This window comes from Salmo trutta, chromosome 30, assembly GCF_901001165.1.
Source record: "Salmo trutta chromosome 30, fSalTru1.1, whole genome shotgun sequence".
In the NCBI taxonomy this organism is placed as follows: Eukaryota; Metazoa; Chordata; class Actinopteri; order Salmoniformes; family Salmonidae; genus Salmo; species Salmo trutta.
The window spans coordinates 34,563,462-34,624,409 of record NC_042986.1 but is presented as its reverse complement, the minus strand read 5'-3'; the positions used below and the strand labels follow the sequence as shown (position 1 = coordinate 34,624,409).

The following is a 60,948-nucleotide window of genomic DNA, read 5'->3' as shown; positions in this document are numbered from 1 at the left end:
CGATCCCTCGGATAGAGTTAACCCTTACTGGCACAGTGGTTATTCTGCCTGCCGGCTGTGAGACCACGGTGTTATGCTGTCGCAGTTCGCATAAATTGCTACATGTTAACATCTGATTATTTTTGTCTTTGTTTAGTTTAATTCGCTTTGCTGGTTTTTGTCTTTGTTTTGTTTTAGTTTTTTCACTTGCTTTCCAAGCCAATAAAGCCCCTTTGATTTGAATTGACTTGATATCCTAAACAGAGAGCGCTGGTACGCTATGTGAACAAGCCTTGAAGCCGCCAGTGTGAATAGATCTCGGACCAGTTCAACCTGCCTAAATCCTACGCTGAGCCATTGGAGGAAGAACGAAAATCCGATTTTAGATCAGCGTCTAGGCGCAACTTCACCCAACACACCCAAACAAAGAGCTTTATCCCGTCGCTGCGAGCCCGCCCCTGTCCCTGCCCACCTCTGCTAAGCCAGTCTACTATTGGTCAGCATTTTGAAAGACGCCCCATCGATAGGCTGTCTGTCTTGTCAGAGACTGTTGTATTATTCGCCACTGGGATAAGCGCTCGGATACTCGGGTTCTACTATTCATTTTTATTTTAACGTTTAAGTTTGTATGTTGTAAAATTGATGAAGTCAGGACTTAACGCATGAAGGTATGTGAATGTAGGACACTAATATTACCATATGATCGCAGCTTCTTTCATGATCTTTAATTGTGTGTGAGTGATTTGAGCAAGTGAACGTAGCTGGCTGGCTGGCTGGCTGGCTGGCTGGCTGGCTGGCTGGCCGGCCGGCTGGCTGGCTGGCTGGCTACAGTACAGGACTGTCCTGCCAAGTATCCCGCTGGAATAATAGGAAGGGAGACTTTGTAACCACTAGCTTGGTCGATATCTAAACGAGAATTGTAATATTCAGGCCTTCCAGATGGTAGAATAAGATTGTATCTGCTCTATGAATTGCGTTTCTATCTGTAATGTTCTACATATATAACCACTGAGTACAATCCTGATTTGTTGATCATCTAGTAGCCTAGAATTGTGAATGCGCATTAGCCTAATAGGAACCCTAGACACTCTTTAAATAGCCTACAAAATAGGTAAGCCTACCTCACCTTGTCTCTCCAATACAGAATAACTAGTCTAAACAGAGAGACTGTCAGGTGGAATAAGTTTTATCCCACCTGACAATAATGAACTCATCTTTTCGTTTTTGTCCACCTACAGTACAACAACCATGTCTCAGGTGACTACGGCTAGCATGACCAGTGAGTGTTTTTCCTCTGAAGGAGTTAGCTAGAAGTCACCATGGCGCCGTCACACAACTGTACAATAAACACTGTTAACTATTACAGAAGGATTGTGCTTCATTTGAGACAATGGGTCCAGGAGACAGGACTGCAGGAGATGGACCAGTGGATCTGTGTTGATTTAGCTGGTGTCACACTGAGCTGTCTTCCTCTGGTCTGATACTCACTGTGCTTTAAATCCGCTTTTGTAGCAAATGTAGGGATTTTTTTTTTTTTTTTACCTAAATAGGACTCAAACCTTGCGCATGTCAGTCTAACACACAGGAAGCCCAGAATGAGGATAGGGTGTGATTGGTTGCTGGTTTTGAACCCAGGTCGTCAACGTGCCACGAGACACACACGCACGCACGCACGCACGCACACACACACACACACACACACACACACACATACTGGCTGTTGAGATATCAGAGTGAAGTCAGATATCTCATCTACTCATTAAAGGAGAGTTTATTCTCAATAAGCCAACAGTTCAACCACACAGTGTTATTAACAGTTAACTACAGTTTGTGTTTGGGTGCACTGGTGTGTGTGTGTGTGTGTGTGTGTTGGAGTAGTAAACCAACCGCACACATTAACACTCAGTTATTTGGTTGTGAGTGAGAGGTCAACCACATAATGCATTGAGGTCTGTGTGAAGGAGAAAATGTTCTGGAGCAGTGATGCAATACATGTAAACATAGGCTAGGCTAGGCTATGCAGGCAAACACAAGGCTTTGTCAAGGGGTGGTGTTTACTTATAGGAGATAAGGCAATGATACAGACACAGACAAATATTCATCTACAGTGGATGCTGTAGTTAGTAGAAACAAACATGGAGAGAGAGACAGAGAGAGAGACAGAGAAAGAGAGAGACAGAGAGAGAGAGAGAGACAGAGAGAGACAGAGAAAGAGACAGAGAGAGAGACAGAGAGAGAGAGAGAGAGAGCGAGAGAGAGAGAGAGAGAGAGAGAGAGGGGAAAGCAATAGTCGTAGGACAGGAATTGTCTGTGGTCTTTGTCCACGTAGTTCCCATGGCAGCCAAGACTGTGGTCTGTGACACATCACAGAGAGGGAGACCTGCCTGGGACATGCTGAGTAAAAGGAAGAGGAGAAATCATAAAGGGAGAGAGAAAGAGAGAGTATATAGACATAATATGGCATTTGAAATGTCTTTATTCTTTTGGAACTTCTGTGAGTGTAATGTTTACTGTTCATTTTTATTCTTTATTTCACCTTTGTTTATTATCTACTGCACTTGCTTTGGCAATGTTAACATATGTTTCCCATGCCAATAAAGCCCTTAAATTGAAATTGAAATTGAATTGAAAGAGAGAGAGAGACACTCATTGTACTGTTGTTGGTCCGTTTTGGTTCTGGTAGTGGGAGTGTGTATGTTGTCCCTGGCTGGCTGTGGCCCCCACTGGTCCAACAGAAGTACTGGGCCTCTCCTGTCTGTCAGATCTCTTTGAGCTGTAGCCTTCTCTTCCTCCTCCTGACCATGTCAATAAACAGACACAGCCGGTCTCGGGGTCTGAATGGACAGTTAGAGAACACAACCAAACCTCTCTCTCTCTCTCTCTCTCTCTCTCTCTCTCTCTCTCTCTCTCTCTCGCTCTCTCAATTTCAATTTTATTGGCATGGGAAACATATGTTAACATTGCCAAAGCAAGTTAAATAGATAATAAACAAAAGTGAAATAAACAATAAAAAATGTACAGTAAACATTACACTTACAAAAGTTCCTCAAAAAATAAAGACTCTCTCTCTCTCTCTCTCTCTCTCTCTCTCTCTCTCTCTCTCTCAATTCAATTCAAGGGGTTTTATTGGCATGGGAAACATATGTTAACATTGCCAAAGCAAGTGAGGTAGATAATATACAAAAGTGAAATAAACAATAAAATGAACAGTAAACATTACACTCACAGAAGTTCCAAAAGAATAAAGACATTACAAATGTCATATTATGTCTATATACAGTGTTGTAACGATGTACAAATAGTTAAAGTACAAAAGGGAAAATAAATAAGCATAAATATGGGTTGTATTTACAATGGTGTTTGTTCTTCACTGGTTGACCTTTTCTTGTGGCAACAGGTCACAAATCTTGCTGCTGTGATGGCACACTGTCGTAATTCACCCAGTAGATATGGGAGTTTATCAAAATCAGGTTTGTTTTCGAATTCTTTGTGGATCTGTGTAATCTGAGGGAAATATGTCTCTAATATGGTCATACATTGGGCAGGAGGTTAGGAAGTGCAGCCCAGTTTCCACCTCATTTTGTGGGCAGTGTGCACATAGCCTGTCTTCTCTTGAGAGCCAGGTCTGCCTACGCCAGCATTTCTCAATAGCAAGGTTATGCTCACTGAGTCTGTACATAGTCAAAGCTTTCCTTAAGTTTGGTTCAGTCACAGTGGTCAGGTATTCTGCCACTGTGTACTCTCTGTTTAGGGCCAAATAGCATCTCTCTCAGTCAGACTCAGTGACTTAACATGAAGCAATGCTAATGACTTCCTGTTTATAACCCAGAGCACAACCCTGCCAGCCCACAGAGGGACCTCTGCCTCCGCTGTCACCCTACAGGACTATGTGTGTGTGTGTGCGTGTGTGCGTGTGTGTGTGTGTGTGTGTGTGTGTGTATGTGTGTGTGTGTGTGTGTGTGTGTGTGTGTGTGTGTGTGTGTGTGTGTGTGTGCGCGTCTCGAACACTATCCCCTTTTCAGAACGGGAGCTAAGAATTTAAAAAGCTAAAAATGCCATTCAAACAGAACTAGAGTGGTTTTTATTGCTGTGATAGTGTCGTGACATTTTATGCCCTTACAGACAGATGTTAGTAATCCTGCCTTTCTCCAATCTCTAAACTCTGACAATAATCCATCTATCCCCCTCTTCTCTGTGTGTGTGTGTGTGTGTGTGTGTGTGTGTGTGTGTGTGTGTGTGTGTGTGTGTGTGTGTGTGTATGTGTGCGTGCGTGCGTGCGTGCGTGCGCGTGTGTGTGTTTAGGGGGTGATGATGAATATGGAGACTCTGAGCAGGCCGGAGCTCCTGAAGCTCCTCAGCATCCTGGAGGGAGAACTGGAGGCACAGGACACAGTCATACACACCCTCAGGGTGAGTACACCCTACACACTAACACCCTACACACTAACACCCTACACACTAACATCCTAAACACTAACACCCTACACACTAACACACTACAAACTAACATCTTAAACACTCACACCCTACATAATACACACTCAAAGGACACAGTCACGACTTCAGGGTGAGTACACACTACACAATAACACTCTACACCCTACCTGACACGGTCATACACACCCTCAAAATGACACCGCACACTAACATCCTACACAAACCATTAGAGTGAATATACACAATATACAATAGTACACACTAACACCCTACACACTACACACTAACACCCTACACACTTACACCCCAATGCTCTGAACCTTGTTCTTCCAAAGCCCATGGTGTCCATGTCTGAGTACTCTTCTGTTTCTCATAATACACTACACTTTACGGGACTACTAGCTTCTTGTAAACTGTTCAGAAGATGAGTTATATAACTCATTTCCAGTAAGGGGTAGAAATGTGATTGTTAACCCAGTTCTTCGGGAAACAACAGGAAAGCTAGGAAACAGACCTCTAATGTTAAAGAGAATGGCAGCGCATGTTATTCCCACAGAGAGGTGGCATTGTGGCTCCCGAAACGCGTCTGTAGTCGCTGATTCACTCTGTTTGTCTGTGGTGTAGGCCTACTTTATTCCCGCTTTATTTCCTTATGAGAAAAAGGCTATTCTTGGCTACTGACTCAGATTCACACCCCATGTAGAATCCAATAGCTCGATAAACCACTATTGTTTCCGCACCTGTGACTGTGTCAATATGTTCACAAATCCATGTGTGTCTGTTAGTCATCAAGCCTAGCTGATGTCCCTCACCCATCCAGAACCCTGCCGCTGGCCACATCGCATACACACACTTAAACTCACATAACATTACATGCCATTTAGCAGATGCTTTTATCCAAAGCGACTTACAGTCACGCGTCCATACATTTTACGTACGGGTGGTCCCGGGAATCGAACCCACAAGTGCCATGCTCTACCAACTGAGCTACAGAGGACTCAGATAGGAGTTGTAGAAGAAAGGGAGTGGTGTTAGCTCCCGGTGCAGTGTTAGTCACTACTTCCTCTACTAGTAACTCGCTAGAGCACAAGGATGGACTTTACACCATAATAGTACTGTGTGGGGTGTAGCTGAGGCCCTGGGCTGAATTAATAATAAGCTTGTAACTCTTTGTCTGTTTAAAAAAAAAAGTATTTAATCTGGATTGTTCTGAGAGAGCTGTGTTCAGGCGCAGGGCCACGCCCTATGAGAGAGAGAGAGAGAGAGAGAGAGAGAGAGAAAGAGAGCGAGAGAAAGAGAGAAAGAGAGAGAGAGAGACTCTCTGACGATGCCAGACTGAGATGGATCTGTGGCAGTCATCCAGATCTGACCATGCAGAGTTAGTTCTAATCCCAAAACACATTCAAACACCCTCTTTCTCTGTCTCAGTCTCTGTCTCTCCCTCTCTTCTCTTCATGTCTTGGCCTGGTCATACAGATGTACTCATGGGGAGTCTCTTCAGATCTCTGATCTCTTGCCCTCAACAGACCCCCTTCCACCCAGACACAGATAAACACACACATGCGTGTGTGGCGCATACACACACACACACACACACACACACACACACACACACACACACACACACACACACACACACACACACACACACACACACACACACACACACACTTCCATTTAGAGGTCCCCTGTGGCGGTGTGAGCTCTGTGTGTTTACAGTAAGAGGACATCCAGTGCTGTAAGCCCAATCACTTGTGTCCCCTTGCCATTGTTGCTACTAAAGGTCCTTCCATTGACTTGACCATGTTAGGCCTGTCTGCTCTGTGTATGGCTGCTCTGTGTCTGGGAGGCTGAGATACCAGAGGGAGATGCCAGCCTTCTCTGCCCAGTGTCCAGCTCCATGTCTGGGCATGAGTGGAGTGCCTAGGCCTGCTCTCTGGCTGTGGTCTGACTTGGCTGGGGCTATATCTCTCTGGCTCTAGCTCTCTAAATATATCCTTGCAATGTACAATATCTCTCAATCACTCTTTCTCTCTGTCTCTGTTTTTCTATTTTTCTCTTTCTCGCTCTCTCTCTCGCTCTCTTTCGCTCCGTCTCTCTCTCTCAATTCAATTCAAGGGGCTTTATTGGTATGGGAAACATATGTTTACATTGCCAAAGCAAGTGAAATGGATAATAAACAAAAGTGAAATAATAAAATTAACAGTAAACATTACACTAACAATTGTTCCAAAGGAATAGAGACACTTCAAATGTCACATTATGTCTATATACAGTGTTGTAACGTTGTGCAAATAGTTAAAGTACAAAAGGGAAAATATATTAACATAAATATGGGTTGTATTTACAATGGTGTTTGTTCTTCACTGGTTTCCCTTTTCTTGTGGCAACAGGTCACAAATCTTGCTGCTGTGATGGCACACTGTGGTATTTCACCCAGTAGATATGGGAGTTTATCAAAATTGGATTTGTTTTCTAATTCTTTGTGGGTCTGTGTAATCTGAGGGAAATATGTGTTTCTAATATGGTCATACATTTGGCAGGAAGTTAGGAAGTGCAGCTCACTTTCCACCTCATTTTGTGGACAGTGGGAACATAGCCTGTCTTCTCTTGAGAGCCAGGTCTCATATCTCCTTCTTTCTCTCTCTCTTTCATCTCTTCACCACTATTGAATGTTTTCTCTTTCAAGAGCTCTTGGGATGCCTGTGCGTTGCTGGGGACAACCCGATTCACTCTCTGTATTATTGTTAACACTTTCATGGCCCAGAGAAATCAGCTTAACATACTCCTACTCTAACAAACACAGATAGTGGGGTCAAAGACATCAAGGTAACCTCATGACACAGACGACTTTGTTGTGATGTGATATTGTTTTAATTTAATTCTAAAATGAATCCAATATATCTTCAGGTGATTGTGAAATAGCCAATGGTATTTGTTTTCTATCTCACTATGTTTTCATGGTGTTGAGTGAATACCACTAGAGGGGACCTTCCTATGAATATAACGTATCAGGTACAGCTACATTCCTGCTCCTGTATGTTATCTCCACCTGTCATTTGTCTATGTCAAGGTGTGTCTCCTAAGTGAATGTACTGTCCTTCTAACAGACTGAACTCATAGAGAGATGGAAACAGTGACCAGGGGCGTAGGAGCGACTCTGACATTGGGGGGCGGGGACACATTTTGCTTCGGGGGGGTCCAGGAGCATGCCCCCGGATTTATTTTTTGTAAAGGTTTTAAATGCTTGAGAAAAGGATACAGACAACTCTTAACTTACATATGGGCAAATTTACAAGGCTAAGGAAGTCCTTACAGAAGTGCACTTGCTCTGATACAGTCTAATCAGTCTTAGAGCCATGGCCATTCATACTGTACTGAAACCAGTGTGACTGTAATTGTGGATATATTCAATTAAACTACCATTTTGTCCTCTTTCTCTGCTACTGTATGATTAATTTAATAGTATTTTTCTCACTTCACCTATGTTGTTACTACTGCTGCTGTACATATCTTCAACTTTAGTCATTGTTATGTAATAATAACCATCAACATACATAGTTCAAAACAGTTTTAATAATTTTTTATAAAGGTAGTAGGCATGAAAGGTAAAACTGAAATTAATCAATCTCCTCTCTACACAATTATCAAAAATAAAATATCATCATGGCTCTCTCCTGCTAGAAGTTAACACATGCAACACACCCTCTGCTGTTATCATTTCATCAGAGATCATATATGATCATTCAGATTGATTCACGACAGATCATCAGTCTAGACTTAAGCTGTTATCATTTCATCAGAGATCATATATGATCATTCAGATTGATTCACATGACAGATCATCAGTCTAGACTTAAGCTGTTATCATTTCATCAGAGATCATATATGATCATTCAGATTGATTCACATGACAGATCATCAGTCTAGACTTAAGCTGTTATCATTTCATCAGAGATCATATATGATCATTCAGATTGATTCAAACTATGACAGATCATCAGTCTTTGAACTCTATGAGCTTGGAGAGGCACTTCTCACTATCTTACCTGTTGGTTTGTGGCCTCTCTTTCTCTCTCCCTCTCTGCCCCTCTGTCTGTTCACGTCTGTCACTATCCTGCCATGATCATGATAGCACCAAACGAAGTCGTAACACATGGAGCACAACTTCATGAGTCATCTAAGTTGAAAGCACTGAAATTTGCCAGCTAGTTTGCCAGGGCTGGTGTGTGGGCAGTTACCAAAAACCTATCTTACAGTACATTATGCTCCTTTGAAAAAAAAACTCATGTCCTCTTTTTTTCTCTTCTTGACTGGTTGCACATCCGTTGTTAACTTGCTGATCCTACGATGAAGACTAAGACAGTGATTGTGCAAGTAATTCTGTAGCTAGCAAATATTCTTGGCTTCAAAACATTCACTATCAGTTTTTCACACAACCAGAACTACCTAGCGTTAACTAGTTAGATAAAACCTTGCACAGATAAATAGGGCTGCAAAATTAATCGAATTCTGATAACAAATTGCAACATTGACATGTCTAATATCCATATCGCAAGAGATCTTTATCGCAATATTTTGAAATGCCACTCAGCCTCATATAACATCCACTTTTATAGTTATACTTAGTTTTTTCTCCTCTTGCGAATGCTTCCCACATCCCCACCCCGTCACTCAAACGGCGCAGATCCATTCACTTTATGTCTGCATACTGTTCTGTTAGGTAAAATGCAGTCAACAGATTGTCACAAACAAGAACGATGCTGCTTTCCACTTTGCCTCTGAATATAAATCCTTCTATTTCTATAATTCCAACAGTTCACCCAAGTGTTTTTATACATATTGCAAGTCAAATCGCAATGAAAATATTTGGTTAAAAAAAAATTACAATATGTTTATTCACAAATGTTGTTTATTCACATTCATACACTTTTTACTTAAACTTCCCGGCTCCTACACCCTTGACAGTGAACTTCCCGGCTCCTACACCCTTGACAGTGAACTTCCCGGCTCCTACACCCTTGACAGTGAACTTCCCGGCTCCTACACCCTTGACAGTGAACTTCCCGGCTCCTACACCCTTGACAGTGAACTTCCCGGCTCCTACACCCTTGACAGTGAACTTCCCGGCTCCTACACCCTTGACAGTGAACTTCCCGGCTCCTACACCCTTGACAGTGAACTTCCCGGCTCCTACACCCTTGACAGTGAACTTCCCGGCTCCTACACCCTTGACAGTGAACTTCCCGGCTCCTACACCCTTGACAGTGAACTTCCCGGCTCCTACACCCTTGACAGTGACTGTGATCAGAACAGAAAGTGAAACGGAATGATATTCCTGGAACATGTGAACCTTATTTACTGCATTGTTTATGTAAACATATGTTTCCCATGCTAATAAAGCCCTTTGACTTGAACTGAGTTGAGAGACGGGGAGAGAGAGAGAGAGAGAGAGAGAGAGAGGGAGGAAAGAGGGTGGAGAGAGAGAGAGAGAGAGAGAGAGAGAGAGAGAGAGAGAGAGGGAGGAAAGAGGGGGGAGAGAGAGAGAGAGAGAGAGAGGGAGGAAAGAGGGGGGAGACAGAGAGAGAGAGAGAGAGAGAGAGAGAGAGAGAGGGAGGAAAGAGGGGGGAGAGAGGGACTTATTAAAGAACACGTGTTAAACTCATTCCACGGAAGGCAGAGCGTCTGCGTGTTTTTGCTCCTCCCCTGTACTTGATTGATGAATTAAGGTCACAGGTTAGTAAGGAACTCCCCTCACCTGGTTGTCTAGGTATTAATTTAAATATATAAAACAGCAGACAATAGGCCCTCCATGGAATAAGTTTGACACCCCTGGTCTAGAGTGATTAGAATCCAGCTGCAGTGGGGAGAGACACTGTGTCTTGCTCTCCCTGTGTAGTGATTGTGTCATGCAGGCCACATACTGGAAGGATGAAGGATTCACTGTTTGTCGTTCTGGACCACTGCTTTGGCCATTAAGCTGGGTTGTGTATTGTTCTAAATGTTGTGGTTTCCAACCCACCATACCCTCCACACCCACCAAGTTCACTTTTGTTTCTCAGCTGATGTAATTTCCTGTAGTCCTAAAACACAGCATCTATTTTTACCCTCTGACATTCTTCACAGGCCTCGTAAACAATGAGAACTAGACCAGTCTGTAATGTTCTGATAGGATTACATGCTGTATGTTTCTTTTCTAATATGGACGGTTTTATTAGGAAGTTCATAGCACAACATCAAAACTATGACCTAATAGAGAACGCCTCCAAACAGACAGCAGGTGGGAAATCTGGTTCAACCAGGCATTAACATTGCATTGACCTAATCAGTCATCTAAATTGATGACCATGATAAGCTGATCAGCTGAATTGATGACCATGATAAGATGATCAGCTGAATTGATGACCATGATAAGTTGATCAGCTGAATTGATGACCATGATAAGAGGATCAGCTGAATTGATGACCATGATAAGATGATCAGCTGAATTGATGACCATGATAAGATGATCAGCTGAATTGATGACCATGATAAGATGATCAGCTGAATTGATGACCATGATAAGATGATCAGCTGAATTGATGACCATGATAAGATGATCAGCTGAATTGATGACCATGATAAGATGATCAGCTGAATTGATGACCATGATAAGATGATCAGCTGAATTGATGACCATGATAAGATGATCAGCTGAATTGATGACCATGATAAGTTGATCAGCTGAATTGATGACCATGATAAGATGATCAGATGAATTGATGACCATGATAAGATGATCAGCTGAATTGATGACCATGATAAGTTGATCAGCTGAATCGGATGTGTTAGTGATGGGCTGGAATGTAATTCTGTGCACTTAGTGGCCATCAGTACCAGCGCTGCCCATCCTTGCAAAAGAACATCCACTATGTCCAAAGCCTTATCCAACTTCCATGACTACATGATTTAGATATAGATTTTATTGGGATTCTCATTAGCCGACGCCATTGGTGACAGCTAGTCTTACTGGGGTCCGAAATATAACGAAAAACTCATTACAGACAAAAAATACTTTACAATTGAATTGAAAACATGAACATACACATATATTACTACATATGCATATGCCTTAACTAAGTTAACTAGGTCAGGTAGGGGAGAGGCGTTGTGTTGGCAGGGGTCGTTTCATTGTTTTTTGAAAGCTAATTTGGCTGTTTGCTTGAGTAATTTTAAATGGAAAGTATTCAGACCCCTTGACTTTTTCAATATTTTTTCCATTTTAGTCATTTAGCAGATGCTCTTATCCAGAGCGACTTACAGTAGTGAATACATACATTTCATTTTCATTTCATGCATTTTTAAAAAATGTTTAATATATATTTTTTTGTACTGGCCCCCCGTGGGAATCGAACCCACAACCCTGGCGTTGCACACACCATGCTGGCGTTGCAAACACCACGCTCTACCAACTGAGCCACAGGGAAGACAAATGTTGTTACTTTACAGCCTTATTCTAAAATTGATAAAATTACATTTTTATTTTTCCTTATCAATCTACTCACAATACCCCATAATGACAAAGTAAAAACAGGTTTTAGACATTTTTGCAAATGTGTTAAAAATAAAAAACTGAAATACCACATTTACATAAGTATTCAGACCCTTACTCAGTAATTTGTTGACACACCCTTGGCAAAGATTACAGCCTTGAGCCTTCTTGGGTATGACGCTACAAGCTTGGCACACCGGTATTTGGGGAGTTTCTCCCATTCTTCTCTGCAGGTCCTCTCAAGCTCTGTCAGGTTGGATGGGGAGCGTTTGATCAGTTTCAAGTCTGGGCTCTGGCTGGGCCACTCAAGGACATTCAGAGACTTGGCCCGAAGCCACTCCTGTGTTTTCTTGGCTGTGTGCTTAGGGATGTTGTCCTGTTGGAAGATGAACCAGTCTGAGGACCTGAGCGCTCTGGAGCAGGTTTTCATCAAGGATCTCTCTGTACTTTGCTCTGTTCATCTTTGCCTCGATCCCGACTAGTCTCCCAGTCCAAGCCGCTGAAAAACATCCCCACAGCATGATGCTGCCACCACCATGCTTCACCGTAGGGATTGTGCCAGGTTTCCTCCAGACGTGACTCTTGGCATTCAGGCTAAAGAGTTCAATCTTGGTTTCATCAGACCAGAGAATCTTGTTTTTCATGGTCTGAGAGACTTTAGGTGTCTTTCGGCAAACTCCAAGCGGGCAGTCATGTGCCTTTTACTGAGGAGTGGCTTCCGTCTGGCCAATCTATCATAAAGGCCTGATTGGTGGAGTGCTGCAGAGAAGGGTTGTCCTTCTGGAATGTTCTCCCATCTCCACAGAGGAACTCTAGATTTCTGTCAGAGTGACCATCGGGTTCTTGGTCACCTCCCTGACCAAGGCCCTTCTCCCCCGATTGCTCAGTTTGGGCGGGTGGCCAGCTCTAGGAAGAGTCTTGGTGGTTCCTAACTTCTTCCATTTAAGAATGGAGGCCACTGTGTTCTTGGGGACCTTCAATGCTGCTGAAATGTTTTGGTTCCCTTCCCCAGATCTGTGCCTCAACACAATTCTGTCTCGGAGTTCTATGGACAATTCCTTTGACCTCATGGCTTGGTTTTTGCTCTAACATTCACTATCAACTGTGAGATCTTATATAGACCGTGTGCCTTTCCAAATCATGTCCAATCAATTGAATTTACCTCAGGTGGAGTCCAATCAAGTTATATAAACATCTTAAGGATGATCAATGGGAACAGGATGCACCTGAGCTCAGTTTCAAGTTTCATAGCAAAGGGTCTGAATACTTATGTAAATATGGTATTTCTGTTTTTTATTTTTAATACATTTGCAAAAATGTCTAAAAGCCTGTTTTCACATGATGGGGTATTGTGTGTTGATTGCTGAGGATTTAAAAAAATTATAATCCATTTTAGAATAAGGCTGTATCATAACAAAATGTGGAAAAAGTCAATGGGTCTGAAAAGTTTATGAAGGCCCTGTAATTCTGTGCTTTGCCTTGAATTCGTTTTGGATTTAGGTACTGTGAAGAGACCCCTGGTGGCATGTCTGGTGGGGTAAGTATGTCTGTCAGATTATGTAAGTTTATTATTCAGACAATGTGGAATTTTTAACACAATAATATAGTTTAAAAAAAGTAAGAATTAATGCAATCAATCTGTCACGTCCATTGTTCAATGAAGACCAAGGTGCAGCGTGGTAGGCATACATTTTCTTACATTTTAAATGTACCACCAAAAAACAATACAACGAACGTAAAGCTAGGAGTGAAAACACATGCAACACAAAAGACAAGATCCCACAACTGAAGGTGAGAAAAAGGGCTGCCTAACTATGATCCCCAATCAGAGACAACGATAGACAGCTGCCTCTAATTGGGAACCATACTTGGCCAACAAAGAAATATAAACATAGATTTCCCACCCTAGTCACACTCTGACCTACAAATAGTACGTGGAGCCGGAACAGGTCTCACCGGACTGGGGAGACGCACTGGAAACCGGGTGTGCGGAGCTAGCACAGGATATACTGGGCCGTGGAGGCGCACTGGAGGTCTGGAGCGTAGCGCTGGCACAACCCGTCCTGGCTGAATGCTCACTTTAGCCCGGCAAGTGCGGGACGCTGGCACAGGACGAACTGGGCTGGGAAGGCGTACTGGCGACACAGTGCGTAGAGCTGGCGCAGGATATCCTGGACCGAGGAGGCGTACTGTAGACCAGGAGCGCTGAGCCGGCACCATCCGTCCTGGCTGAATGCCCACTCTAGCACGGCAAATGCGTGGCGCAGGCACAGAGCGCACCGGGCTATGAATGCGCACTGGAGATATAGTGCGCATCACAGCATAACACGGTGCCTGACTGGTCACATGCTCCCCACAGTAAGCACGGGGAGTTGGCTCAGGTCTAAACCCTGACTCTGCCAATCTCCCCGTGTGCCCCCCCCCCCAAAAAATGTTTTGGGGGGCTGCCTCTCGGGCTTCCGTTGTTGCCGTGCTAGTTCCTCGTAGCGTCGCCGTTCTTTCTTTGCTGCCTCTATCTCCTCCCTTGGATGGCGATATTCCCCGGGCCTTGTCCAGGGTCCTGCTCCCTCCAGGATTTCCTCCCAGGTCCAGTTCTCCTGACCACGCTGCTTGGTCCATTGGTGGGATCTTCTTTCACGTCCGTCGTTCAATGAAGACCAAGGTGCAGCGTGATAGGCATACATTTTCTTACATTTTAAATGTACCACCAAAAACAATACAACGAACGTAAAGCTAGGAGTGAAAACACATGCAACACAAAAGACAAGATCCCACAACTGAAGTTGGGAAAAAGGGCTGCCTAAGTATGATCCCCAATCAGAGACAACGATAGACAGCTGCCTCTGATTGGGAACCATATTCGGCCAACAAAGAAATATAAACAGATTTCCCACCGTAGTCACACTCTGACCTACAAATAGAGAATTTAAAGGATCTCTAAGGTCAGGGCGTGACACAATCTCTACTCTAGTTTATTACTAGCCACCCATTCCAAAACGGACTGCAACTCTTCGTTTAGGGTTGAAGTGATTTCACTAGCTGTGCTAGCTGACATGTATGTTAAATCATCAGCGTACATAGACACAGGCTTTATGAATGCTAGAGGTAAATTAGTTACAATAGAGAACAGTAGGGCCAAGAGAGCTGCTTTGTTGAATCCACCAGCTACTGATTCAACTCCCTGAAGGCTGATGGGTAAAAGCTCCTTGACCTGAATCTGTTAAGACATCAAAGTCCCTGATGTTATTGTAATGCCAATGTAGGAGTGCACAGTCACACACATATGCACAATCTCACACACACACACACACACACACACACACACATATATAACAAAACCACAAAGCCATGCATTCAGGTGTGGTACCATTGTATGACAGGTATTTGGGTCAGGTTTGAGAAAGTGTGTGTGTGTTTCTGCATGTATGTGTCTGTAATGGTTAATGTGTTTCTCGCCCTGTCTGTTGTGACACTGGCCAAGCAGAAACAGGTCTGCACAGTGAAGACTGCCTGCATGACCAGAGATTGTGTATATAATATATTGTATTAGTTTTTTTCAATTGTTTAAGCACAATTTTGAAAACAGGGTCTGGTTTGTCAAAACACTACACACAATTAGCACAACCCTACACCAAAGTAACACTTCAGATCATTTGCAAAATGGAACACTTGTCAAAACTATACACGATTAAAAACAATATTTTGTTACCATACGAAACACATTTCATATGACTTCCATCTTTTTGAACCAGTTACACACTGCTGTTGATAACCTAAAACACTTTTAGCAAGTCTAATTGTCAGTGATTGGAGTACTGTAAATGAAGTACACAGAGAAAGTGCAACTATACAAACACTACACAAGACCAATGCTGCAGACTGAGGAAAATATCATTTATTTCTCTCCATATACCCAAATCAGTCAACATGGAGAATCACAACAAAACATGTCCCAGTTTTCATGCTACTACAGTAGTGTGCATAACACTGTTAGCTCAGCAAACAGACAAACGTAAAATACTGTATCCAGTACAGGTTACAATTACAGTAAATAACCACAACCATAAAAAAGAATCTGAAAAAACGGACAATATTGCACAGAAAATACTACAGAAAACATACTATACATTATCTCCTCGCCTAGCCGGATCTGTCCAGAGAATTTCATCAACATCACAAGCAATATCCTCATTAGCAAGACAACGCGGGAAGAACCGTATTGAATGTGGAATCCATCCTTGCACAGCTGTGGCGTGGACTTGGTCACAGGCGTCCTCCATGGCCTGAATGAGGGGTACCTGAGCCTGGGGCTGGAGATCGTAAACCTTCCACCGCCATGCAGAGAAAACTATTCGATAGGGTTTAGAAACGGAGAGTATGGTGGAAGGTATAGTACTGTCAACTGTGGATGGTGTCGAAACCAGTTCTGGACCAAAGCGGTGGAATGACACATTGTCCCAGATGACAGTGTATTGCATCTGGTGCATTTCATTACCTGCTGTGACGATGTGGTGCAATCGGTCCAAAAATGTGAGAATGTGAGGTGTGTTGTAAGGGCCCATTTTGGCATGACGGAGGAGAACCCCATGCTGTGAAATGGCAGCGCAAAGGGTGATGTTACCTCCACGTCGCCCTGGGACATTGATTATAGCCCTGTGGCCAATGATATTTCTGCCTCTCCTTCTTGCTTTTGTGAGGTTGAACCCTGCCTCATCAATATATATGAATTCATGCAGGATTTCCTCAGCATCCATCTGCAAAACTCCCTGAAATACAGTGAAAGACAAGATTGTGTAGTTCAGGATAGGTCTAGTATACAGTCAATGTAAAAAAGTAATGTGTGCAGTATGCAACATCACAGTGCTAAAGTGAACAATACAAACCTCCACATACTCATGCCGCAGCCGTTTGACCCTCTCTGAATTCCGCTCAAAAGGCACTCGATAAAGTTGTTTCATTTGAACCTGATGTCTTTTCAGGATGCGTGCCAGTGTTGACTGAGAGACCTGATGGACATTATTGAAAATGGCATGGTCACCGATAATGTTGGCTTGTAGTTCTCTGAGCCTGATAGCATTATTGGCCAAAACCATGTTTATTATCTCTTGTTCTTGCGTGAATATGGGCCCCCTTCCTCCTTGTCGTTCCCGACCCTCAATCCTATGTAGAGAATAATACATGTAACTTACTGTATAATGTCACAGGAAGGGGTATCACAACTGCTGATATGGTGCATACAATAAGCGGCTGATTACTGTATCTGTAGACAGATCTTTTACCTGTTTTCCTGTCGAAAAGTCCTTATGACAGATGCCACTGAATATCTGCTAAGATTTGGCTGAACTCTCAGTCCAGCCTCCCTCAGCGTCAATCCGTGGTTCACAACATGGTCCACTAGTGTTGCACGAATGTCATTTGATAAGTTTGGTCCTCTTCTTCTTTGTGCACGTTCTCCTCCTGCTTCAGGTCTTCCTCGACCTCTGGCTCGGCCTCTGCCTCTTCCTCTACCTCCTTCTCCTCCTCTGTGTACTCCTCCTCTCACCCTCACTCTTCTTCTGACTCCTTCCATTTTGGTTGAAGGCAGGTGAACCTACCTGCTGCATTTTTATAGTGCTTAAACCTGATTGGTATGTCTACAATTTAGCAATCATGTGTTTGTGCACCTGATGGTTGTGTTTAACAGATTGGCTCATAGGTGTGGTAATTTGACAGTCAGCGCTTTGGAATTGCAAGGAAGTGACATCATGATATACTTCTGTGTCTGATGTATACAAGTGTGTTTAGAGTTTTGCAAATCACTGTGTGTAATGTTTTGCAAATAGTGTGAAGCTGACAATGTGCTTACAGTTGTGCAAATCTAGCCTTGTGTTTTGCTCCTTGAGTGTAAGGTTTTGCTAATTGTGGGAAAAGTAACATTTTAGTGTGTAAGCAATCATAAAAAAACTGTAAATAGGCCAGTAGGTAGAGTATTGTGTTTGGTGTGTAGATGAATATTGTACTGTGATATCTAAAGGGTGGTGACAGAGTGGGTGGATATTTACACTGTTAGGATAAACCAGTGATTGAGGAGGTGGACAAACGACACACAGAGCCAAAACAACAGCCAGATTTACAATCACTACCTTATCAGACCTTAGAGGGATTGACTGTGTGTGTGTGTGTGTGTGTGTGTGTGTGTGTGTGTGTGTGTGTGTGTGTGTGTGTGTGTGTGTGTGTGTGTGTGTGTGTGTGTGTCTGTGCGCGCGTCTGTGCGCGCGTGCGCGAGTGCGGGCGGGCGGGCGGGTTTTTGCGTGTGCGGCAGGTGGGTGGGTGCATTGGTTGGCTGGCTGGCTGGCTTGTTGGCTGGCTGGTTGGCTTGGCTGGCTGGCTGGCTGGCTGGCTGGCTGGCTGGCTGGTTGGCTGGCTGGCTGGTTGGCTGGTTGGCTGGTTGGCTGGCTGGTTGACTGGCTGGTTGGCTGGCTGGTTGGCTGGCTCCATTCTGTCCAGCTTTAAGCCCTACAGGCATGTGCTTGTGCCAGTGTTCTGAGTTTTAGGTGGGGCTTATCAACTCACAAGGGAGCATCCAGAGAGGTTAACAGTTAGCTATGGCCTGTTGGGCGGTGTTGTAAACATAACATGTGAAACGGGAACAGTTTCCGTCTACACATTCCTCTCTCTCTGTGCTGGAGACATGGTGATAGTTAACATTAGTGTATTGTAGATGGAGACATAAACATTAGTGTATTGTAGATGGGGACATGGTGATAGTTAACATTAGTGTATTGTAGATGGAGACATAGTGATAGTTAACATTAGTGTATTGTAGATGGAGACATGGTGATAGTTAACATTAGTGTATTGTAGATGGAGACATGGTGATAGTTAACATTAGTGTATTGTAGATGGAGACATGGTGATAGTTAACATTAGTGTATTGTAGATGGGGACATGGTGATAGTTAACATTAGTGTATTGTAGATGGGGACATGGTGATAGTTAACATTAGTGTATTGTAGATGGAGACATGGTGATAGTTAACATTAGTGTATTGTAGATGGGGACATGGTGATAGTTAACATTAGTGTATTGTAGATGGAGACATGGTGATAGTTAACATTAGTGTATTGTAGATGGAGACATGGTGATAGTTAACATTAGTGTATTGTAGATGGAGACATGGTGATAGTTAACATTAGTGTATTGTAGATGGAGACATGGTGATAGTTAACATTAGTGTATTGTAGATGGAGACATGGTGATAGTTAACATTAGTGTATTGTAGATGGAGACATGGTGATAGTTAACATTAGTGTATTGTAGATGGAGACATAAACATTAGTGTATTGTAGATGGGGACATGGTGATAGTTAACATTAGTGTATTGTAGATGGAGACATGGTGATAGTTAACATTAGTGTATTGTAGATGGAGACATGGTGATAGTTAACATTAGTGTATTGTAGATGGGGACATGGTGATAGTTAACATTAGTGTATTGTAGATGGAGACATGGTGATAGTTAACATTAGTGTATTGTAGATGGAGACATGGTGATAGTTAACATTAGTGTATTGTAGATGGGGACATGGTGATAGTTAACATTAGTGTATTGTAGATGGAGACATGGTGATAGTTAACATTAGTGTATTGTAGATGGGGACATGGTGATAGTTAACATTAGTGTATTGTAGATGGGGACATGGTGATAGTTAACATTAGTGTATTGTAGATGGAGATAGTTAACATTAGTGTATTGTAGATGGGGACATGGTGATAGTTAACATTAGTGTATTGTAGATGGAGACATGGTGATAGTTAACATTAGTGTATTGTAGATGGAGACATGGTGATAGTTAACATTAGTGTATTGTAGATGGAGACATGGTGATAGTTAACATTAGTGTATTGTAGATGGAGACATGGTGATAGTTAACATTAGTGTATTGTAGATGGGGACATGGTGATAGTTAACATTAGTGTATTGTAGATGGAGATAGTTAACATTAGTGTATTGTAGATGGAGACATGGTGATAGTTAACATTAGTGTATTGTAGATGGAGACATGGTGATAGTTAACATTAGTGTATTGTAGATGGGGACATGGTGATAGTTAACATTAGTGTATTGTAGATGGAGATAGTTAACATTAGTGTATTGTAGATGGGGACATGGTGATAGTTAACATTAGTGTATTGTAGATGGAGATAGTTAACATTAGTGTATTGTAGATGGAGATAGTTAACATTAGTGTATTGTAGATGGGGACATGGTGATAGTTAACATTAGTGTATTGTAGATGGAGACATAAACATTAGTGTATTGTAGATGGAGATAGTTAACATTAGTGTATTGTAGATGGGGACATGGTGATAGTTAACATTAGTGTATTGTAGATGGAGACATGGTGATAGTTAACATTAGTGTATTGTAGATGGAGACATGGTGATAGTTAACATTAGTGTATTGTAGATGGAGACATGGTGATAGTTAACATTAGTGTATTGTAGATGGAGACATGGTGATAGTTAACATTAGTGTATTGTAGATGGGGACATGGTGATAGTTAACATTAGTGCATTGTAGATGGAGACATGGTGATAGTTAACATTAGTGTATTGTAGATGGGGACATGGTGATAGTTAACATTAGTGTATTGTAGATGGAGACATGGTGATAGTTAACATTAGTGTATTGTAGATGGAGACATGGTGATAGTTAACATTAGTGTATTGTAGATGGGGACATGGTGATAGTTAACATTAGTGTATTGTAGATGGAGACATGGTGATAGTTAACATTAGTGTATTGTAGATGGAGACATGGTGATAGTTAACATTAGTGTATTGTAGATGGAGACATGGTGATAGTTAACATTAGTGTATTGTAGATGGGGACATGGTGATAGTTAACATTAGTGTATTGTAGATGGGGACATGGTGATAGTTAACATTAGTGTATTGTAGATGGAGACATGGTGATAGTTAACATTAGTGTATTGTAGATGGAGACATGGTGATAGTTAACATTAGTGTATTGTAGATGGAGACATGGTGATAGTTAACATTAGTGTATTGTAGATGGAGACATAAACATTAGTGTATTGTAGATGGAGACATGGTGATAGTTAACATTAGTGTATTGTAGATGGGGACATGGTGATAGTTAACATTAGTGTATTGTAGATGGAGACATGGTGATAGTTAACATTAGTGTATTGTAGATGGAGACATGGTGATAGTTAACATTAGTGTATTGTAGATGGAGACATGGTGATAGTTAACATTACTTTACATGTCTGGCTGCAGTGGAAGCCCCGTAAACTGAAGCTTTGTTTATTGTCTATTCTCTTATCTCTATGTGTGTGGGGGAGTGAGCAGTGGAGGACAATTCTAACACACACACACACACACAAAAAGTCAATCACACAAACAAGCACACACAGACACGTACACTCAGTGCTCTGAATGCAAGACACATGTTTGTAAAGTCCCTGTCATGGCCCATGCCGCAGGTGTATAAGGACATCTAGCTGTTGTGTCACATTCTGCTGCTGTGTTGTCATTGGCTGTGACAGTACTTTGCTTTGTGTTGGTGTAGTGTTCTTAATGATTCCCCGGTTTTCACTTGAATCCAAAACCTCAGGAGGAAGTCCCCTGAATGGTGTAGGTGACTTCCAAACACACACACACCACCAACCCCACTGTGTTCTGAAACTGAAGCTTTTCCACACTGAGGAAGCTGAATGTGTTTTAGAGATCAGGTTGCATTTCCCTGTAGCCCACGTGGAACCAGAGTACTCCTGCAGCTCAATCAGAAGAATAGTTCTCATTAGTTTACGTTCCATACTATCCTGGCCAGTACATACATCATGCAGTCATGCATTAGTGTGTCCATATAGACATGTAGATAGACTGTGTTGGGAGTTGATGGTATTTTGCAGGTTTCCCTAGCAACAGTCACAGGTTGAGGAGAGGACTGTGTTAGTGACCTGACTTGAGTTCAGGTATGGAAAGCATGTAGCATTCTGCATCAGAGCTGGCAGCACCGTGCAAGAATGGAATTCTGGGAGGATTGACATGAAATGACCTAGATTAGTTGGACGGGACAGGGGGGTGCTGATGATGTCATCAATAGTAAGGATGCAGGCAGCGCTGGCTAAAGTTGGTTTAGAGACACACAGATGAATGCGACGTCCTCCTCTTTTCTCCTCAGTCACAGAACTAGGCCACAACTGATCAAACCAGAGAGCAGGACTGTTCAGGGCAGGCTGTCTGACTCAGACACAGAGGGACTGAAGGGGTGGAGGAGAGGAGAGATGCCTGCCTAGACTAGCAGGGGACTGGGGATCTATGCCTGCCAGTGAATGTGACAGGAACTCTACACTGCCTGGAGTTAGTGAAATGGTGCATGCTTGGCCTCAGCAAGTAGAGGGGATGTGAATCTAATGCAGAGTAACTGGTGAGGGGGATGTTTCTCTCCTGCAGAGTAACTGGTGAGGGGGATGTTTCTCTCCTCCTGCAGAGTAACTGGTGAGGGGGATGTTTCTCTCCTGCAGAGTAACTGGTGAGGGGGATGTTTCTCTTCTCCTGCAGAGTAACTGGTGAGGGGGATGTTTCTCTTCTCCTGCAGAGTAACTGGTGAGGGGGATGTTTCTCTTCTCCTGCAGAGTAACTGGTGAGGGGGATGTTTCTCTTCTCCTGCAGAGTAACTGGTGAGGGGGATGTTTCTCTCCTGCAGAGTAACTGGTGAGGGGGATGTTTCTCTCCTGCAGAGTAACTGGTGAGGGGGATGTTTCTCTCCTCCTGCAGAGTAACTGGTGAGGGGGATGTTTCTCTTCTCCTGCAGAGTAACTGGTGAGGGGGATGTTTCTCTTCTCCTGCAGAGTAACTGGTGAGGGGGATGTTTCTCTCCTGCAGAGTAACTGGTGAGGGGGATGTTTCTCTCCTGCAGAGTAACTGGTGAGGGGGATGTTTCTCTCCTGCAGAGTAACTGGTGAGGGGGATGTTTCTCTCCTGCAGAGTAACTGGTGAGGGGGATGTTTCTCTCCTCCTGCAGAGTAACTGGTGAGGGGGATGTTTCTCTTCTGCAGAGTAACTGGTGAGGGGGATGTTTCTCTTCTTCTGCAGAGTAACTGGTGAGGGGGATGCTTCTCTTCTCCTGCAGAGTAACTGGTGAGGGGGATGTTTCTCTTCTGCAGAGTAACTGGTGAGGGGGATGTTTCTCTCCTCCTGCAGAGTAACTGGTGAGGGGGATGTTTCTCTCCTCCTGCAGAGTAACTGGTGAGGGGGATGTTTCTCTCCTGCAGAGTAACTGGTGAGGGGGATGTTTCTCTCCTCCTGCAGAGTAACTGGTGAGGGGGATGTTTCTCTCCTGCAGAGTAACTGGTGAGGGGGATGTTTCTCTCCTGCAGAGTAACTGGTGAGGGGGATGTTTCTCTTCTCCTGCAGAGTAACTGGTGAGGGGGATGTTTCTCTCCTGCAGAGTAACTGGTGAGGGGGATGTTTCTCTCCTGCAGAGTAACTGGTGAGGGGATGTTTCTCTCCTGCAGAGTAACTGGTGAGGGGGATGTTTCTCTTCTGCCCACACTGAAAGAACAATGGTTGAGGTGTTGTTGTGTTGTGGGACAGGCCTGTTACAATATGTGTCTGTGTATATCCAGCATTAAGTGAGTGGTGTATGTAGCAGTGTGTCCGAGTTGTTTAAATCATTGTACTGTGTGTGTGTGTGTTATTCTTGGCAGTAGTGGTGGTGGTGGGGACCACGCTATCTCCTTTCCATTCCACACTGTGTTTCCTGTTCAGACATGCACAAAAGACACACACTCTCACAAAGGGGTGGAGTACTTCATAATGTAGCTGAGTCAGCTTTTCACACTTTAACTTTTTGTCCTGTTTAGCCCAGAGCTAGAAACATTAGGAGGCCCCATGGCCCTTGGCTAGGCTATGGGGCTCCATCTACTATTTATTAACTAGGCAAGTCAGTTAAAAACAAATTATTATTTACAATGTCAGCCTAGGAACACTGGTTTAATTGCCTTGTTCAGGGGGAGAACAACAGATTTTTACCTACTGGCCCAACACTCTAACCACTAGGCTACTTGCCACCCCTAAAGCCTAAAGCCTCCACTAACTCTAGCACAACCCTGGGCCACCTGGCTCTGCTGGGAATACAGCACTGGCCCTGACTGTCAGCTCAGAGTAAAGAAAGGTCTACCTCAATGCTAACCAGACTGCATGCATACATACATTATGTAACATGTCCAGTCCACTGTGAATTGATATGCTGCTCTAAACTGACTGTCTCATCCTGTGTATGTGTGTGTGTGTGTGTGTGTGTGTGTGTGTGTGTGTGTGTGTGTGTGTGTGTGTGTGTGTGTGTGTGTGTGTGTGTGTGTGTGTGTTCCAGGCCCAGCACAAGGACTCGTTCGTCCAGGAGCGCTACGGCCAGTATGACCTCAGTGACCCCTTCCTGGCCCTGCAGCGGGATAGCCAGACCATGGATGACTGGTCCCCTTCAGACCCCCAGGGCAGCATGGTGGGGCCCAACCCTCTGGCTGTGCTGAAGCTGGTCATGGCCCACTGCAAAAGGATGCAGGAGAGGATGATGGGACAGCTGGCAGCCGCAGAAAGCAGACACAGGAGGGTAAGGGCGTTCTTACACACACCCCTTCCCTCCCAGACCAGTGTGTGTGTGTGTGTGTGTGTGTGTGTGTGTGTGTGTGTGTGTGTGTGTGTGTGTGTGTGTGTGTGTGTGTGTGAGAGAGAAGATAATGCGGGCCAGCCTCAGTCTTTGTTCCCGGCTGTGGTTGGGTGCTGGAGCTGGCACTCAGGCTGACACAATGGACTTGTTGTCTCTTCTCCAGGTCTCCAACACACCAGACCAGGACAGGCATACTGTAGCCACACCCAGAGAGAGAGAGAGAGATGGACCCACTTGTGGCCCTCTATGTTACAGAGAGCTAGTAGTCTACCGGGAGTAAGGGAGCGGGAGGGGGAGACCCCACAGAGCCTCAGGACAGCAACACAATTAGACCCAACCAAATCATGAAAAAACCAAAATTAAAAATTACTTTTGCCCAATTTGGAAAGAGTTAACAGAAAAAACTGAGCAAACTAGAATGCTATTTGGCCCTAAACAGAGTACACAGTGGCAGACTGTATTCTTTTGAAACTTTTGTGTGTGTAATGTTTACTGTAAATTTCTGATTGTTTATTTCACTTTTGTTTATTATCTATTTCACTTGCTTTGGCAATGTGGCCAATAAAGCCCTTTGAATTGAATTGAGAGAGAGAGAGAGAGAGAGAGAGAGAGAGAGAGAGAGAAAGAGAAAGAGAGATAGAGACCATTTGAATTGAATTGAGAGTGAGCAAGAGAGAGAGAGAGAAGAGAAGAGAGAGAATTTTAATTTAATTGAGAGCGAGAGAAAGAAAGAGAGAGCGAGTGTGTTTACATTGATGCCAAAGCCTTTGAAAGTATTGAGGAGGTTCGATTAATGGTGTTTTGCACTGGGTGAAAGTTGATATTAATGGTGTTTTACACTGGGTGAAAGTTGATATTAATGGTGTTTTTCACTGAGTGAAAGTTGATATTAATGGTGTTTTACACTGGGTGAAAGTTGATATTAATGGTGTTTTGCACTGGGTGAAAGTTGATATTAATGGTGTTTTGCACTGGGTGAAAGTTGATATTAATGGTGTTTTACACTGGGTGAAAGTTGATATTAATGGTGTTTTTCACTGGGTGAAAGTTGATATTAATGGTGTTTTGCACTGGGTGAAAGTTGATATTAATGGTGTTTTACACTGGGTGAAAGTTGATATTAATGGTGTTTTGCACTGGGTGAAAGTTGATATTAATGGTGTTTTTCACTGGGTGAAAGTTGATATTAATGGTGTTTTGCACTGGGTGAAAGTTGATATTAATGGTGTTTTGCACTGGGTGAAAGTTGATATTAATGGTGTTTTACACTGGGTGAAAGTTGATATTAATGGTGTTTTTCACTGGGTGAAAGTTGATATTAATGGTGTTTTACACTGGGTGAAAGTTGATATTAATGGTGTTTTACACTGGGTGAAAGTTGATATTAATGGTGTTTTTCACTGGGTGAAAGTTGATATTAATGATGTTTTCTACTGTTAATGGTGTTTTTAACTGGGTGAAAGTTGATTGCATTGGTTTTGGAACCAGGCTGCCTCCCGGGTGTGAGCCAGGTACTCAAAGCCCAAGGTGAAGTCGTCTCAAAACAAAATGACGTAGCATAATTGAATCCACCCACTGTGTTATTTTTGTGATCTGTGATCTGATTGGTCCTCCTCTGTTTGATTGGCAGGTGATTGCAGATCTGGAGGAGGAGAAGCACCGACACGCACTAGAGTCGGCACAGGATGAGGATGTCACCGTCATGCTGGAGAAGGAGAGGGAGAAACTTCTGCAGCAGGTGTGTGTGTGTGTGTGTGTGTGTGTGTGTGTGTGTGTGTGTGTGTGTGTGTGTGTGTGTGTGTGTGTGTGTGTGTGTGTGTGTGTGTGTGTGTCTAAGACAAAATCAGAGTAAGAAGAGGGACTGTTAAACATCAGGCGAAGAATTCCACTCTTTGACAGACAAGCACGTCTGTGTCTGTGAACACACTCTCCTCCTGCCTCTCTCCCTCCTCTCCCTTCTCTGTGTCCCCCATGGCCCCCACACTACTAGCTGATTTAAGTCCCTGTGAGTAGCCTCAGTTCTCTCTGACTGGGGATCTATTGTGTATCTCAGTGGGGTTGAGGGGTCTAGGCCGACACACACACAACACACACACACACAGGCTGGGCGGCTCCATAGGAAACAAGGAGGAAGAGGCTATTGTTCAGCTGACCGGCAGCCTGGGGCCCAGGAAAGCCTGAGATAATGACTGTCCCTGACCAATCAAGGTCAGCACACACACACACACACACACACACACACACACACACACACACACACACACACACACACACACACACACACACACACACACACACACACACAGCCTTACATAAGTAGAGGCTTCCTGAGGGGTCCCCCTGTGTGTGTGTGTGTGTGTGTGTGTGTGTGTGTGTGTGTGTGTGTGTGTGTGTGTGTTGATGTTTTCCTGCCTCTGTTTCTGTAGAATCTAGTAATGTTCCCAACAGGAGTCTGTGATGTTTTTTCATTAACTTTTACATATCACACTAATGATTGATTCTGATATGAACATCACTTGAACAGCACATGGCACTTTCAGAACAGTTGTTTTGGGATAATCCATTTTGCGTTTTCTTTAAAAGCTTACCCTTACCCCTTTTTCAGTAGAAGAATACAGAAATATAAAGTAAAATATTTATTGTGTAATATAAGGATGCAGGAGTACAGTCGTGCCCAAAAGTTTTGAGAATGACACAAATATTAATTTTCACAAAGTCTGCTGCCTCAGTTTGTATGATGGCAATTTGCATATACTCCAGAATGTTATGAAGAGTGATCACATGAATTGCAATTAATTGCAATATCCCTCTTTGCCATGCAAATGAACTGAATCCCATAAAAACATTTCCACAGTATTTCAGCCCTGCCACAAAAGGACCAGCTGACATCATGTCAGTGATTCTCTCGTTAACACAGGGCTGGAGATCACTCTGTCATGCTGATTGAGTTCGAATAACAGACTGGAAGCTTCAAAAGGAGGGTGGTGCTTGGAATCATTGTTCTTCCTCTGTCAACCATGTTTACCTGCAAGGAAACACGTGCCGTCATCATTGCTTTGCACAAAAAGGGCTTCACAGGCAAGGATATTGCTGCCAGTAAGATTGCACCTAAATCAAATCATTTATCGGCTCATCAAGAACTTCAAAGAGAGCGGTTCAATTGTTGTGAAGAAGGCTTCAGGGCGCCCAAGAAAGTCCAGCAAGCGCCAGGACCGTCTCCTAAAGTTGATTCAGCTGTGGGATTGGGGCACCACCAGTACAGAGCTTGCTCAGGAATGGTAGCAGGCAGGTGTGAGTGCATCTGCACGCAGAGTGAGGCGAAGACTTTTGGAGGATGGCCTGGTGTCAAGAAGGGCAGCAAAGAAGCCACTTCTCTCCAGGAAAAACATCAGGGACAGACTGATATTCTGCAAATATTCTGCAAAACAGGGATTGGACTGCTGAGGACTGGGGTAAAGTCATTTTCTCTGATGAATCCCCTTTCCAATTGTTGGGGGAATCCGGAAAAAAGCTTGTCCAGAGAAGACAAGGTGAGCGCTACCATCAGTCCTGTGTCATGCCAAAAGTAAAGCATCCTGAGATCTTTCATGTGTGGAGTTGCTTCTCAGCCAAGGGAGTGGGCTCACTCACAATTTTGCCTAAGAACACAGCCATGAATAAAGAATGGCACCAACACATCCTCCGAGAGCAACTCTCCCAACCATCCAGGAACAGTTTGGCGACTAACAATGCCTTTTCCAGCATGATGGAGCACCTTGCCATAAGGAAAAGTGATAACTAAGTGGCTCAGGGAACAAAACATCGATATTTTGGGTCCATGGCCAGGAAACTCCCCAGACCTTAATCCCATTGAGAACTTGTGGTCAATCCTCAAGAGGCAGCTGGACAAATAAAAACCCACAAATTCTGACAAACTCCAAGCATTGATTATGCAAGAATGGGCTGCCATCAGTCAGGATGTGGCCCAGAAGTTAATTGACAGCATGCCAGGGCAGATTGCAGAGGTCTTGAAAAAGAAGGGTCAACACTGCAAATATTGACTCTTTGCATCAACTTCATGTAATTGTCAATAAAAGCCTTTGACACTTATGAAATGCTTGTAATTATACTTCAGTATTCCATAGTAACATCTGACAAAAATATCTAAAGACACTGAAGCAGCAAACTTTGCAAATATTTGTGTCATTCTCAAAAAAAATTTGGCCACGACTATACTGCGTGTGTATCTCTCACTCTGCAGTATTATGGGTAGAAGTATATCTCCACTCTCTTAGACTCTGACACCTCCATGTGGTCAGACGAGAAACCTGCTCAAATATGTCACTCGTGTGCCTTACATTTTAGTCATTTATCAGTGTTTTCCAACCGTGGTCCTCCAGTACCTCCAACAGTACACATTTTTATTGTAACCCTGGACAAGCACACCTGATTCAACTTGTCAACTAATCATCAAGCTCTCAATGAGTTGAATAAAGTGTGTGTCCAGGGGTACAACAAAACTGTTGGGGGTACTGGAGAACTCGGGTTGGAAAACACTAATTTAGTAGACACTGTTATCCAGAGTGAGGTACAGTTAGTGCATTCATCATAAGATACTGTAGCTAGGTGAGACAACAACATATCACAGTCGTAGCAAGTACATTTTCCGTCAATAAAGAAGTTATCAGCAAAGTCAGTGCGAATAGGAAAATACACGTACAGGTGTGCCTGCAGCAAATCCTTTCCTATCTGGGAATTCAAAAAAATGTGCTAAGGGAAGTTGAAAGTTGAAATATCAACCTCTATCTCTCTGTGTGTTTCTAGTTGGAGGTGGAGCGTGCAGCAGTGCGTAGGCTGCAGAGGGAGCAGGAGAGGGCAGTAGGCCTGGCAGAGGAAACTCTGTCCCAGCAGCAGCAGTTGTCCTCGGACCTAACCCTGGAGCTCCAGAGAACCACCAGCCAGGCCCTGGAGGAGGCCCAGAGAGTCAGCCAGCTCCGCCTGCAACTCCAGGAGGAGAGCTGTACCTCAGAGAGCCTGAGGGGGGTCCTGGAAGCGGAGAAGGGCAGAGCAGCGCAGCTTGAGGCCAGAGCAGAGAGCCAGCTGGCTGAGTTTGACACAGAGAGGGAACAGTTAAGAGCCAGGATCAGACGAGAAGAGGAGAGGAGCAAGGGGCTGGAGAGAGAAGTGGAGGAGCTGAGGAGGAGGTTGGAGGCAGCAGGAGAGGAAGGAATGGTTAGGAAGGCACAGGAGACTGTGGTGAAGGAGGTGAAGGAGGTGAAGGAGGTGAAACAGTCTCCTTCAAAGATAGTGTCAGCGGCGGTGTCAGCGGCAGCAGTGTCCACCTCGAGCCAGACAGAGCCTGATGGGAAGGCAAGTGTCGACCCTAAAGTGACCCCTGTCTCAAAGGTCAACGGGCATCACCCTAACCCTCAGCGAGACACTAACCCCCCTCAGGAGGGCGGGGCTGTGGAGAACGGTGGGGTAGAGAGCGAGTCAGGAGCAAGTCTTCACTCCCCTCTCCACCCTCACCCTCCTCACCCCCACTGCCACCCTCACCCCAACCTCTCCCCCTCCAGCACGGCCTCCTCCTCCCTCTCCTCCTCCCCCATATCCTCCCCCACGCTGGCTAAGCGTCTGGTCAGCCCCGGTGGCTTCCACACGTCCTCCTACCAGGCTGGAGTCAACCAGCGCTTCCACGCCGCCAGGCATAAGTTCCAGGTGCAGGCTGAGCAGGAGCAGCTCCAGCAGGGTAGCATGGCTCCCCTCTCCCCACGGGACCTGTCCCCTACCACAACCCCCATCCCTCCACCCTCAGAGAACAGCACGGCCAAGCAGCTAGCCCGAAACACCGTCACCCAGGTCCTGTCCCGTTTCACCAGCCAGCAGGCAGGGGCCAAGCTTCCCCCACTGAACAGCTCTCCGTTTGGGACTGACTACCGGAGCCTGGCAGCCTCCCCTCCTGGGGGGAAAACCTCGCCTGGAGGACCCCTGTCCCCAGGTATACGCTCGCCCCTCACCCCTCGGTCCGAGAGGTGCTACCCGCCCCCCGTTCCTAAGAAACCGGGTATGAGCCCCTCTCCAGGCTCCCCCGACCCGCAAGCCGGGGCCAGCCTCTTCCCAGAGCTGACGGGGGGCTGTGGGCTAAGCAGCAGTGGGCAGGAGGGGGCTAAGGAGCCAGACCTGGTACTCTCCTCCGGTAGCTAACAGTTAAGGGCCATGGCAGCTAGAAACTGATCTAGGATCAGCATAGCCTTCCCAAATCCTTTCCATCTTTAACCATTAGGGAGAAAACACAAAACTGACCTAGGATCAGTATCTGTGATCAGCTTTGTCTTATTCCCCAAGGAGCCAGTGCTCTCCTCCAGCAGCTAGCAGCGTATGGCCTCCCTCATTCCAGATACGCTAGTTTCTCTCTCCCATTTGCACTTGCTCACTCACCTTTAGGCCCGAGATTCAATCTGAGCACTCTAGTCAACAATGCAGCTTTTAAAGGCAATGTTGCTGGGTTCGAATAGATCGCATTCAAGGTAAACGCTGCTGATGTCGGCTCAATCGGAAATGACCTCAGAGACGGTAAAGAAAGCAAGACATCTCACAGGATAGTATTTTCTGGTCGGGCGGGTCGGTGGGGCGAGCGAGGGGATAAGTAGACCAGAGCCAGCTGTTATTGGTTAGTTTTGCATTGACAAAAAATTGTCAAGGTTTCTGTCTGTGTAAGTGGGTGTTTCCTCTCTCACGTGACCATCTTTGAGCATGCTTTCCCGTGTGAGCTTATGTGGGAAAGCATGCTCACACCAGAGAGGGAACGCCCACTTAAACAGACAGGAACTTTTTTTAAATGTCAATGGTAAACGGCCTTTTTAAGACATTTTCATTATCCACTATCTTTGATTACCTTTAAATGTCAAGCGCTTTAATGTGGGTCCACCGCGGTCTGGATTGGATCCTGGCCTTAATCTCCTGGATGTCCTGCAGCAGGCAGAAACTGCTCTGCAACTGTCTACCAACCACTACTTATACCAACTCTGTAGGCCCTATTTTGACCACATAAATTAGCCGCTTGGTATCAAATGAAAGCTCAAACACTACCTAGCAAACTGTCTGAAACACTGTCTAGTTAACATTAAATCTATAATATACTGGGTTTTATTGGATTCAGAAGATTTATTTTATTTGGAATTTATGGATAGTTTTTTATTCTTTTGACTTGTAATATATCTTTATACCTAGTTTCTTGTATTCCATAGCCATGTTTAAAAGTGATCTTATTAATTATGCATTTAGTTATTCTAGGACATTAATGAATTAATCACTCCGCCCAAGTCCACTCTGCAGTCTCGTCCAATGAAGCAATACAAACGCTGCATGGAGAGGGGAGTCTTTACATGGCAAGAGGATTCAAATGTAAACTGTTGATTGCACATGTACAGTTGAAGTCGGAAGTTTACATACACCTTAACCAAATACATTTCAACTCAGTTTTTCACAATTCCTGACATTTAATCCTAGTAAAAATTCCCTGTCTTAGGTCAGTTAGGATCACCACTTTATTTTAAGAATGTGAAATGTCAGAATAATAGTAGAGAGAATGATTTATTTTATCTTTTATTTCTTTCATCTCTTTCCCAGTGGGTCAGAAGTTTACATACACACAATTAGTATTTGGTAGCCTTGCCTTTAAATTGTTTAACTTGGGACAAACGTTTCGGGTAGCATTCCATAAGCTTCCCACAATAAGTTGGGTGAATTTTGGCCCATTCCTCCTGACAGAGCTGGTGTAACTGAGTCAGGTTTGTAGGCTTCCTTGCTCGCACACGCATTTTCAGCTCTGCCCACAAATTTTCTACAGGATTGAGGTCAGGGTTTTGTGATGGCCACTCCAATACCTTGATTTTGTTGTCCTTAAGCCATTTTGCCACAACTTTGGAAGTATGCTTGGGGTCATTGTCCATTTGGAAGACCCATTTGCGACCAAGCTTTAACTTCCTGACTGATGTCTTGAGAAGTTGCTTCAATATGTCCACATAATTTACCTTCCTCATGATTCCAGATATTTTGTGAAGTGCACCAGTCCCTCCTGCAGCAAAGCACCCTCACAACATGATGCTGCCACCCCCATACTTCAAGGTTAGAATGGTGTTCTTCGGCTTGCAAGCCTCCCCCTTTTTCCTCCAAACATAACGATGGTCATTATGGCCAAACAGTTCTATTTTTGTTTCATCAGACCAGAGGACATTTCTCCAAAAAGTACACTCTTTGTCCCCATGTGCAGTTGCAAACCGTAGTGTGGCTTTTTTATGGCGATTTTGGAGCAGTAGCTTCTTCCTTGCTGAGTGACATTTCAGGTTATGTCGATATAGGACTCGTTTTACTGTGGACATAGATACTTTTGTACCGGTTTACTCCAGCATCTTCACAAGGTCCTTTGCTGTTGTTCTGGGATTGATTTGCACTTTTCGCACCAAAGTACGTTCATCTCTAGGAGACAGAACGCGTCTCCTTCCTGAGCGGTATGATGGCTGCGCGGTCCCATAGTGTTTATACTTGCGAACTATTGTTTGTACAGATGAACGTGGTACCTTCAGGCGTTTGGAAATTGCTCCCAAGGTTGAACCAGACTTGTGGAGGTCTACAAATTTTTCCTGAGGTCTTAGCTGATTTCTTTTGATTTTCCCATGATGTCAAGCAAAGAGGCAGTGAGTTTGAAGGTAGGCCTTGAAATACATCCACAGGTACACCTCCAATTGACTCAAATGATGTCAATTAGCCTATCAGAAGCTTCTAAAGCCATGACATAATTTTCTGGAATTTGCCAAGCTGTTTAAAGGCACAATCAACTTAGTGTATGTAAACTTCTGACCCACTGGAATTGTGATACAGTGAATTATAAGTGAAATAATCTGTCTGTAAACAATTGTTGGAAAAATGACTTGTGTCATGCACAAAGTAGATGTCCTAACCGACTTGCCAAAACTATAGTTTGTTAACAAGAAATGTGTGGAGTGGTTGAAAAACAAGTTTTAATGTCTCCAACCTAAGTGTATGTAAACTTCCCACTTCAACTGTAGGTGTATCATGACACTAATTTTACAGATGTATGCTCCCATCTGACTTTCCCCTGCCTAGTCTGATCTGTAGCTCATCATCATATCTAGCAGTACCTGCACTGAAAGTTATCATGTCTTTCACTGTAGTTTGTTCCAGATGACATTCTGAACATAGTTTACTAAAGCAATAAGGCCCAAGGGGTGTGATATATTACCAACGCAATGTGGAGTGCCTGGACACAGCCATTAGCCGTGGTATATTGACCATATATCACAAACCCCTGAGGTGCCTTATTGCTATTATAAACTGGTTACCGATGTAATTAGAGCAGTAAAAAATAAATGCTTTGTCATACCCGTGGTATACCACGGCTGTCATCCAATCAGCATTCAGGGCTCGAACCATCCAGTTATAATAAAGCACAATGTTGTAAATAATACAAATCATTCAAAAGCATAATTTGACGCTCTCTGCATTACACCCCATTATGTTTGGTCTTTGCAGCTCTCTGCATTACACACCATTATGTTTGGTCTCTGCAGCTCTCTGCATTACACCCCATTATGTTTGGTCTCTGCAGCTCTCTGCATTACACACCATTATGTTTGGTCTTTGCAGCTCTCTGCATTACACCCCATTATGTTTGGTCTCTGCAGCTCTCTGCATTACACCCCATTATGTTTGGTCTTTGCAGCTCTCTGCATTACACCCCATTATGTTTGGTCTTTGCAGCTCTCTGCATTACACCCCATTATGTTTGGTCTTTGCAGCTCTCTGCATTACACACCATTATGTCCGGTCATATCTATGTGTTGTCTACTACATACACTAGAATAGTGAATACACTGGATTTTTAACAAGGGAGAACTTCCCTAAGACAGACCTTATACTGGGCCTTCTCTAGACATACCTTACACTGGGCCTTCTCTAGACATACCTTACACTGGGCCTTCTCTAGACATACCTTACACTGGGCCTTCTCTAGACATACCTTACACTGGGCATTCCCTAAGACAGACCTTACACTGGGCCTTCTCTAGACATACCTTACACTGGGCATTCCCTAAGACAGACCTTACACTGGGCATTCCCTAAGACATACCTTACACTGGGCATTCCCTAAGACAGACCTTACACTGGGCATTCCCTAAGACAGACCTTACACTGGGCATTCCCTAAGACAGACCTTGCACTGGGCCTTCCCTAAGACATACCTTACACTGGGCCTTCCCTAAGACAGACCTTACACTGGGCCTTCCCTAAGACAGACCTTACACTGGGCCTTCTCTAATACATACCTTACACTGGGCCTTCCCTAAGACAGACCTTACACTGGGCCTTCCCTAAGACAGACCTTACACTGGGCCTTCCCTAAGACAGACCTTACACTGGGATAGAAAAATAAGGTGACACTTAAATATGTACAACTTTTTTTATTCCGGGACAATTTCTTGTAGTTTTTTCCAAAAGGGACCAAATTCAGAACAAGCGTCTTTCTTGAAGGCTAATATTGTTTACCTGGAATTGAGTTTGAACCGTCTATCCTTGTGTTTAAAGCAGATAGTGACAAACTGGTTTTATACCTTTGAAGTCCTCCCAGACCTTTTGGCGAATTCACACGTTTTATATATAAAGGGGACTAGCTAGGGGTCAGATCTGTACCACTGTATCATTATTTTTGTAACTGAGTAGACCTAACCCTTCATCTATTTTTACACCTTTGTCAAAATGGGAACAAGTGTGAAGTCATTGACATGACTTGTACTGTGTTTCATAACCTGAACCTAACGTTTTGTCACTGTTGTTGGTCCCATAGGTGTTATATTTGTGGTATTTAAGAATGTTTTATAAGATATTAACAAAACAGGGCACAATGAAAAGAAAGCTTTTATTTGTTCAAAATAATCTCTTGCTGTCTTCCGGAAGTTACCGAACCTAAACTATTTTTCAACATTTCTGTCTTCTAATTATTCTAAATGTACGCAAGCATTTTCCTTATGTATTGTTTCACAACTGAACTATGCATATAATGATTTTTCACTTACAAAATAAACATCCCAACCAAGCATCAATTTCTTCAGTCTAATAGCCTGATTTCTGCTAGCATTATGCCCCAAAACCACCTGTTTCCTGTCAATAAGTCAAGACTGTCTCTTTCTCTATTCATCTTACATTGATTCCTCTCCTCGCTTCCTTCTCAAAGCGCATTGGAGAAAAGGGGGAACCTCCAATACACCTAGAAAGGAGATAAGATGCAAGGAATCGCAGAAAGACAGATTGAGGTGGAGACCAGTCTATGACAGCTCCCACTGCTGCTGGACTGATGTCTGACTTTGTACAAAGTGCTGAATCCAGCAATACAATGCCTGAGGAAAACAACAACCAGGCCAAGATGATCAATTATTTTATTTGTACAACAGAATGGGGCAGTACAGTCCTGAACGTCACATCTGAGTACAGCGCTAGTCAGTGTGAAGGTTAAGCACAGAATAACTGATCTCGAGTCAGCCTATGGTAATATTGAGTAGGTGCATGTTGTGGCTGAACAGGGGTGTGTTCTGTAGGAAGCATGGTTTGCAGATAGATATTTACAGTACAGCACACAAGTCTTTATTCAGCATGACAGAGAAGTGTGTCTGCCCTACACAATGCATTTCTAATTGAACATTTTGTAACATTGGACCCTCCTGAACAAAGCCCCTGGTTTAAGCTAAGTACTGAAATGGCTGTGTATAGTTTAAGGTACCTAGACACAGGTGTGAATATAACAGATGGGCTGAGCCTAAGATTAAATTAAATAAAAACCTGCATAGCAAAATATAGATCTACGTGTATACATGGGAGAAAGGGGAGCTTTGCATGTATGGAGTTCTTTAGCATAGGAAAGAGATGTATTGGTATGGTTTGCCTTCACCAAAAGAGAAAGGACACAGTAATGGTGGTTGTCGCCAAGGTAAGACAGAAGAGAATTGATTCAGAAACAGAGGTGGTTATGATACAGTCTTTCAGCCATGGTATCCTTCATTGGCTCAAGCAGAGGACACATACAACAGGAAGAGAACAGCAGAAAAAAAAGTTAACAGTTCCCTCAAAACTGACTAGATCGAGGACCAGTCCTGTTAAAGGGGAGAAATGGTGCTGATATGAACATCTATTGGAAAACGTCCCCTGCTTGGTGTGCTTAATTGCCATGTTTAAATTATTTCAACATGTATCCTTCCTTTCTTGAGGTAATCACTGATCTGTACGTGATTGGATAAGAATAAGGAGTGTTTCCTACATCAAGGACAGAAGGAAGGATGCATTGTAAAATCATTCAACCTGGGGTCTTGGTGCAGCTGTTCAAGAGTGTCAACATTACAACATGAAACTCAGTATCCCTTTAGCAGACTCAAACTCCCCTCCTGTAACTCAAGACACTTAATGTCCTTTTTCTCCAAAACGTCTTTAAACAATACAGAACTGTGCCCAACAGACTGTCAATCTGCAGCTTGGTTTGTTTTATTTTTTCTTTGCCCCAGACTACAATATATATATTATATATATATATATATATATATATATAAGCTTTGGTTAGTCCTTGCGCGAGCGTGTGTTGCCAGCCCAGCGGTGCGAGTCTCTGCTCCTCTATGCATTCTGCATCTCCTTGCCAATCTTGTAGCTGAGGATCTTGTTCCAGTCGATCTTAGTGCGCGTGACGGGCAGCTGGCGGCGCAGGGCCTTGAAGGTGGTGTCAGACATAGTCTGGTAGTTCTCACTGATCGCCGTCTACAGGGAGGGAGGAGATTTTACAAGAGAAGTATAGACAGCCATAAAGAACAGAACACACACGTCCATTGAAAAGGGTGAGGTAACTTACCTGGTAATCATTTTCAGCATTCTCAATGATATCCACAAACTCCTTGGCAGTCTGGCTCTCATTCTGTTGACAAATTATTTTAGAAAAAGAGTCGCCTTTCTCACACAGGTAATTGACCATAACCTGAACTGACCTAACCTGTTCAGTATACCGGTTATACAACATAATGGCAGAAGTTGTTACTTACAGTTTGCTTCCTTCTCATGTTAGATAGAGTGAAGACACTGAAGCAAAATGGGTTCTAATTGGCTGTTACTGAATAGAATCAGTGTTATGTCCACTCACAGTCACTGTTATAGACTCCTCCACTTCCTTATGGCTGACCAACTGCACATTACCATCCTCATAGTAGTGCACCTAGAGAGAGAGTGTTTAATTACTAGACTTTGGGGGTTTAATTATTATCTTCAGCCTTTGTTTCTGTAGTAAATATCACAGCTGCCCACCTGTATCTTCAACACACCCACTACATGAGCAGTAGACTGACCAATGGTGAACTTCCACTCTGACCTACAGCGTCCATTCCTGAGAGAGAAGGCAGAAGAAGTATGTGTGAAAGAGATTAAGTCACATAACATTCTGAACTTGTAAAGAACAATGTATAATGATGCCGTTGGGACTGTACCAGAAGTTTTTGGGTTGAAACTGGTGTCCCTCAATGCAGGCAATGATAGTTTGCTGACCATCAACTGTTTTCCCATATACCTGCAGAGAATACGGATGTCATGATTAGCGGCTTGAAGTAATGACATACAGTGGCAATATCACAAGGGTCAGGGTCAACGGCGTTAGCAGCACAATTGTGTTTCTGTTCTTTGATGCAAGTGTGTGTAGTATCATACAGACTGGGGTAGTGCTCTGACGTATGTGCTGAGTGAGTGTGGTTGTGTATTCATACGAGGTTATGAATGTGTGTGTGTGTGTGTGTGAGGGGGTTACCGTGCAGACTCCGCTGGGGTAGTGCTCTTTAACGTATGCGCTGAGCGCGGTGTCGCAAGCCTCTCTCCAAGCTCTCAGGGAGCTGTCTCCGTCGTATGGCTGCACATCGCTCACCTCCTTCCTCAGGTGGTCAAAGCGGAACGACACCCGGTTCCGAGGGTCCAGGAACCTCCCCTGACCCAGGTCCCCATGCTCTGTAATCAGAACCTGCAGAGGGAAGGGGGAGGGAGAGAGAGGGAGGGGAGAGGATTGTTAACTGTTGTTGTTGACACAGTTTGTTTAGTAAACTGTACTAATTTGATAATAGCAGTGTGATCAGACTGCGGCTCCAGATAAACTCAGCCTTATATCACTCTTACCTGTTCATCATAGCCCTCAAGTTTGGCAGGGGTGAACTGATCCATGTTGTACTGGGCAAAAGCACTGGGGAGAGAGAACACAGAATGAAATAGAACATAGGATCTTTAGACTCCTACACCAATAATGAGTACTAATGATAAGTAATGATGTGTGGTTGTTTCAAAATGTTGACATCACATCGTGATAGGGTGCTACTCACTGAGCCGCTCCCTCCCTGAGCAGGTTGTCATTGTTGAGGAGAAGCCGCACATCTGGAACGCAAAAGCATACATCAACATCAACTTGTCAGTCTGTAAACAAAACTCTTACAAGCTGAGTTATGCCAGCTAAGACTTTTTAGCTGTTAAAGTCAACTTTTGTTGGGTTTTGTAAATATAAATCTATTTTGTCATTATCCTACATCTTATTATCAATTCACCTGTAAATGTGGACTCCTGCACTACCTTGGCCTTGCATCCTTCACCTGTAAATGTGGACTCCTGCACTACCTTGGCCTTGCATCCTTCACCTGTAAATGTGGACTCCTGCACTACCTTGGCCTTGCATCCTTCACCTGTAAATGTAGACTTCTGCCCTACCTTGGCCCTGCATCCTTCACCTGTAAATGTAGACTCCTGCACTACCTTGGCCTTGCATCCTTCACCTGTAAATGTGGACTCCTGCCCTACCTTGGCCTTACATCCTTCACCTGTAAATGTAGACTCCTGCACTACCTTGGCCTTGCATCCTTCACCTGTAAATGTGGACTCCTGCACTACCTTGGCCTTGCATCCTTCACCTGTGAACAGACATCTTGCACTTGAAGAAGCTGTCTGCCTGCCTGCCTTCCAGCAACACTTTAAGCCATGAGTCCACTATCTTACAATACATCAACAACTAGTCAGTCAGTCAGCAAACTACACAAAACACACATTCACCTTCAGTCAAGAAACCCTTACAATCACAAACTACATGGCACCATTTAAACAACAATGTTATTGTAGGCTATTCTCCATTCTTTTTAGTGGAAAACAAAACCTTCTCACCGTTGAAAACTTCGTTGAACTCTCCAGGGGGTGCATGGGTAACGAAGTTTGCTGCTATGCGGACCTGTGGAGAGAAGACGAATCAGTATCCCACTGATTCCTACATCAATTTAATTTAGAAATGTTCTATATTAGATCAGGCTGAGTGGGGAAAATAGCATTGCAATCCCAGTAAACTATGCATAGAGCGATTCAGACTGTGTCCTGTCTATGATGTTCACAGAGGCGCCTACTTGAGGAGATTGTGAGAGTGGCGTAAACGGATACTTTAGGCTAATGGACAACACACTGGAAAATAGCATTAGGTAGCCTAAGTTCATTTATAAACACATTAAACACAAATCCTGGTCATTAGAAACCAGTGCCACTGATTTTGACCTAACAGATGCTGTTGCATGGCCAGCCTCAAGAGATTGCTGTTTATCCAGTTTCTATGGAAACTACCAGTCTTTACAGATTCCACACAGGGCATACCCAATTTCCTCCCCGTACAGAAACAACCACTAGACACTTGTGTAGATCTGACATAGTCACTATATGGCAACATTTCTGAGGACAAAGTAGAACAAAAAAAAAGATGTTTTGTCGTCACACACACTGGATGCGTGCAGTAAAGTCCTAGAGGGTTGGGGGTAGGGAATAGGCCCTCCTAGGGTCGTTTGTTTCTGGACAGGGCCATAGCACTGTACTCCAGCTAAGCACTCGCACCCACTTTCACCAGTAAAGTTTCGGGTGTACAGTAAAGTGTCGGGTGTGTGTATACACGTCCTCTCTTTATGGCGTCTATAGCTAGCAGAAGCATCTGAGCTGCAACTGTATCTGTTTGACCTAGAAAAACCTCTGATGTAGGTAGGTAACTAGCTAGCACTGCCTTACTGCTAGAAACGGTATCAACGTTTTATTTTGCCTAACAGCTAACGTTAGCTACTTCCTGAATTGGCCCAACAAATCTAACCATATCCAAAAAGTAGGATCATGGGTTTCCATTAAACACACTGGAACTTTATTCCTGCACATAGCTAAATAGTTATATAACTACTAATAGTTACAATGTCTAGCCAGTAAAAGTTGTCCAGTGAGGTTCAGGCTAACGTTAGCATAGTTAGCTAGCCACTCAAGTGAATCGTCTCTTTACTGAAACAGAGCAAACGCTAATAGCTCTAAAATATAGTACCCATTTACTGTTGACCATCCAACAACCGGTGACACACAGTAACTTTAGAATAGAATAATAGAGTAACTTGTGAATAAAATGATAATATCGTTACCTTCTCTTCTTCTGGTAGCGCCTCTTCAAAATCGGCCATCTTGGCTTGTTGTGTGACGCCACCTACCCAGAGACAACACTCAGCTGACTAACACCAACATCATAACCAAACCCAGGGGGTGGAAGTGAAATGACGCTATTATTTTGGATATATCTACTTCTCACATGAAAGAAGTGAACCTCGTGTTATTTTGTTGCTGTTCAAATGTAATTTAAAATATGCATTAGTAAGGTTCAGGTACATACTTATTTTAACCAGCAGAGGGCGTCGGATCTGAATCACGTGCTATTACCCCAGGGTTGCCCGTTTTAACAACATTTCTGAATACTGAAAACCAACGAACAAGGCCTGAAAACTTGCCCCCAACATTTTGTTTGCGTCAAGAGAGGAGTTGCTACATTTATCAGACTGTGCCATGTTCGCTGTTTTCCTGATAATTGGGCTACTTTTAAAACGATGTCACGCGAGAAAATGTTGGGGTTGGGGGGGGGGTGTTGTGTTGGACCGCTACAGTTACAGTTTTTACCAGTAGGTAGGCTATTTAGATTGTCATTATGGAGATACCTATTTCCATAAAACATTCATACGCTAGAACCGATGCACATCAATAAATAATGCAGACAAAGCAAAGGATAACGACTTTGGTCGCATTACATAAATCCGTTCGGAGTTGGTTTAAACTGCATTGACTGCTTAAAGAAAACGGTATCAAGCGAAGTGCATGCTCGGGTCTCGGCGGCTGCCCTAGTGGACATTTGAAATAGAAGTTATGGAACTCCCTCGCGTGGTTCATTTTATAGGGAAAGTCCTCGATTAAACTGACAGGCTACATGTGGGGAGTTATACATTTGCCTCTGTTGGTCATCAAGTAGGCTATTCATGTATATGCCATTGTAGGCTACAATTTGATACGATAAATATGTCACTGGAGTCAGTGATTTAAATTATGACCACATCCTCAGTAGTCTATTCCAGCAGACTATTTGGGAAACACAAGCACTTTTTATTGCGAAATCGCCTCGCTAGTCATGGTGAATGAATGAATCTGTTAATTTGAACTAAGCAAGTTGCTAAATTGTTCAGTTTACATCTTTCCTACATCTTGTCTATGCTTCTGTAGACTATATTAAATTAGATGTAGGCCTAAATAAGACGTAGGCCTATCAGTTTGTCTTTCTCGAAGCAAACTATGGCAAACTTTTTACATAAACCAAGATTTTAGTCTATAGACTGTCTGTTGAAATGACAAGTCAGTCTCGCAAATGGCCATTTATAACGATTTGTAGTCTTAACATCTGGCACATAATAACAGCGCAATTGCCAGAAAATAGCCTAGCGTTAGTTTTTTATGTTCATCCAAGTGTTTCTTGCTCAGAGATTTCGAGATCCTCTGTCCAACTTTCATCACTTAAACTCTCCTTTCGGAGTTATCTATAGTTATGCACATGCACAAAGGGGATTTATTTATTATAAATTATAAACCTGGTTTGAGCCCTGAATGCTGATCAGACCATATAACACGAGTATGACAAAACATTACTTTTTACTGTTCAAATTACATTGGTAACCAGTTTATAATAGCAATAAGGCACCCGGGGGATTGTGGTACATGGCCACTGCTAATAGTTGTATCTGGCCATCTTGTGCCTTATTGCTTAATCATAGCAATCAAACGAGTTGAATTGACATCCATTGATGGACAATTATCTGGCGAGTTTAATAAGGGACAATTATATTTTCTCTTGCCACATATTCAAATTCCTTTATTATCTCATAGCTTGCAATAATTATTATTTTGAGGTTAACCCGAATTTTGTTTCTAATGTCGTTACTATGATATTCATTGTTAATTGTCTCGATAACGCTAAGGAAACATGTTATGTTTAATAGATAGGACAACTCTTTTGCTATGAAAATAAATTGGGCTCGTTTTCAATTGTCATTTTGTAGAAAATGTAACTTGACCTGGCAACCCTGGATAGGTGTGTATCAATGGGCTTGTTTAATTGGTAAGGCTGAAGCAACCAACTGCAGACGGAAGTCGAGGATTCAAGTCTGGGGAGGTGCATCTGCGATCGCCAAAAGTCGGACACTAAATTGGTCGTCCAACAGCAAAGCTCAGATGGCAGTGTTTTTTTTATAATGTCGAAATAAACATGTCTCCAACAACCATATCATACACTCACAAACTAAAATCATATGTGTACATGTATAACCAGAGAGAGAGAGAGACTCAAATATCAAAGTTGGTTCCGGTTGTAGTCATGTCTTTGGTCACGTTAGTGTGGGTCAAACAAACACACTTGACAATAGACCCTCCCACATTATGTGTAACACGCGGGATATGAACCTAAGTCTCCCACGGGCGCAACCGAAGAGACAATTCGACCAAGAGGAAATGCTCTCTTAGGCTGAGGGCAGACACTGATTGTGAAGTTCGTAGGCGGGCTACCTTATCACGGGATCGTGACCGACTCATGTCCGCTGCAGGATGAAGTTGACGAAGAGCCACTGCAGAAACTTGTAGTCAAAACTTCATGACCTTTGATCACATGATTTTTGTAAAGTTCATGCTGTCGATATGTAGGCGGAAGAACGACAATTTGTATCCCCAAAATGCAGTGGTGTAAAGTACTTAAGTAAAACTACTTTAAAGTACTACTTAAGTCGTTTTGTGGGGGTATCTGTACTTTACTATTTATATTTTGAGCAACTTTTACTTTACTACATCCCTAAAGAAAATAACGTACTTTTTACCCCCTACATTTTCTCTGACACACAAAGGTATTTTTTGAATGCTTAGCAGGACAGGATAATTGTCAATTTCACACACTTATCAAGAGAATGTCCCTTGTCATCCCTACTGCCTCTGAACTGGCAGACTTACTAAATACATGCCTATTTTATAAATTATGTCTGAGTGTTGGAGAGTGCCCCTGGCTATCTGTAAATTTTAAAAACAAGGAAATGTTGCCATCTGCTTTGCTTAATATAAGGAATTTAATATAAGGAATTATACTTTTACTTTTGATACTTAAGTATATTTCGAACCAAATACTTTTACTCAAGTAGTATTTTACTGGGTGACTTCCACTTTTACTTGAGTGACTTTCTATTAAGGTATCTATACTTTTACTCAAGTATGACAATTGGGTACTTTTTCCACCACTGCCAAAATGCAACACACTGAAAGGCGGTGAGCGACTTGACACAAGTGATCCGCTCCCATCCAATGCAGTCATTGTCAAATTATCCCAATTTGCCAGGAAAACTAAGGACATGGCAACCCTGGTGTACCCTGCCTAACAACACAGAAACAACGACACTACACGCAGAGCTGTTGATCAGTCAGAGCCGCGATGGAGTCCCAGGTAAGTTTTCTTAAATAGCTATTAGTGTGTTAAATTCCAGTTTATTTCAATTTAATGTGAGCTTTTACACAAAGCTAGCTACTTGCTTGTCCAACTTCCTATGATGTACTAGTTAGCTAGCTAATTTAAGTAGCTACCGTATGTTCGCTATCTTTCTTTCCAGCTAGTGTAGTGAATTTGAAATGCTAACTATTTATTTTCCAGCTAGTATAGGCAGAGATACTGGATATAATGTCTGCGGTGTAGCATTAAGTAGTCATTGGTTTAGCTAGCTCTGCTAGCTTTCTTATGGTGACGCGCAGAAAGCACTTCCTGGTCAGTCAAGTAAGCCACTCTAGTTATGTTGGATATAACGTGCTCAACTAAACAAACGATAATTTTAAAGCTATAATAATATTCGTCTTCACTAGAGAGTGATAGGAGGCTGTTATTTTAGAATAATTAGCTAACAAGCCAACTAAACCTATTAGCCAGTAACCCACAAGAGTCCTATTCCTTAGGACTAGATAACCTTGCATCTTGTTTTGTCATAAAGCCTGTCAGTGTTAACAATGATTTCATTGTTGCTTATGTAGTGAGACAGAGGAATTGCATGCTGCACTGACTATTGCAATTAGTAAACAAGCCAGTCTACCACTATTGTTTCAGTCCAGGGTCAAGAGAGACAACCAGTAAAAGATGATCTCATCAATGCGTGTTGTGAGACATTGTTTATCCCTGATGCGATGTGCAAGTTCCTCATCTGTTGTGTGTGGAAAGGTAATGACTAATCCGGAAGACATCTCCAAACTCTACCGGGAGTTGAGCCTGTTTCCCTCCCTGACCCGAGCTGATGTAGGGCCAGTCATAACATCGCAGTATGGAGGAAAATACAGCAACATCTACACAGGTGTGTGTGTGTCTGTCTGCCTGTCTGCCTGTCTGTCTGCCTGTCTGCCTGTCTGTCTGCCTGCCTGTCTGTCTGTCTGTCTGTCTGTCTGTCTGTCTGCCTGCCTGCCTGTCTGTCTGTCTGTCTGTCTGTCTGTCTGTCTGTCTGTCTCTTTCAGTTCGTTGGTCTGTGTTTGGGTTTTCATGCCTTTATTCTGTGTCCCCTAGAATGGAGTCAGCGGGATCTGGAGAGGAGCGAGAATGTAAAATTCTGTCGGCAGTACATTGTGTTTCACGACGACAAGTCGGTGGTCTACTCTGGACCCTCAGGAAACTGCACAGAGATCAAGGGAGAGTATGTGGACATTTGACAGTTTGACACATGAGTGTGTTCTCTGTATGTGTGTGGTTAATTGAGTGTTTTCTCTGTGTCAGGTTGCTGAGTAAAGACTCTCCATCAGGAGACATGAAAGCGGTGGTGAGAGAGAGCAACATCAAAGGAGAGGACAAACAGTTTCTGGAGGTGAGGGTCTGTCTCTCTCTCTCTATCTGTCTACACAACTGACCTTGGATAAGTGCCTAGGTTGGGGCAACCCCCCCCCCGCCCCTATATCCTAAACCTCTTTTCCCTCTTTTCCCTTTGACCCCTCCTCCATTCGGTGACCACTCAGATCTGGAGTAAGAACATCAAAGTGAAGAGCATCAACCTGACAGCCCTGAAGAAACATGGCAAGGTCTATGAAGACGGTGAGACACCAATGTAATGTCTCTGTATATGAGACTTCCTGAAGTTCTTCTGTTACTGGCACACAATAAACTGTTGTTTTCCCTAAAGACCCGAACAGACTGTGCCGTCTTATGCCACAATTTGGCCGTCCCAGACAAAATTTACACGCCTTGGGAAAAATCTCTGAATCAAAATGAAACCACAGAAACTGTTATTCTTAGGAAGCCGATTTGATTTTGAGTTCGGACATATAAAGTTTATGTGTGAATTATTTCTAAGATGCATACTTTGTTTTTCTGAACTCTCTTCACTCGCCCAGAAGCATAGAGGGAGGCATGCCCTACTGGTGTTGGCACATGCTCAGATCAAATCTACCGCTGCAGTTGACGTAGCCTATATCAGCTTACGTAGCCTCGCAAGCCAATCACAGAATATGATGAGGGAACTGAAGCAAATCGTACAATCTGGCCAGCTTGATGGCAAGATTTTAATTTGGTAACATCGCACAGTGTGACATGTAATAATCATAAATTACTGAATCTGGGAAGGCCTTAACACCAAAGTATATCAGGCACATTCTTTGGTTGACCCACCTGTTCATTTGTATCTGTTCCCAGACCAGTTTGGCTGCCTGGTGTGGTCCCACTCTGAAACTCACTTGCTGTATGTGGCTGAGAGAAAGAGACTCAAGGCACAGTCCTTCTTCCAGGTCTGGCCTTCAAAACACACACACCTACAATTCAAACATGAGCACAATGCACTCTCACAATGCAGTGCTAATGAACTTCACTGCAAAATGTGTTAGTGATTTCCTCACTTGGTCTATTTCGTAACCCCTTCCATCTCTACTATACAGTCAGTGTCTCCTGAGTCCTGTTCTCTTGCTGATGAAGAGGAGGGGGTGAAAATGGGCAAGGAGGAGGAGACCACAAAGGTAAGGAGGAGGATTTATCCAATGATCAACTGTTCCATTGATTGACCCCCTGCTTTTAACTAAAACGTCTTGGTTCACCAAACTGTGTGTTTGCTCCTCCCGTCCTGCAGGGGGAGCAGTTTGTGTTTTACGAGGACTGGGGGGAGACCTTGGTCAGTAAGAGTTCTCCTGTGCTGTGTGTGTTGGACATCGAGGGTAGCAATGTCTCTGTGCTAGAGGGAGTCCCAGATAACATCTCGCCAGGCCAGGTCAGTACCGTGTGTGTGTGTGTGTGTGTGTTGCTGGGTGCCATTTCTGTGTGTGTGTTGCAATGTATATATGTGCTGTACCAGTGTTATAACTTGTGTCCCCAGGCGTTTTGGGCTCCGAGTGACACAGGCGTGGTGTTCGTGGGCTGGTGGCATGAGCCCTTCAGACTGGGCCTCAAATACTCGCCCAACCGCAGGTGAGCACTGTGATTGGTCAGATCAGAGTGGTGGTTATGAGTAGCAGCTCTTAAATCCAGTAAAGGCCTCACACTCTCTCCCTCCCTGTGTTTTCTAATTCAGATCCTCCTTGTTCTATGTTGACCTGACTGGGGGACAGTGTGGTAAGTGTATTTCACTCTGAGCTATACATGACCATAGTATTTTCTAGAAGTCTGTTTGTTTCCCTCTCTCAGAGCAGCTTTCATCAGGCTCCAGTGCTGTGTGTTCACCCAAGCTCAGCCCAGACCAGTGCAGGATTATCTACCTGGAGTGTGCTGTCTACGGACCTCACCAGCAGTGTAGCAGGCTTTGTATGGTGAGTGAGTGAGCAAGAGAGATGAAAACATATCCAACTGCTCCCAATTAGAGAAATGATTTGAATACTATTGGAATATACCTCATGTCTTGAGTTGATGGCTGTGTGTTGTAGTATGACTGGTACACCAAGAGGACCTCTGTGGTGGTGGACGTGGTAAAGAGGCCCAGAGAGGGTAAGGAAATGTATCTTTTTTGTAAAGTAGAATTTGTTAGTATAATTACAGGCACTTTGCGAGTGTATTCTGTTTATTCTAAATGTTTGTGTGTTCAAGATGGCTTTGCCGGGATCTACAGCTCGTCTCTGTCTCCTCTGTGCTGGTCAGCTGACAGCCAGCGCATCCTGGTCTCCTGTCCACAGGGCAGCCGCAAGGTAACCACCCTAGACACTGATGATAGATCATTTCTAGAATTAATTATGCCATATGTATGGCCACAATCGAATCATGTTGACATGTTTTGTCTCCTGTAGGATCTGCTGTTGGTGGAAACGACCACAGGGAGCGTCACCTCTCTGACATCAAGTGAGTGGGGTCACACAGTCCCCTGCCCTCTAGTCAGTCCACGGACAAATACTGTCTCTGAGTTGTAAAGCTCTAGGGCTGTTACTGTTCTAACATTCTGGTGTTCCCCTGTAGAGTCTCCAGGGGGCAGCTGGTCATTGCTGACCATCGAGAGAGACCTGATGGTGGTCAGCTGGTCTTCCCCTAACTGCCCCCCCAGCCTGGTAATGTAGACACGCCCACACGCATGCATACTCAATAAACGTTGTGTATTACTTGACAATGCTTTGCAGTAAAATAGACACATTATTGAAATGTCTCGCTTTGGATGAGTCATTTATAGTAACGTCTGCTTAATGCCCATTGTCTATTGTTTTGTTATTAATTACCTTATTTTCTGTGGCTAGAGGGTGGGCTTCCTGCCACTGTGTGGTTCCAGTGAGGAGGTGGACTGGGTCATGCTGGAGGAGTCTCAGACCCAGCCTGATATCGATTGGCAGATCCTCAACTTCACCCCGCCCCCAGAGCAGGACAACAGCCAATACCGTAACAACATCCACTCTCACAGTTGGACCTTTTCTCTCTAGCAGTTATCAGTAAATCCTCTCCTATGTGTCTGAATCCACAAGCATTTCGCTACACCTGCAATAACATCTTCTAAACGTGTGTGTATATGACAAATAAAGTTTGATTTAATATTATTCTTGTTATGTAGCTGGTCTGGACTTTGACGCCCTCCTGCTGAAACCAAAGGATGTGAAGGAGGGAGTGAAACTGCCACTCATAGTCACCCCACATGGTGAGTTACAGGAAGCTGATCCTAGATCTGTACCTAGGGGAAACTTCACCCTCTCTCACTCTGTCTCTCACTCTGTCTCTCACTCTGTCTCTCACACTCTGTCTCTCACACTCTGTCTCTCACACTCTGTCTCTCACACTCTGTCTCTCACACTCTGTCTCTCTCACTCTGTCTCTGTCTCTCTCTCTCTCTCTCTCTCTCTCTCTGTCTCTCTCTCTGTCTCTCTCTCTGTCTCTCTCTCTGTCTCTCTCTCTGTCTCTCTCTCTGTCTCTCTCTCTCTCTCACTCTGTCTCTCACTCTCTCTCACTCTGTCTCTCACTCTGTCTCTCTCTCTCTCTCTCTCACTCTGTCTGTCTCTCACTCTGTCTCTCTCTCTCTCTCTCTCACTCTGTCTGTCTCTCACTCTGTCTCTCACTCTGTCTCTCACTCTGTCTCTCACTCTGTCTCTCACTCTCTCACTCTGTCTGTCTCTCACTCTGTCTCTCTCTCTCTCTCTCTCACTCTGTCTGTCTCTCACTCTGTCTCTCACTCTGTCTCTCACTCTGTCTCTCACTCTGTCTCTCACTCTGTCTCTCACTCTGTCTCTCACTCTGTCTCTCTCTCTGTCTCTCACTCTGTCTCTCTCTCTGTCTCTCTCTCTGTCTCTCTCTCTGTCTCTCTCTCTGTCTCTCTCTCTGTCTCTCTGTCTCTCACTCTGTCTCTGTCTCTCACTCTGTCTCTGTCTCTCACTCTGTCTCTCACTCTCTCTCACTCTCTCTCTCACTCTCTCTCTCTCTGTCTCTCACTTTCTCTCTGTCTCTCACTCTGTCTCTCACTCTGTCTCTCTCTCTCAGGTGGTCCTCACTCTGTGATCGTAGCAGACTGGCTGCTCTCTTCCTCAGTGCTGTGCAGGATGGGCTTTGCTATCCTACTGGGTGAGTAGAGCTACGGTTTATTATGTCTCTATCTGCATAATAGATTGTTTCCACGTCAAGATTTTCAATGTGGTGACGTTGAATCATTGTGGAAAACTGATTGGCTTAGCAAAAAGTCATCAATGTGAAGGAATTTCGTGTTTTTGTCTTTTTTGATCCAATGAGTTGGTCATTTTTTTGTTTTTATCAATTTGAATTCACGTTAGTTGACAACTGAATCAAATGTAAATTAAAACTAGACGTGGAACTGGTGTCTGTGCCCAGTGGGATTGGTTAGGGGTTAGAGCAGGGATCATCAAGCCACTGGCCAATTTATTATAATTTTGTTTTATAATAATACTTTTTAAAGTTGGGTCCGCACTGGAAATGTCTTCTTTTTATTTGTTTATTTGTTAGTATATTGTACTGCATCAGGATGGCATACACAGACGTTCTGATTAACAGCCATCTTTCCCCCCCACACCATATTGTGTACACCGAGCCAGGGTGTTTGAATCCAGTAGAGGAAACTAGCTACATTAGCAGGTCAGGGAATCATTGTGGGTCATTCATTGGATGTGTATGACAGCAGGTAGCCTAGTGGCTAAGTGCGTTGGGCCAGTAGCCGAAAGGTCGCTGGTTCGAATCCCTGAGCTGACTAGTTGACAAATCTGTACATGTGCTCTTGAGCAAGGCATTACTTGCTCCTGTAAATCACTCTGGATAAGAGCGCCTGCTAAATGGGGGGGTGGATGAACGGGGATCCTTTCCTCTCTGTAGTCAGTGTTGCTACCAGGGATCACAGGCTTAGCTTATTATGGTGTTTTAACATTGACATGGTAACAGTGTTTCCTTTGCAGTCGTCACGCTACGCCATGGCAAAATCATTGCCGCCACACCCAAAAAATATAAAATATGAAAACATATTTCTGCCGAGGTGCACTTTGAAGATGCTACAACAGTCCACATTTACTTTTCCTCAAATCTGACAACCCCATAGACTATCTATTTACCTTATAAGTGCCATAGGGAGGGAATGTTTATAGCGATGGCATCGTTAAGCACGTTACCGCTCTGCAGTTTGCAGTGTGTAGGGGAGAGTGGGGCTGAAGGTAAAATGCCACCCTACCTCAATCATTTTTTGGGAGTGACTTAGAAATAGCTCCATTCAAAGAAAAAACATTTCTAGTTGAGCAAGATTAGTGTCAACAGGGGAAGCTGTTGGGGGGTTGAAATGTTCACTTGTACCTCACTTGTATCCATTCAGTGAACTACCGCGGCTCCATAGGCTACGGCCAGGACAGTATCCTCTCTCTACCTGGTAATGTGGGCACTCAAGACGTCAAGGATGTTCAGGTACAGAAACATGAGTTACACCACACAGTCTTTTCAGATCATTGCGTGGCTTATTAGTCTATAGTAGTGATGCACCGATATTACATTTTTGGCCTACACAGTAAAGAGAGAATGCCACCGAATCGCTTGTTCACAGCCTGTGTCCGCAGTTTTGTTGAGCAGGCGTTTCAATGCCATGACCGAGGGTATCACGTCTGCTGCAGATGCAATTGATGAGCTTATTTCTCCAGTCAGTTGTTTGAATGGAGCTAGCTAGTGTGTTCATGTTTTAAACATGTTCTCACATACCATTGAAATGGCAGCAGCGGTATGACAACCAGCACATTCTGAGCATGCAGTACGAAATCCTTGACGACCCACTGTTCTGTCAGACTCGTCATGCTCATGAGGCTGACATCGCTGGTCTAAATGTCAGTCGTGAAGCTAATAGCAGTGACACTATTACTGTGTAACTCCGGTAGGGAAACATCTGGAAAAATAGCGCACTTGGTAGTGCGTTCCGGTGCTCGACCAGTCGGTGAAAGCCAACATCACCCACGACAGAGAGTGGTTGATTGTCAAGGGCAATGAATTCCATTTCAAATGACTGCTCGACTTGACTGCTCGATCCACACAGCAGACATTGTGGGCTAGGTTAGGAATACTGTACGTGCCACATTTTACTTGGCGTCATTACGTCATATAGGTATACACGTCAGCCTTGACATCAGTTTTGCACATCGGCGTTAAACTAGACACCGGCTGATACCGATGTTGGCATTTTTAGCTAATATCGACCGATTCCGATAAGTTCACCGATATATTGTGCGTCTCTGGTCTATAGTATTCAGCCTTAGAATCAGTCTGTCTGACTCTGACCTTTCATTTTCACAGTATTTTTGTAGTCTCTGTCATCTCCCCTCTCAAACCACTCTGCTTCCTCCCGTGTACTTTCTCTCACTTCTCTCTCTCACTTCTCTCACCCTCCCTCTCCCCTCCCTCTCTTTCATCATGCTGTTGTTTCTGGCTCTAGTTTGCAGTGGAGAGTGTTCTGAGGGGCGGGGCGTTTGACGAGCAGAAGGTTGCGGTTGCCGGGGGTTCCCATGGCGGATTCGTGGCCTGTCATCTAATTGGCCAGTACCCAGAGTTTTACAAGGCCTGCGTGGCTCGGAACCCCGTCATCAACCTGGCCTCCATGATCGGGAGCACCGACATCCCAGACTGGTAAAATCACACTTTTTCACTACCGTGCCCACACAAACATCCACTAACTCATAGGGACGATACCAGTATCACAGTATATTTTCCATGGCAAAAAATCCTTTAAAACCTGCTGTATGTAAAATATTGTGTGCTATAGCTTGGAAAATAAGTACATGTGACTCTGGATGACATCATGTTTCCAACATTAGGGATGTTTTCCTAAAGAAGTTGGGTCCGCTTCATGTTTTGTTTCAGTGCCAGGACACTGAGTGTCTTGATACAAGTATCATCCCAGCCCTACTTAGCTATTACCACATAGGCTTGACATCCATGACATTTACTTTCAGGTTGGTGGATACAGAGAGAGACATACGCACTTCAGTCTTAGGGGGTTTTATAGGCTTGCCGGGATGTGTCGTCTGCCTGTGTCTCTCTCTAGGGAGAGGACGCAGTCAGTAGTTCAAACAACCAGAAGGGAAACTAGATATGATAGAATCCATACTATTTGTTTTTTGTTCCCTTTTCTGTAAGGTGTGCTTAACCAACGTGTGTTTCAGGTGTATGGTGGAGGCTGGCTATAACTACAGTACAGATTGCCTGCCTGACCCTGCAGTCTGGGAGCAGATGTTAAACATGTCTCCTATCAAACATGTCAGACAGGTGTGTGTGTGTGTGTTATCCAGCGGACTGTGTTTCACATTCTGTTTGTTTACTGATCCAATGCAGGTGAAAAAAATCTCTGCTGTCTCTACCCTTGTTTTTCTGTGCCTTGTGTCTGTGTGTTGACTGTAACAATGTATGTGACTGTTGTCGCCATTCAGGTGAAGACTCCTGTGTTGCTGACTCTGGGAGAGGATGATAAGCGTGTGCCCCCTAAGCAGGGAATTGAGTACTACAGAGCCTTGAAGGCACTACAAGTCCCAGTGCGGTGAGTAGACTGCCTTTGTGCTGTTGGTTGCTGGGTAATGTAGTATTTAGTGGTGTGGCAGTCACATATCAGAATAAAGACAGTGAAGTACTTTGTATGCGTTAAGTAAAGGTAATCAACAGCTAACCAGTTAATGGGGGTGCTTGCCAAAGACAGATTCTCTTCCTATTTGTAAAAAAACAAAAACAAGATACTGTCTTAAACTGAGACTCAGTGATTTGACGTTGCCACTAGCAGTGGGATGAACCGCAGATGAATGCTATGCAAGATAATGCACTCAGTATTACACAGTATCTTTGCATGTGCATGGGTGAGCTTCAATCTCCTATAAACGTGATAGCTGCAGCACCAAAACAGAAGTTTAGCCTCACGCTTCCGTGGTCTTTCTTAGTTGGTCTTTGTCAGCCTGATGTTGTTGTTGTTTACTTCATGCATCGCTGACTCTAGTTTCTTAACTCCGCCTGGATGCCTTTCTTTCAGGTTGCTATGGTACCCTGGGAACAACCACTCCCTGTCCAAGGTGGACGCGGAGTCTGATGGCTTCATGAACATCGCTCTCTGGATGACCCAGCACCTGTCTCTGTGACGATACCATTAGCAGTAGCATGCTAACCCTATGATAGCTCTAGCATGCTAACAACAGGATGTTAATCTGTATAATAACGGGGTGAGGGTCAGGCCAAAGCGCTGAGGGTACTGTAGGCTACCTGCACTAAGTCATCTGTGATTAGATCATCTGCATCAGTTTATAGCTTTGGAATTACACCTTCTGAAGGGTGGCAAGATATCTTGTCCTATATCAAATATGAAACTTGAAACACATTGATTTTGCCTGTCATTTAGCAACACTAATCCTTATTTTCAACTTTTCTTCATGAAAAGGTTCCGCCTATGATTAAACAAGGGCTATGGGTACTGCCGTTCAGAAATGATCGAATACCTTTTTATTTAGAAAGATACTAAACAGCTATGTAGTTTCATCATCTAAGTTGTGATTAATGTGATCATAATATGAAGAGAAAGAAAGTACTTTGAATATTCTTGCGCTAAACATTATGGACCAAGTAATGGTAACACCAGGTGAAAGGTCTACTCTTCACATTGTACTCATTACATTCATTCTGATGGTGCTTTCCAGGGCTGCAGATGCTTTATACTGATTGTAACAACCAGGGATCTTTCTCTAATGATTCTATCAATAAAACATGTTTTGGCTATTATACAGTTGAAGTCGGAAGTTTATATACATACACCTTAGCCAAATACATTTAAACTCAGTTTTTCACAATTTCTGACATTTAATCCTAGTAAAAAAAATGTCAGAATAATATGAAATGATGAAATGTCAGAATAATAGTAGAGAGTGATTATTTCAGCTTTTATTTCTTTCATCACATTCACAGTGGGTCAGAAGTTTACATACACTATTAGTATTTGGTAGCATTGCCTTCAAATGGTTTAACTTGGGTCAAACATTTTGGGTAGCCTTCCACAAGCTTCCCACAATAAGTTGGGTGGATTTTGGCCCATTCATCCTGACAGAGCTGGTGTAACTGAGTCAGGTTTGTAGGCCTCCTTGCTTGTACATGTTTTTTTCAGTTCTGCCCACAAATTTTGTATGGGATTGAGGTCAGGGCTTTGTGATGGCCACTCCAATACCTTGACTTTGTTGTCCTTAAACCATTTTGCCACAACTTTGGAAGTATGCTTGGGGTCACTGTTAATTTGGAAGACCCATTTGCGACCAAGCTTTAACTTCCTGACTGATGTCTTGAGATGTTGCTTCAATATATCCACATAATTTCCGTACCTCATGATGCCATCTATTTTGTGAAGTGCACCAGTCCCTCTTGCAGAAAAGCACCCCCACAACATGATGCTGCCACCCCTGTGCTTCACAGTTGGGACTTCGGCTTGCAAGCCTTCCCCTTTTCCCTCCAAACATTACGATGGTCATTATGGCCAAATAGTTCTATTTTGGTTTCATCAGACCAGAGGACATTTCTCCAAAAAGTACGATCTTTGTCCCCATGTGTAGATGCAAACCGTAGTCTTGCTTTTTTATGGCGGTTTTGGAGCAGTGGCTTCTTCCTTGCTGAGCGGCCTTTCAGGTTATGTGAATATAGGACTAATTTTTACTGTGGATATAGATACTTTTGTACCTGTTTCCTCCAGCATCTTCACAAGGTCCTTTGCTGTTCTGGTTGATTGATTTGCACTTTTCGCACCAAAGTACGTTCATCTCTAGGAGACAGAACACGTCTCCTTCCTGAGCGGTATGACGGCTGCGTGGTCCCATGGTGTTTCAACTTGCGTACTATTGATTGTACAGATGAACGTGGTACCTTCAGGCGTTTGAAAATTGCTCCCAAGGATGAACCAGACTTGTGGAGGTCTACAATTGTTTTTCTTTAGGTCTTGGCTGATTTCTTTTGATTTCCATGATGTCAAGCCAAGAGGCACCTCCAATTGACTCAAATCAGAAGCTTCTAAAGCCATGACATCATTTTTTGGATTTTTCGAAGCTGTTTAAAGGAAGTCAACTTAGTGTATGTGAAATTCTGACCCACTGGAATTGTGATACAGTGAAATAATCTGTTTGTAAACAATTGTTGGAAAAACCGACTTGCCAAAACTATAGTCTGTTAACAAGAAATTTGTGGAGTGGTTGAAAAACGAGTTTTAATGACTCCAACCTAAGTGTATGTAAACTTCCGACTTCAACTGTATATGTTGAGTTTGTCCCTCATTGCCACTTTGCCTTCCATCATTTTGCACTATGATACTGGGAGAACATGGAAAGATGAGGTATTGTCAGTGGTATATGTTGAACATAGGGTGGTTGGTAACCTAGCGGTTAGAGCGTTGGGCCTTTAACTGAAAGGTACCTGAGCCGACAAAGTGAAAAATCTTTGAGCAAGGTACTTAACCTTAATTTGCTCCAAGGCAGGGTTCATGAAGTCACAGAATTTTTAAATGTTTTCTGGGCCGGGAAAAGTTTTGGGGAAATTATCAAATCTGAAAAGTCATGGAAGTTAATAACCTTTCTGTTAATGGAATGTATAGGCACAGTTCACTATTTTATCAATAAAATAAAATCCACATATCAGCCAGGATCGGAAACACGTCTGTTTGTGTGCATCACCTGCATATGTGTGAGATGAGTGGGCTGTTTGTTGCTCAAGGAGAGAAAGACAGTTGGACATTGCAGCAGAAGGTAGAGTGCATTTACAGCCTCATTCTAAAATTTATGAAATAGTTTTTTTCCCCTCATCAACTTACACACAATACCCCATAATGACAAAGCAAAAAAAGGTTTTAATCTATTTTAGCAAAGGTATTACAATAACTGATATCACATTTACATAAATATTCAGACCCTTTACTCAATACTTTGTTGAAGCGCCTTTGGCAGCGATTACAGCCTTAAGTCTTCTTGGGTATGACGTTACAAGCTTGGCACACCTGTATTTGGGGAGTTTCTCCCATTCTTCTCTGCAGATCCTCTCAAGCTCTGTCACGTTGGATGGGGAGCGTCGCTGCACAGCTATTTTCAGGTCTCTCCAGAGATGTTTGATCAGGTTGAAGTCCGGGCTCTGGCTAGGCCACTGAAGGGCATTCAGAGACTTGTCCCAAAGCCACTCTTGCGTTCTCTTGGCTGTGTGCTTCGGCTTGTTGTCCTGTTGGAAGGTGAACCTTTGTCCCAGTCTGAGGTCCTGAGAGCTCTGGAGCAGGTTTTCATCAAGGATCTCTCTGTACATTTCTCCGTTCATCTTTCCCCACGATCCTGACCAGTCTCCCAGTCCCTTCCGCTGAAATACATCCCCACAGCATGATGCTGCCACCACCATGCTTCACCGTAGGGATGGTGCCAGGTTTCCTCCAGATGTGACGCTTGGCATTCAGGCCAAAGAGTTCAATCTTGGTTTCATCAGACCAGGGAATCTTGTTTCTCATGGTCTGAGAGACTTTAGGTGTCTTTTGGCCAACTCCAAGCGGGCTGTCATGGGCCTTTTACTGAGGAGTGGCTTCCGTCTGGCCACTCTACCATATTGATTGGTGGAGTGTTGCAGAAATGGTTGTCCTTCTGAAAGGTTCTCCCATCTCCACAGAGGAACTCTGGAGCTCTGTCAGAGTGACCATCGGGTTCTTGGTCATCTCCCTCAGTTTGGCAGGGCGCAGAGTCTTGGTGGTTCCAAACTTCTTCCATTTAAGAATAATGGCGGCCACTGTGTTCTTGGGGACCTTCAATGCTGCAGGCATTTTTTGGTACCCTTCCCCAGATCTGTGCTTCGACACAATCCTGTCTTGGAGCTCTACGGACAATTTCTTCGACCTCATGGCTTGGTTTTTGCTCTGACATGCACTGTCCCCTGTGGGACCTTATATAGACAGGTGTGTGCCTTTCCAAATCATGTCCAATTCATTGAATTTACCACAGAAGGACTCCAACCAAGTTGTAGAAAAATCTCAAGAATTATCAATGGAAACAGAATGCACCTGAGCTCAATTTCGAGTCTCATAGCAAAGGGTCTGAAAACTTATGTAAATAAAGTATTTCTGTTTTTTTTTTTCCTAAAAACTTGTTTTCGCTTTGTCATTATGGGATATTGTGTGTTGATTGAGGGGATTTTTTTTATACTCAATTTTAGAATAAGGCTAGTGTAACAAAATGTGGAAAAATGGTCCCGCGTGGCTCAGTTGGTAGAGCATGGTGTTTGCAACGCCAGGGTTGTGGGTTCGATTCCCACGGGGGACCAGTACGGGAAACATTTTTTTTTTTAAATGTATGCATTCACTACTGTAAGTCGCTCTGGATAAGAGCGTCTGCTAAAATGACTAAAATGTAAAATATAAAAAGTCAAGGGGTCTGAATACTACTTGAATAAAAGTTTAAAAAAAAGTTTAGTTTTAAATATACTTAACTATCAAAAGTAAATGTAATTGCTGAAACACACTTAAGTATCAAAAGTAAAACTAAAAGCATGAATAATTTCAAATTCCTTATATTAAGCAAACCAGACAGCACAAATTGCTTTTATTTTTTATTTACGGATAGCCAGGGGCACACTCCAACACTCAGACTTAATTTACAAACTAAGCATTTGTTTTTAGTGAATCCACCAGATCAGAGGCAGTGGGGATGACTAGGGATGTTCTCTTGATAAGTGTGTGAATTTGACTATTTTCTGTCCTGCTAAGCATTGAAAATGTAACTGGTACTTTTGGATATCAGGGAAAATGTATGGCGTAAAAAGTACATTGTCTTTAGGAATGTAGTGAAGTAAAAGTTGTCAAAATATAAATAGCAAAGTATAGATACTCCTTAAGTAGAACTTTAAAGTATTTTTACTTAAGTACTTTACACCACTGTATTTAGGTAACCAATTCAAAACATGTATTGTACACTGTAGTTAACTGTTAAGCTGTTATTAGCATGTATTAATGTTTTCATCATGTCCCAAAAACTTTCCACCAACACTTGCGAATAAGGCCATACACAGTTGATTTCATTTTTGAATGAATCAGATTATTCATTTAAACAATTATTTTTGACAAAATTAACGATTCACTTAGCCATTTATTATTTGAGATTCGGTTCAATCGTGATTAATTGAATCGGGTGAATCAAAATAATTTGTGAATCGCAAACAGTAATTTTAGGAAGAAATATTTATTTTAGATTATGTTTAAATTTGTTTGTAGATGCAGTACTTCCAATTGATTTGGGCATCCAATGTATAGGACATTGCAAACTCAATAGATGCTAGTCAGCAGTAGTGTGAAGTACTAAAGTAGTTTTTCGGGGTATCTGTACTTTACTGTTGACATTTTGATACTTTTACTTCAATACATTCCTAAAGAATATTATGTACTTTTTATTCCATACATTTTCCCTCACACCGAAAACTACTCTTTACACTTTGAATGCTTAGCAGGACAGGAAAATGGTCCAATTCACTCACTTATGAAGAGAACGTCCCTGGTCATCGCCTCTGATCTGACGAACTCACTAAACACAAATGTTTAATTTGTAATTGATTTCTGAGTGTTGGAGTGTGCCCGAGGCTATCTGTAATTATTTTTTCATTTTTTTAAGAAAATGGTGTGTTATTTTTAATATAAGGAATTTGAAATGATTTATACTTTTGATTCAAAAGTATATTTTAACAATTACATTTACTTTTAACTTTTACTCAAGTAGTATTTTACTGGTTGACTTTCACTTTTACTTGAGTCGTTTTCTATTAAGGTATCTTTACTTTTACTCAAGTATGACAATTTAGTACTTTTTCCACCACCCCTACTCACCCTGCAAAGTAAACACTTCTAAGGTAGCTAAGATAAATATGACTAAACTAGAAAAGGTACATTTCCCGAAGAAAATGTGTAGGCTTGCTTCAGCTGAACAAAAGGATTTGCAGTGTACTATAGCCATTGGATATTTTATGTATGGATCTTTCATTTTTTTCAAAAGGCATAAAACATATTTGGTTGTAATGTTGCAATGTTATATATCAAGGGTGGTCAAGTTTTAAACCTGTAAAACAACACCTTTCACTGCAGCTATCTGCTGTATGTCACAGAATATTTATTCATTATTATTTTAAATGCCATTTTTAAGTATTTGATATCTGGTCATAGGATAGACAGGGGTGGTGACATGCCATTTCAGATTTTCATTTTGTAAAAAGCCCTGTCAGTTGATAGACATCTGTCTGGGAAGGTTTCACTTCTTCATTTCTGAATTGTGTTACATAAGTCCTGGTACTTAACTGTCTTTTTACATCTGGTCTGTCATTCAAGGCTTTTCTCTCTCGATACGGGATGCTTTATTTGGAGGAAAGGTTAGCAGAAACTTGTTTTGGAATAAAGCATCGGTCTATTCCATTCGAAACAACATCACGTTTCATTATAGTTGACCTCCAGTGGGTTACTGAGGCCCAAAACCTCCCACGGTAAGTGTAATTCTCAGTTCTAATATGCCAGTTAATATCTGTGTAAGGCCATGAAAACTTTACATTGAGGTGAATACTCAATTTGAATACTATTATTAATGTACCAGCATTTACTGTTTTATACTGGTTGTCTCGTGATTGTACTGTATTTGCAGTTGTGTTGTCATTTGCTTACCCACAGTTAGCATCTGAAACCCATTTTGATAAGGCTTGGACCTGGTTTTAACATTGCCCATAGCAGGGACTTGCAGGGATCAACTTTCATTGTATGTACTTCTGTGCAATTATAATTTGACTTTTAAATAAGATATATTTTGTGGTATGAATGTTTATTTCTCTCGGTCCAGGTCATGCAGGGATATGGAGTTCTCCTCTGCTTATGTCTACTAACACCAGCTCTTAGAACTACAAATCCCAAGTTCTTCCCTTGCGACAGCAACGCAGACTCCAGTGTGGTGAACTGCTCTCGGAGGGCGCTCACCCGCATCCCAGTGATCTGCTCAACCTCTGTCCTTTCACTTGACCTGAGCTATACCGGGATTC

General features: G+C 43.2%; 4 protein-coding genes and 1 long non-coding RNA gene across 5 annotated transcripts in view; 3 read left to right on the top strand and 2 right to left on the bottom strand.

The window, feature by feature from the left end:
* The first annotated feature begins 536 nt into the window (after positions 1 to 536).
* On the top strand, positions 537 to 31,749 carry LOC115168546 (CTTNBP2 N-terminal-like protein). The gene is made up of 5 exons (XM_029723928.1): positions 537 to 647; positions 4,282 to 4,389; positions 24,333 to 24,569; positions 26,257 to 26,364; positions 29,430 to 31,749. The coding sequence occupies exons 1-5, from the start codon at positions 642 to 644 to the stop codon at positions 30,807 to 30,809; spliced, it is 1,839 nt and encodes a 612-aa protein (XP_029579788.1). The 5' UTR covers positions 537 to 641; the 3' UTR covers positions 30,810 to 31,749.
* Positions 16,616 to 16,959, bottom strand: LOC115168547 (uncharacterized). The gene is made up of 2 exons (XR_003870691.1): positions 16,831 to 16,959; positions 16,616 to 16,713 (listed from the first exon to the last, which is right to left on the bottom strand). It is a non-coding gene; the product is annotated as an uncharacterized LOC115168547 (long non-coding RNA).
* A 4,292-nt stretch (positions 31,750 to 36,041) lies between the features above and the next one.
* On the bottom strand, positions 36,042 to 41,222 carry capza1b (capping actin protein of muscle Z-line subunit alpha 1b). Its single transcript, XM_029723927.1, has 10 exons — positions 41,105 to 41,222; positions 39,837 to 39,900; positions 39,011 to 39,062; positions 38,811 to 38,874; positions 38,452 to 38,658; positions 38,138 to 38,217; positions 37,959 to 38,037; positions 37,798 to 37,869; positions 37,513 to 37,575; positions 36,042 to 37,421 (listed from the first exon to the last, which is right to left on the bottom strand). Exons 1-10 carry the CDS (start codon positions 41,141 to 41,143, stop codon positions 37,281 to 37,283), a joined length of 861 nt encoding a protein of 286 aa, XP_029579787.1. The 5' UTR covers positions 41,144 to 41,222; the 3' UTR covers positions 36,042 to 37,280.
* A 3,122-nt stretch (positions 41,223 to 44,344) lies between these two features.
* On the top strand, positions 44,345 to 54,666 carry LOC115168544 (acylamino-acid-releasing enzyme). The gene is made up of 23 exons (XM_029723926.1): positions 44,345 to 44,475; positions 45,235 to 45,364; positions 45,571 to 45,697; positions 45,778 to 45,865; positions 46,014 to 46,089; positions 46,687 to 46,778; positions 46,926 to 47,003; positions 47,114 to 47,251; positions 47,357 to 47,448; positions 47,552 to 47,592; positions 47,665 to 47,786; positions 47,901 to 47,961; positions 48,061 to 48,158; positions 48,258 to 48,309; positions 48,424 to 48,512; positions 48,696 to 48,834; positions 49,004 to 49,087; positions 49,921 to 50,001; positions 51,248 to 51,336; positions 52,349 to 52,539; positions 53,076 to 53,178; positions 53,340 to 53,446; positions 53,927 to 54,666. The coding sequence occupies exons 1-23, from the start codon at positions 44,464 to 44,466 to the stop codon at positions 54,030 to 54,032; spliced, it is 2,196 nt and encodes a 731-aa protein (XP_029579786.1). The 5' UTR covers positions 44,345 to 44,463; the 3' UTR covers positions 54,033 to 54,666.
* A 5,520-nt stretch (positions 54,667 to 60,186) lies between these two features.
* The window catches only part of tlr9 (toll-like receptor 9), a 7,138-nt gene continuing 6,376 nt past the window's right edge, over positions 60,187 to 60,948 (top strand). The window contains exons 1-2 of the mRNA XM_029723925.1: positions 60,187 to 60,405; positions 60,753 to 60,948. The exon at positions 60,753 to 60,948 is cut by the window's right edge and continues 2,465 nt beyond it. Coding sequence (XP_029579785.1) covers positions 60,756 to 60,948 — 193 coding nt within the window. The 5' untranslated portion in view covers positions 60,187 to 60,405; positions 60,753 to 60,755. The remainder of the gene's footprint in view (positions 60,406 to 60,752) is intronic.

Bases quoted from the DNA above. Each gene is read 5' to 3' on its own strand.
- LOC115168546 (XM_029723928.1), top strand. The intron at 24,570-26,256 runs GTAAGGGCGTTC...TTTGATTGGCAG, and splicing joins CAGAAAGCAGACACAGGAGG to GTGATTGCAGATCTGGAGGA. The intron at 26,365-29,429 runs GTGTGTGTGTGT...GTGTGTTTCTAG, and splicing joins GGGAGAAACTTCTGCAGCAG to TTGGAGGTGGAGCGTGCAGC.
- capza1b (XM_029723927.1), bottom strand. From the start codon at position 41,143: ATGGCCGATTTTGAAGAGGCGCTACCAGAAGAAGAGAAG. The intron at 37,870-37,958 runs GTGGGCAGCTGT...CTCTCTCTCTAG, and splicing joins TGGGTGTGTTGAAGATACAG to GTGCACTACTATGAGGATGG. The intron at 37,422-37,512 runs GTAAGTTACCTC...CCCTCCCTGTAG, and splicing joins ATGCTGAAAATGATTACCAG to ACGGCGATCAGTGAGAACTA.
- LOC115168544 (XM_029723926.1), top strand. The intron at 50,002-51,247 runs GTGAGTAGAGCT...GTATCCATTCAG, and splicing joins GGGCTTTGCTATCCTACTGG to TGAACTACCGCGGCTCCATA. The intron at 52,540-53,075 runs GTAAAATCACAC...CGTGTGTTTCAG, and splicing joins AGCACCGACATCCCAGACTG to GTGTATGGTGGAGGCTGGCT.